Below are 72,089 nucleotides of genomic sequence, written 5' to 3' on the forward strand. Positions count from 1 at the left end.
TTTATGTCCCACCCACCACAGACTGTCATACACACAGGAAATAAAGCGGCTCACAACAGTCTTCCAGAGTATACTATGGTCACTGCATTTCGCGTGGAGAACTGTTCTTGCAATGTATTTGCCACTCTAGGATGCAATCCACTAGTGACTTGATTGAATTCCTACCACAGGCTTCATAGCAGACCACTCTCCTCTCTTTTTTTAAATGGATTTCCCTTAATGTACTTCCTTTTTTTACACACACACACACACACACACACACACACACACACACAAAAACCAAATTGACCAACTAGGGTCACGTTAACAATTTCAGTTCCTCTTCCTCCTTTGTTGTTGTTCCCTATTTTTCCAGTATTCCCTCATTTTCTCCCCATGAAGTCTCTTCCTTTCTTCTGTCCATGTTGTTCACTTTTTTATTTGTTCTGTTTTGAAAGCCTTCCAAATTTAACATTTTATTTTTGAAACAGTTTCTTTCTGTTATTTCTGATTCTTTGTTGTTTCTTTCTAAATCTTCCCTTACTTCTGTAATCCATGCTATTGTTGATTCCTTCTTCCAGAAATATAGGAGTATTTGTTTTGTTAGTATATTTTCATTCATTCGGTAGAAGTGTCCAAAAAGGTTAATCTTTGTTTGGCCATTACTTGAGATATCTATATTTTTGTAGATCTCCTCATTACTTCTTATTTTCCAATCATCTGCAGTTTTTAGTGCACTCATTATTTTTCTAATAATCCTTCTTTCCAGTACCTCTAGTCTGCCCATCTTATAGTTCTTCGTTAGGCAATCAGATCCATATAAACATTGTGGTCGTACCACTGTGGTGTAGTGTTTTAGTTTTGTTTTTCTAGGTATACATTTCTTGTTGAAAATTTTTTGGTCAAACCATATGCTATTTCCATTTTGTTAATTCTTACATCTATTGCAGATTTTTTTAGTTCATTCTGTTGTAAAATCTCTCCAAGATATTTAAATTCAAGTAGGTCCTCCCTTTGTAGTCGCATGTCCCTGAGTATTTTTACGAATTCTGTCGAGTTTCTCACATGGTGGCTGCAGTGTCCCACAAGGGGTTTGAGCAGTGTCGCTAGGTATTTAGCAAGTCCGTAACTGTGAGAGTTGACGCAGTCCACAATCGGTCTCAGAGGTACCCCTTCTTTATGGATCTTAGGGAGTCCATAGAGGCGTGGTATCACTGGTGCTCTGGGGTACAGCCGCTTCTTCATTGGCTCAGATAAGTCAGATTTATTCAGCAGAGCCACCGTCTTTCTACTCATCATCAGGGTTGGATCCTTCTTTAGCCTCTTGTAGGCTTCATTTTGTAGCAGCAGGTTTATTTTCTGCTGGTACTCAGCAGTGCTTAATAGCACTGTAGCGTTCCCATTGTCCGCTGGTAGGATTGTTATATCAGGTTAATCTCTAAGGGACCAGAGTGCTGCTCATTCTTCCACAGATATGTTATTTCCAGCTAATCGAGATCTGTCGATTATTCTGCAAGTTTCCCGTCTGACTTCCTCTGCTTCCTCCTTTAGAAGCCCTCGTACTGCTTCTTCCGCACCATTGATAATGTTTCATTTTGGGATCATTCTGGGGACGGGGGTGAAATGCAGTCCTTTTCTGTGGATTGCGATGTGGCAGCTTCCAGTTCTTCTCCAGTCACATTGACCACGGCTCTGGTGTCATTCATCTCTTTTTTTTTTTTGTCTGAGTCCCGGCTAGTCTGCCAAATTTGCCGTATTGTTTAGATGTAGACCACGTTTTTGCACCTCACTGTTGGAGTACATGCTGCAGTCAGCCCATTCCCATAGATAGGCTGGTAATGTCCTTGCCAGTTGTGGGAGGCATGTGAGGCTGTCAAGCTCCTTCTGAGTGAAATGAATGAGCTCCCTTACTAAGGCCATGTTTGCTAGTTGTAATATCCGGTCAGTCTTCTTAGATTTTACTGGATGTTGAATCACCGCAAACCTTGGTAAGATGTTCTCGTCTCGACAGCATTGTAGGAAATCATTGTGCTGAGAAGTTTCGCTTTCTTGGTGCGTTCTTTCCGAAGCTGTTTGAACCTGCAGACTAATTCCTCCCCGTCGAGGTGTCGTATATGTGACTGTAGGCTTTCCCGGCGTAAACTGTTGATGAAGGTTTCTCGAGTCTCCAGCCAGGTGGTAGCATTAATATCTCACGACGTTTCAGGAAGTGTCATACTACCCATCTTCTGGCGAAGTGTTGAGATTCGCGGAGTGCAGGCTATGTGCATGGTCACACCCTCCACCAGGCCTCGGGTGTCTGCGGTGGACCAGCGGCATACATACGGTGGTGGGGATGGCAGTCGCCCCCAGCGGTCGCATTCGGTTCTTGGTGTAAGCATTCTGTCTGCGTCAGCGTCGGAGGGCGTTGACGAGTGCACCCCCAACGGATTGCCACTATTGCAGGGTTCCATGCTGCACAGAGTTGGTATCCCTCATCTCTGCTGACCAGATTGTCGTGAATCCTTATTTATATGGATTCTTTGGTAACGCTTTCCCAGAAGCCAGATGCTCGGCACAGTACCTTCATATTTTCAGAGTTGAAGGTGTTCTGCTATGGCTAAGTTTTCTGTGTGATCTAGTCGCACACATCTGATATGTCTTTGGCAGCGTTTAGATATACAGTGTTGTGTTTGCCCAATATATTATTTACCGCATGGTATGCTGTATACGCCTGGTGTGTTAAGGTTCAGCGCATCTTGGCAGAACCTAGGAACTCCCTTGTCTTCAGTGGTGGTCGGAGAAGGGTTTTGATATTGTATATGCCCAGAAGACGTGCAATTTTGGCCGAGAGCAGACCCACGTACGGAAGGAACACGAGTCGTCAGGAGCGCGCCCATTGATGTTCTCCACCACGGACGCAGACAGAATGCTTACACAGAGAAGTGATCGCAGCCTCCAGGGACGACCACCATCCCCCCACCGTGCACACGCCGATGGTCCACCACGGCCACCTGAGGTCTAGTGGGGAGGGGGGGGGGGGGGGGGGGGTTGCCCACACATATAAATAGCCCGCTCTCCGTGAATCTCAACACTTTGCCACAAGATGGGTAGTATGACACTTCCCGAAATTTCGCGAGATATCAGTGCCACCACCCAGCTGGAGACCTGAGAAACCTTCATCAACAGTTTACGCCGAGAAAGCCTACAGTCACACACCCTGATATTCTCCCAGTTGTTTGTCTAAAGTATCTACCACCCTGTTCAGGAGAATTTTTGATAATACTTTGTATGCCACTGGCAGAAGTAACACTCCTCTGTAATTATTGACATTTTGTTTGTCTCCCTTTTTATGTTGAGGGTGGATTAATGCTGTTTTCCATTCAACTGGAATCTTTTCAGTTTTCCAAAGGTTCTCAAGAAGCAGTTGTAGATCCTTTATGATTTCTGGTTCTGACCACTTCAGTAATTCTGTTGTAATGGAGTCTTCACCACTTGCTTTATTGTTTTTGAGTGTTTTAATGGCTTCATGAATTTCTAACTCTGTTGGTGGGAAATCTTCCTCTAGATTTTGATGTGTCACTGGAAATTCTAATTTATCTGTTGAAACTGGACAGTTTAACAGCTTTTCAAAAAAAAAAAAATCTAAAATTTCACAATTTTCTTTGTTATTTAAACCCATTTTGTCATTTTCATCTTTGCAACAAATACTTGGTGCCTGATATCCTTTAAGCACATGTTTAAAAGACCAGAGTTTCTCCTGGCGTATACAACTTTCAAATAACTTCCGGGAATTCAGCCAGGTAACACTTTCAGCCATTGCCTTGAAAATGGCGGAGTGTTCTCCCGCCGAAATATCAGCAGTCGCTGAAAGTGTTACCTGGCTGAATTCCCGGAAGTTATTTGAACGTGTTTAAAAGTTTGGTAAAAATTTCTAGTATTATTTTTGGTGAAATTTTCTTCTATTTCAATAAGCTCAGAATTTTCAAAGTTTCTTTTGATTTTCCAGATTATTTTTGATGTTTCTTTCCTTTGTTGTCTGAATTGTTCAAGGTCTTCCTCTTCTTTCAAACGTCTCCATTTTCTCCATCTTTGAGCTCTTTGTATTAGTGCTTCTTCTCACTCCTCATTCCACCACGTCTTCTTTTTATTCTTGACCAATCCTAAAATGTTCTCTGCTGCTCGAGTTATTTGCATCTGGAGTTCACACCAATCACCTTCTTTACTTGTTTCAATTTCTTCTCTAAATTTTTCTTTATTTTCTTTTGTGATATTAGCTGTACTGGTGTTGTATCTGATCACTTTCTTGGTTGCCTTTTTTGTTTTAGATGGAAGAAATTTTATTTTAATCTTAGAGAGATAATGATCCGAGTTGAATTCCCCATTTCTGACTATTTTAACGTTCATAATTTCCATGATATACCTTTTAGATATGGCTACATGGTCCAGTTGAAATTCTCCTAGGTCTGGATTTGGATGTCTCCAAGTTTTGGCTTTTCTTGATAGTTTGCGGAAATGTGTGGTCATGAGTTTTAACTGGAACATTTTACATTTAGAATTAAGAGTTTCGTGTTTGTTACTAATGTTGATATGGTGTGTGCCAATCTAGTAGCATCTCATAGCTTCAAAAGCTTCATGCTGGAGATTACATCTTGTTCCAAGATGCTTACAGAGACCTCCTACCCCATCACAGGCACTTTTTCCATGACCTGTTGCTGAAAATGTCAATTTTTTTGTCTTAATTCCTGCACTACATTGTTGACCAAGCTCATAAAGCTGAAATTGGCTTTTAAAATTAGATGCTGCAGCAACAGTCACATACACGTTTAGGAAATGCATACCCTCTAGATGCTTTGTCATCAGTTATCATGCTGATAGTGTAGCAGGCATGTGCACTGTCATGAATGAGATTACTGACAACAGAGAAACAGTGTGATGTTCCAAGGACATGAGCAACACATGTGAATATTGATACTTGTGATATGTACCAGTGATAACTTTGAATCTTGTGCTGCAAAGCAACAGACCAGTTTGCAGCAAAGTCAAAACAAAGAACTTATGTGTCAGTATTCTGGGATGTGGCTGATTTTACTTCTGCTATGGCTGTCTCTGAATCCTCCGGATATGATGATAAGCTATTCCTTTCATGACCCAATGCTTAACCTCTGTAACAAACTTCTCTGGTTCTGCTGTCTTCTTCACCAACTCTCCTCCCTCCCACAGTACATAGATTACATCATTGTCAGTATCCTGAAGGTGTAATGCTTCAACAGTCATCACTTCAGTATCAGGACGCATTGCACACTTCTGTAACGAACATTTACCTTGCCCCCCTTGACATGCACACAAAAGCATCAGATCCATCTCTGTGTATTTTTTTCCTGTGGCACTGCTTATGGCAAAACAAATAAGGTACAAATTAGTTGAGCAAGTACATGTGCATACTTCCTTCAATTTTTTTTGGTCATAAGGAATAGAATTTTGTAAGACCAATTTTTAAATTCGGGTTCTCCTTTTTCATTAGGAGATATGCTTCTCTTTTTGATCTTGTCATATATCTTTTTACCTTTTTCACCATTTTCAGAAACAAGGTTAACATCAGCCTGGTTAGGACTTTGCTGCTGCAATCTTTGTAACCACTTAGATAATATTCTAGGGCAATAGTAAGCATACCATCTTACAATGAGTGCCCACAGTAAGAACCTGGGCATGCCCAAATACCTTTCTCATTCTTTATTTTATGAGCTTTTGATTTCAAATAATGTGAGGATGTGGATACGTATTTCCGTATCTGCTGCTTAGAGTAGCTACCTGGTATCAGTGTCAGTAACTATACCTTCTCAGTACAGATGGCTGCTGAGACAGTAGTAGTTATGTTTTGAAACCACACATCACATTTCATGCATATATCTCTATCTTCAGTTTCTGCACAAAGTACATCTACATTATACATTTCACAAAGTTTCAGAGATGTTGCTTGTGTAAAGCTTGTTTCAATTTCTTCCACTTTTCTTTTTACATACTGTTTTCTTCTTGTGTTTCTTACCTCTCCTGGAAATTTAAGGGGGGATAAAATAGTGGGGGCTACAGCAGAAATGCTAACATCCAATGCATCAACAGCTTCACACCGAGGAATATAAACATCTGCACTGTCTTCTTCACATAAGGGTTATGGTAATTGTTCAGGTGAGTTGTCACTAAATTTCTTCTTGTAGTCAGTGTAGCAATTCCTGCACAGTGGATGTGATGCCAATACTAAACTTACTCGAGGATCAAGATATTTCTGCAATGCCTCTGACTGATTTCCAACACCACCTTCTTGTTCCTTCCCCCCTCATAGTCCACACACCCCACTCTTTCACTATCGTATTTCCTCACTGACATTGTATCTAACAAAAAGCTCAAACCAAACACAAAACTCAAAGCAAAATGGTTTATGTGCAAGTTCTCACTCATTTGTTATAAACAGAAGAGTGCTGGAAACAGCGTTGCCAACATGCATATTTTACAGTAGAAATTAACTGATGCAGAATTTTGAAAAATTTTTAAAACTATACACAGAAAAATATTGCCCACTGTGTTTGCACTGACTACTAACACATTAGCCAACAATACTTTGTAAAATTCTCAAAAGTTTTTGGGTGGGGGTTTTCAAGTAAATAATTCATAAAACTCATAAAAATGCAGTTTTTAGTAATAAATATTTACATAATACAGATAGCTGGAGCAGAGACCAATACTTTTTATAATTACATCAGTAGCATCTCGTAATATAACAGAAAATATAGCGGTCTGTGACTTTCCAAATTAGAAAAAATATTTTTAAAGGGAAAAATTAAATTTCATGTTTTCATCTTAAATCTGTAAGTTAAAAAATGGCTCTGAGCACTATGGGACTCAACTGCTGAGGTCATTAGTCCCCTAGAACTTAGAACTAGTTAAACCTAACTAACCTAAGGACATCACAAACATCCATGTCCGAGGCAGGATTCGAACCTGCGACCGTAGCGGTCTTGCGGTTCCAGACTGCAGCGCCTTTAACCGCACGGCCACTTCGGCCGGCTGTAAGTTAAAGGAAGCCCATAAGTGTGCAAGTGTGAACTAAATTTCAACACACTAATGGGGAGATTAATGAAAAACATCTGACACGTCTCCAATACTTTTGGTTTATTAGTTACATTTTTTGTTCTCTACTGTTTTAAGAGTTATTTACAAACTATTAATTTTTCAAAGGGTCATACTATTTACAAAAATTAAGATAAAATGAAAATACTTTATTTCTTAACACTTATGATATAGAGGTCTAATACACATTTCTTCCAGAGAAATTCATGAGAATGAGTTGAAACGACCTGTATGATTTGAGATGAAATCACCTGACATATTTAAATATCAACTGCATCAAATTTTAATGAATTTCTTCCAACATCTAACAGTTGTGAAACACTGTTGTCGTTTTTGTTTATAGTATTTTTGTGATAAATCTCTCACCAGAATTTCCACATTCTCAGGACAGCTCTTGTTTAAGAACACAAACCACTAAAACCAAATTTTGAAACAATTTTGCTGATGCTATGCAGTGCATACATTAATGTATGTAAGGTAAGGAAACAGAAGTTTCATGTTGACACAATGCCTAACTTTTAACTGCAAATCAATTATTGTTGCAGGTAGCCACAAGTATCATTTGTCAAGGCCTTTACCCACTTCGTAATTATTACTGTGCATATTTATTTATGTACTGGCCTCTATATCAAAGAGTTTGCAGCAAATATTCCTTGTTCAACGACACTCTGAAGAAGAGTCATGAAAATTTATCTACACATTCATATACCAAATCATTTATGTGCAATCCACAGTTCCTTACTCCACCGTCAGAGTTTTTTCTTCCACTTTCTTTGCTTTCAGACCTAACTGAAACTTCCAGTAAATTACTTTTTTATACACTTTGTTTTATTTCTTCATGAGTTCAGTCACTGTGAAAGTCATTATAACAGTTTTACATGACATAAGAATGGCTGACATGAAACTCACTAGACATAATACCATATTTTAACTTTCTGTTTCTAGAACAACATAGTCAGGTTTGATTGTGATTTCTTAACTTCTAATAATGAAGAGTGAAGGCTCATTACAGACCTCAGACAACTTTCAGTCAGTTTTTTTTAATAGAAGATTAACTGTCCGAAACAAGGAGCTCTATATCTGTATCACAATCTAGTTTCTCCAGTTGAATAAAACCTCACTTTAAAAACTGAAGAAAAGAAACATAACTGTTGTATAACACAAACATAACAAAAACATTTTCTAAATTATTATGCCTCTTCTTTGGTGGGAAGACTGATTTTTCTTATTGCCCTAATACTCTTGATTGCAATGCAACCATACCAACAAACACTTTGAAATACAGTTAAGTGTTAGTGACCTTTAGATTAATTAAGGTATGTATACTGTAGCTAGCTTATCAAAGAAAACGCAACAGTGTAAGAAAGGAAATTTTTTACTTACAATACTTCAAAATAGCATGCATTTTCATTTTAGTTTCAGGCAACAACAAAGTGGTTGGAAATGTTTCATAATGTATACTGTAAGTGCATCAGGAAAACATGTGTCTTCCAAGACTAAAATTTTAAACGAAAATTATATTTACGGAAATTCTCTCTAGTAACTTGCTTACTACCATAGACATTTACTGTTATTTACATCCTATCATCAGCTTCCAGACGTTGTTACTTAAGTAGCAAGGTTGCAAGCTGCTGTAAGTGAGACCAGTCCTACAAACCTTACTGTACAATAAATATCAACATTTTTTTCTTTACACAAACTTCACACATTTTCATAACTGTTTTCCATATACCACTATGGATTAATGATGTTGATGTGTACACATCAAATGGCAGGTTAACATTGTACCACACCACCTTGCATAAGATGAGTGAGCAAACAAATATGCGAGCAACATATGGATATGTCCAAAACAAAGAATTTGTTCTACTTCGTCCAACTGACTTTTGGGATGTCAAAGTGCTCCGTCAGACTGTCCAGATGTCGGTTGAATTCCTCAACACGCTGCTTGTGTGTCATAGAAGCCTTCTGCTTAATGCGTTCTTTTTGCTGAAAGAAAAAAAATGATAAGTTATTTGGGTTTCCAAACATTCCCGCAACTTACAACCAATACCAATAAAATGTCATGCCAAACAACTTTGACATCAAATGGCAGAAAAAGTACCCCCTATTACGACATAATTTAGGCAATTCTGCACATAATTCACCACTGATGAGTTGTACTTGAACACAGATTCACTTCTTTGTGACTGTCATCTCAGCACAAAGTTTATGACAATTGTTGGTAATGACTGTGTTCTAAGCTCGTGTAGGTTTGTGTTAATTCAGAGCAAGGAATGCTTCACCTGTGTAAATACTGTACATTGTTTTTGTTATATCTGTGGAGAGTTAATTTTGAAATCCCAAAAACATAAGCTTAATCCTCTTATAAGGAAGTGTTACAGTTTTTACACCTAAAATCAAGTCAGCAACCAGGACAACAAACATTCCCAGTGAAGGAAATACGCAGCCCCATTTTTGTCAAAATAGTAGGCTGAGATTTTAGCTTCATGATTAAAAGGATGGAATCTTCTTCCTTATGATACAAAAGTGAATGTTTATCATGAGCACCATGCTGCTTTTTCTGAGTATTTCTCCAAGGAAGTCAGTTTTTTGTAATGATATCAAGTCTTTTCTGGAGAGTTTCGGCTATGGTTTCAGTGTAAATAACTGGTGCTTGTTCATAGATTCCCAAAATATTAGCCTGAAAACAGTGTCTCTCCACTACTGGAACGCATTTCCTTCTGCTCTGATTGTTCATGAAGTCTATCTGAAGGAGATATATAAGAACTTGAAACTGTTACTCACACTTATCCCATAAAAGGAATACACAAGGCATGTATGTGGAGAGCTAATGGTAACTGAAGTACTTCTCAGCATTCTGGCCACTGCTGCTTTTTACGTGAGTGAACCAACAGACAGGAAAAAAAAACCACAAACACATTATGGTGAAATATGGCCTACTTGGAATGAACTACTGTCACAATTTTATGAATGTTGTGTACACTACTCATGTTGACCCCAAAAATTTATAGCTATTTCCACTGCACATTAAATTGGGTCTTGTCTCAAACTTTTTGGAAGTCATTTGCCCCTGCACAGTGCTGGCTGAATGCACAATGCCAGGAGCATAGTTCAGCAGGTGGACTACAGTGGGGTGGAGGTTGTCACAGGTGGGATAGGTAGAGGGAGTGAGAGGTGGGAGGCAGGAAGAGATGTTGCAGGTAGGTAGCTAATTGCTTCCAGTGAGGCAGCCAGTTTGCTTGCTAGGAACCCAGGGAGGGAGAGTTGGCAGATGAATGGGCTAGGCATATGATCCACGAATTTCAGAGGGGAATGGTGCATGATGAAGGTGACATGGAGAGATGATGATGATGGTTTGGTTTGTGGGGTACTCAACTGCGCTGTTGTCAGCACTGTACAAATTCCCAATCTGTACACAGTCCAATCTAGCTAATTTCACGAATGATGAGGACAACACAAACACCCAGTCCCTGGGCAAAGAAAATCAGAAATGGAGAAGTGAACTGGGAAGGGAGGGGGGGGTGGGAGGAGCAAGTAGGGACAGTCAGTTAACAGAGATTGAGGCCTGGTTGGTTCTGGGAGCAAAGGATGGGTTGTATCCCATCTGTAGTTTAGAAAAGCTGGTGGTGGAGAGAACACTCCATATGACCCACGTTTTGAAGCAGCAATTGAAATCACACATGTTGTGCTACCTGGTGGTCTATTTTGTTCTTGGCCACAGTTTGGTGGTGGCCATTCAATCCGGTGGACAGATGCTTGGTTGTCATACTGACATAAAAAGCTATGCAATGATTTTTCTGATGTAGTGGCCTGATCTGACTTCTGATGCAGTAGAAAAGCCTGTGTCAGGACCAGAGTAGGAATTGTTGGGTGGGTGGATTGGGATATGATGCCTGTGGCAATGGATTGAGAGTAGGAGTAGCACAAGTAAGGATTAGGATGTTGTGTAGGTTGGGAACATGACAGAACATTGCTTTGGGAGGGGTGAGGAGGATCTTGGTTAGGATGTCCCTCGTTTCAGGGCAATTTGATAAATAATCAAAGCCCTGGTAAAGAATGTTGCTCAGTTGTTCCAATCTAGGGCGATACTGGATGACGAGAGGGTAGTGGGGAGATTACGTATGTTTGAGGATATGGCACAGGAAATCTGTTTGCAGACTAGGTTTGGGTGGTAGTGCCTGTCTGTAAAGGCCCTTGCGAGACCATCAGCATAGTGGGCTACAGAATTCTCATATGACAGCCATGTATCACATGCCTAGCCCATGCACCTGTCAACCCCCCCTCTCCACACTCCTAGCGAGCAAACTGGCTGCCTCCTTCTGTGAAATTAGGTGCCTACATGCAACCCCTCTTCCTGCCTCCCACCTCTCCTTCACACCAAATTGACACAACCCCACCCCACAGCAGTTGGTTGGTCGGTTGTTTGGGGGAGGAGACCAGACAGCGAGGTCATCGGTCTCACCGGATTAAGGAAGGATGGGAAAGGAAGTCGGCCGTGCCCTTTCAAAGGGACCATCCCGGCATTTGCCTGGAACGATTTAGGGAAATCATGGAAAACCTAAATCAGGATGGCTGGACGCGGGATTGAACCGTCGTCCTCCCAAATGCGAGTACAGTGTGCTAGCCACTGTGCCACCTCGCTCGGTCTCCACAGTAGTTCACCTGTCAAATTGCGCTCCTAGAACTATGTAGAGGACACAGGCATGTGCGCCATGCACGCACACGAATATGTGGTGTGGTGTGTGTGTTTATTTGTACTTTTAACTCATGGAAGGATTACTCCATAAGCTAAGACGTTTTCTGTCTTTTTTTATTGCACCTGTTGACAACTCAATGCTTCTTTTTGGTGAATGGTCTTCTTAACTCATAAAGTATTTAGATTTTAACAGAACTTTCCTACATAATGAGATGACGTAAGTGTTGTGCCACAACATTACTGCATTAGATCAAGAGGCCCTGTACTCGACAAACTCAGATGCTATTGCTTTGTCTGCTACTAATGCTTTTGACCATCCACTCCTGATCATGATAAGATGAAATCTTGATTTCAATGTACGAGCATTTCATTACGGGTGCTCAGGGTGCCCAAGGACGGTTACAGCATTCCCATATACTTGGACACAAAATCAAAATGTTTGGTGCTATTTTAATGCAGGGTATCACTTGGCTGCTGATGCACCATTTCCTCCAATTCTTCACATTATTTACACAGCCTTCTTTGCAATATTATCCCAACAATTTTAATTTCTTCGTACTTCACAGGTAGTCTTCTGTGGCAGTGATGTTCTACACTTTTATGCTGTCTGCCCATTTCCGTTCTGCCTACATACTCTGGTATGCACTCAGTTTCTGGGGTTGTATTTAAACCATCTGTGACATGTTCCAACAAGGATGCAGAAAATAGATTTGATATCAAGAAATTCTCAAATGCAACAGACTGTCTTGACATCTAGCTTGGATATAACACTAGTTCGATAGATCTGATGTGATATATGAGAATTCTTTATTTAAGACTTCCAATGAGAATATTGGTTTCTCAGTGCTTAAGCCTGCCTGCTGGCGCTGTCAACAACTACAGTACTATGCAAATGACTAGCAAAATCCCTTGTGACAAGCTTCTCTAGCTCCAGCATCCCCAGGAGCCATTTCAAGCTTACTGAAGATAGATTAATTGCTGCACTAGAAGCATTTGTACGGTGTTATAAGAATTTCTAGCTGAAGACATTCCATCCAATAATATCATCAAAGGGAACATAACAAAATGGAGTTCTGCTATATAATTCAATCACTTAAAGAAACATTGAGAGATGCGATCACCACATTGACAATAGCACCAAGACGACAACCTCCATGTCATTTTACATTTGAGAGTATACACTATCGCTCTGCAAATCCTTAACAGTAGAATGTGTGTCCCCAGAGTGATATCGGTCTGTGCATGCCAAAACATAATGACACTGCAACAAATGAAAGCTGTCAAATTATGAGGAGATGCTTAAACCATCAGTAATGGGCAACCAGCATATATCATTCAGAATAGCACCCTCATTAGTGTGAAGGGACCTTGAAACCAATGTAATGATCAACAAGCTGGAATTAAGAAAACCCACTGCATGATCAGCAGGCACCAAAAACGAGGTTAAGATTGAAAAGGAATCTTGTGAACTTCCTAGGTAATTGACCTGGGCTGCAATTCTGTTTATTGGACATAGTTTGCACTTGCTCCTACAGCCCTTTTCTTCTCCTGACTTTGGTCACTGCCAGTCCACTACAGATACATTTCTGGGCTTTCCAAATGGTCCAGTCCTGTTATATGATGGGAGGTAACTACTTTGAGGGTTTCATTTCTTACTCAACTGACCACCACATCCAAACACATTCCAGCATACGAATTTCCAGGATCAATCATTCACCCTGCAGCAGACTGTGCTCTGTTTCGAAACTTCCTGGCTGCTTAAAACTTTGTTCTGCACCAAAACCCCTACCCAGAACTTTGTGTTTCTTGGGTAATGCTCATTGTGGCTGGTCTTTCCAGGCACGACACATGACCCATTGTCACAGCATTACTTCCCATACATTGGGTTGTTTTCATACCAAGACAGTTCATTTGGTAGAGCCTACAGCAGAAAAAAATCATGTGGGCAGGTAAATGTTATGTCCAATAAACTTAATCGCAGAAAGGATGAAGCATCTTGCAATGATGACAATTTTCAAATCATCATCTGTGTTTGACATAGCCAAGTTCTGGCCTCAATTTATTTACAAATCACTAGGTAAATGTGCACTGGCTCTTCCGCTGCATGCTGAAGTTAGTAACTACACAGAGAATGGTGGTAAATGAACACAATGAAGCCCGAGTTCCATTTCGGTACCCAAAGACATTGCTATTTCGTAACATTATATGCTACTTAAATAAATGTAGTTCACATATTGAAATACCTGTGAAAAGGAAGATCCTGAATGTTGTCACTAGAAAATATGGCAAAATATTTCTCAGAAGCAATTTTGTAATGTTATTGCTGCTAATTTCAATTGTAGGAATTTAAATCATGCTTTTGGCTATCAGCCTAACCGCAATCTTAGAAATCTTAACATAATCACAAAAAAATGAAGTAACAAATTAACATAACAACTCATGAAACTTTGGAATAGATACAGAGTCAATTTAAACATGTTGGTACATATTAAAACCATGCAAATCTGTAAATGTAGAAAAAATAGGTGCTACATTAATTGGTTTGTGTCACTAGTTTGCAAATAATCTGCTTAAGCTGCCACTTAACACCCCCCCCCCCCCTTCCCCATTTAGCGTTGCCAACTTCCTTTCAATACTAATACTTAAGTTTAGCCTAAAAAGTTGTTGTAATGGCCGAAGTAACAACACAGAACAAAAATCAGAACTTTATTCGGGACTGTAAATTTTGGAAATAGCTTCCATGCTGTTGTGGTCCTCAGTCTGAAGCCTGGTTTAAAGCAGCTCTCCATGCTATTCTGTCCTGTGCAGCCCTCTCTTCTCCAAATAACTACTGCAACCTTTTAGCCTTCTAAGTCTGCAAACTGTATCCATCTCCTGGGCTCTCTCGGCAACTTTCGTCCACAAACTTCCCTTGATCTCTACGGACATGTCCTATCAACTGATCCCTTCTTTTAGTCAGGTTTTGCCACAGATTTCTTTTATCCCCAATTCTGTTAAGTACCTCCTTGATCTACCAATCAGATACTCAGCATTCTAAAGCCTCCATCCTTTTTTTCACTTATACTGTTTATCACCCACGTTACACTTCTATACAAAGCTACAATCCAGACAAATACCTTTAGAAATGATTTCCTAACACTTAATTCCACATTTGATGTTACAAATTTCTCTTCTTCAGAAACACTTTTCTTGCCACTGTCAGTCTACTTTCTACTTTGGCCATCATCAGTTATTTTAATGCTCAAATAGCAAAACTTATCTTCTACTTTTAGTCTCTCACTTCCTAAAATAATTCCCTCAGCATTACCAGACTGAATTCTATTACACTGCATTACCCTCTTTGATGTTCATTTTATATCATCCTTTCAAGACATTGTCCATTCCATTCAACTACTCTTTCAAGTCTTGCTGTTTTTGACAGAATTACAAAGACAGTGGCAAACCCCAAAGTTCGTATTTGTTCTCCCTGAACTTTAATTCTTTCTCCAAATTTGTCTTTGGTTTTCTTTACTGCTTGCTCAATGCACAGATTGAGTAACATTAGCAATAGGCTACAACTCTGTCTCACTGCTGTAATGTCTCTACATAATGTAATATGATTGTAATACTCTGGCTGCGAGTACCAGCAATGATGCGCTACCGCAATTTTTCTTGTAATTGCTGGAGATAAGTTTGCATACAGAAGTAAATTGAAATGCAGAGGTCAAATTGTAATCCCAATTATCAAGAATAAAAATTTAATTTGTGAAAAAAAGGTAAATATCGTTTACAAACATTTATTCGATGTTGGATCCTTGGACCTTCATAAAAATTATTAGTGTGTTTAGCAATACAGTGCATAGTAATTTCTTCGCGAATTAACAATAGTGGGCGAATCTGCTACTACCACGGTACAAACGACATGCAATATTTTGCAGTCATCTTGTACATCCAAGACGTTCCCTAAGCGACCAGTTTGTTAGTCAGAAGATATCATACTCCCACTGTTAATCGACCTTATCATTCTGAAAGTGTTTCCTGAATAGAAAATCTTACAGTGACTGTGAATACTGTAACTGCTAAGGGGGACGGCGTCTTCGTACGAGTTGTAGCAGTTTTCTCCAACTTGCCTAGCGTTCTCTGAGAAACGGAGAACCAGAAAACACAGACTGCCAACTCACTCCTGCCTATCCCGTTCTCTCCTTACAGCAGCGATGAAGAAAACACATTCTTCTATAGTCAAATTTTTTCACAGATTGTTTGTATTAGACAAATAAAAAATTTTATAATGTATGCATCTAAGCAAAAAATTCAAAAAGAGTTTTTTTTTTTTTTTTTAAATGCAGTACCTGTCTCTATCTGTGTCAAAGTCAAAAGTAAGCAAGTAATTAATTAATAAATTCATTCTTTATGGCGTAGCAGTGCTTCATTTTACTGCCTTCTCAACCACAGCTTCCCTCTCATGCCTCTTGATTCATAGCTGCCGTCTGGTTCTGTACCAGCTATAAACAGCCCTTTGTTCCCTGTATTTTACCCATGCTACCTTCAGACTTTCAAAGACAGTATTCCAGTCAACACTGTCAGAAGCTTTCTCTAAGCCTATAAAGGCCTTTCCTTAGCCTATCTTCTAGGAGGAGTCTTAGGGCGTGTTCCAAACTTATGTTCCGTGAGGTCGGCTTCTACCAGTTTTTCCATTCTTGTGTAAAGAATTTGTGTCAGCATTTTGCAACCATGACTCACTAAACTGATAGTTTGGTAATATTCACACCCATCAAACACATGCTTTCTTTTCTGGAATTTTTACACTCTCCTTGAAGTCTGAAGGTACTTCACCTGTCTATTAGATCTTGCACACCAAGTGGAATAGTTTTGTCATGGCTGGTTCTCTCATGGGCATCAGTATTTCCAACAAATTGTCATCTACTCCAGGGGTCTTGTGTCTTTCAGTGTTCTGTCCAATTCTTCTCATGATACCACATGTCCTATCTCATCTTCATCTATGTCTTCTTCCCTTCCTGTAAAATTGCTTTATAGTTCATTATCCTTGTATAGTCCCCCTATATACAACTTCCAGCTTTCCCTTCTTTGCTTAGTACTGGTTGCCATTTGAGCTCTTGATATTCATGCAACTGCTTCTCTTTTCAACAAAGGCCTCTTCAATTTTTCTGTAGGCAGTCTCTCTTTCTCCCCTATGATAATAGGGAAACATTCCACGTGGGAAAAATATATCTAAAAACAAAGATGATGTGACTTACCAAACGAAAGTGCTGGCACATCGATAGACACACAAACATACACACAAAATTCTAGCTTTCGCAACCAACGGTTGCTTCGTCAGGAAAGAGGGAAGGAGAGGGAAAGAAGAAAGGATGACACATGACACAAGCAGACATATTCAAAGGCAAAGAGTTTGGGCAGAGATGTCAGTCGAGGCGGAAGTGCAGAGGCAAAGATGTTGTTGAATGACAGGTGAGGTATGAGTGGCGGCAACTTGAAATTAGTGGAGATTGAGGCCTGGTGGATAACGGGAAGAGAGGATATACTGAAGAGCGAGTTCCCATCTCCGGAGTTCGGATAGGTTGGTGTTAGTGGGAAGTATCCAGATAACCTGGACGGTGTAACACTGTGCCAAGATGTGCTGGCCGTGCACCAAGGCATGTTTAGCCACAGGATGATCCTCATTACCAACAAACACTGTCTGCCTGTGTCCATTCATGCAAATGGACAGTTTGTTGCTGGTCATTCCCACATAGAATGCGTCACAGTGTAGGCAGGTCAGTTGGTAAATCACGTGGGTGCTTTCACACGTGGCTCTGCCTTTGATTGTGTACACCTTCCAGGTTACAGGACTGGAGTAGGTGGTGGTGGGAGGGTGCATGGGACAAGTTTTACAACGGGGGCGGTTACAAGGGTAGGAACCAGAGGGTAGGGAAGGTGGTTTGGGGATTTCATAGGGATGAACTAAGAGGTTACTGTGGTGTCACCGCCAGACACCACACTTGCTAGGTGGTAGCCTTTAATTCGGCCGCGGTCCGTTAGTATACGTCAGACCCGCGTGTCGCCACTATCAGTGATTGCAGACCGAGCGCCGCCACACGGCAGGTCTAGAGAGACTTCCTAGCACTCGCCCCAGTTGTAAAGCCGACTTTGCTAGCGATGGTTCACTGACAAATTACGTTCTCATTTGCCGAGACGATAGTTAGCATAGCCTTCAGCTACGTCAATTGCTACGACCTAGCAAGGCGCCATTATCAATTGCTATTTATCTTGTGATGCATGTACCGTCAGACCGATGTTCACCAATTATGGATTAAAGTTAAGTATTCCAGAAGCTACGTACTTTTTCTGCTAGTCTCAAGACCTTGTCCTGTTCCAGACCTCACGCCAGCCTGCGTGAGCTTAAACGCTTGCCTTTCGGCCAGTCCACAACAGTTACGAAGGTTAGGTGGATGGCGGAAAGACACTCTTGGTGGAGTGGGGAGGATTTCATGAAGGATGGATCTCATTTCAATCCTTGCCCAAACCCACATCCTTTCGTCTTTCCCTCTCCTTCCCTCTTTCCTGACGAAGCAACCGTTGGTTGCGAAAGCTAGAATTTTGTGTGTATGTTTGTGTGCCTATCGACGTGCCAGCGCTTTCGTTTGGTAAGTCACATCATCTTTGTTTATATATATATATATATATTTATTCCCTTTCACCTATTTCGACATTTGTACTCCCTTTCACCTGTTCCATTTGCCGCATTTTTACATTGCCTCCTTTCATCTAGTAAATTCAGTGTGTCTCGTGATATTCAAGGATTTTGACTAAGCCTTGTCTTTTTGTCTATTTGATCGTCAACTGCTTCCACTATTTCATCCCCCAAAGCTACCCAGTCATCATCTACTATATCCATTTCTCCTGCGCATGCTCCCAGTGAAACTCTCAAATATCTCTGGTTCTTTCAACTTATTCAGATACAATCTCCTTAATTTCCTAGTTTTGTGCAATTTCTTCAGTTTTAATCTACAATAAATGTAATTAATTTAATCAACTAATAAACTGTAACAGTTGCGAGTCACAACTGTGGCTAGAAATGTCTTACAGTTCTAAATCTGGCACCAAAATCTCTGTCTTACCATTATACAATCAACCTGAAACCTTCCAGTGGCTCCAAGGTCTCTTCCATGGATACAACCTTCTTTCACGGTTCTTAAACCAAGCATTAGTGATGATCAAATTATGTTCTGTGTAAAATTATAACAGATGGCTTCCTCTCTCATCCCCCCCCCCCCCCCCCGCCAGTCCATATTCACCTACTACTACACCTTCTCATCTTTTTTCCACTACTGAATTCCAGTCCCCCATCACAATTAAATTTTCATCTCCTTTAACTAGCTGAATGATTTCTTTTGTCTCATCATATATTTCTTCAATCCCTTCATCATATGCACGGTTAGTTGGCATGTAAACTTGAATTACTGTGGTGGATGTTGGCTTCATTTCTACCTCGGCTACAATAATGTGTTCACTATACTGTTCATAGTAGCTTACTCGCATTACTTGAATTACTGTGGTGGAAGTTGGCTTGATTTCTATCTCTGCTACAATAATGTGTTCACTATGCTGTTCATAGTAGCTTACTTGCATTCCCATACTCCTGCATTACACCTATTTGAGCTTGTATTTATATAACACTGTACTCACTTGACCCGAAGTCCTATTCCTCGTGCCACCAAATTTCACTAAATCCCACTATATCTTACTTCAACCTATTTATTTCCATTTTTAAATTTTCGAACCTACATATCTGATAAAGGGATCTTACTTCAACCTATTTATTTCCATTTTTAAATTTTCGAACCTACATATCTGATAAAGGGATCTAACATTCCACACTCTTGACCCATAAGACACCCCCCCCCCCCCCTCCTGACAACACCACCATCTAACAAAGTTCCAATCCCAAGATTCAAATGGGGGACTATTTTATCTCCGGAATATTTTACCCGAGAGGATATCACCACCATTAGACCACACAGAACAGTGCCCTTGGTGAAAAAAATGGCTGTAATTTCCTATTACTTTCAACCATTCGCAGCACCAGCACAGCAAGGCCACATTGGCTGATGTTACAACACCAGATCAGGTAATCATCCAGACTTTTTCCCAAGCAGTTACTGTAAAGACCACTGCCCCTCTTCAGGAACCACATATTTGGACTCACAACAAACATCCTCCACTGTGGTTGTATCTACAGCATAGCTACCTGCATCACTGAGACATTGAAGCCGCCCTATCTCAACAAAGTCTGTGGTTCATGGGAGAAGGGCTGGGCGACACAACTTCCATAAACATCATAAATGAATTAATTCCTCAATCCAATTCCTCCTCCACATATATTCAAATAAATAAGAGTTAAACATATTTTTGCACAGGTTCGTTCCATGCAAGGGGCACCTTACAGCAAACTGTGCCCCACTTTAATATTAGTGTATGTATGTACCTGTGTCTGGAGCTCCGAGTTCACAGTCAAGTACATGAAACCATCAGAGAGACACTTGCATGATTGGACACAATATGAAATTACTGTTGTGCCATATAACGTATACTATTTTTATCACATTGAGAAGCACATATTTTGTTCTTTTCTGAACAACTTGAACGAAGCACTTCTCACTTTCTCTCCATGCTGCCAATTCCCATTCATCGGAAACATTATTATTACTTCTTCCAAACTTCCTCTTTCCAAACACAGATCCAACAGTCTCTACATTACAACAAACGCCCCAAAGTCCATCACTATTTCTAAAGCAATCCAAAACAAACTTTGTGGCAGAAGTGCATGAAACTCCCTTTCTTTTGTACATATTTTCATTATTTGTTAGGTCGCAGTGATAAGGGAACTGGATAGTATGCATATAGATTAATGAAAAGAGAACTGTATTGTTAAAGGAGTTCCTGGATTTTTTATATTAGTGGTAGAGATCATGTGATAGTGTTCGTGTTACAAATGAGGCCTCTATTCAAGCTGTTACATGTACGCAACAAGAAAATGTGAGAAACGTGAATTTTAGCATACAAACAGTAAGTGGGTTAGAATACCTTCCTGATCTCATTCCCTTCCCTAGATGTGAAGTGATGCTATTAATATGACACAGTGCGAGCTGAAGTGATGATAGTGTAAATGGGTTTCAATGGTTACGAGATAGTGCAAAGGGCAATGTGTCACGATGGGTGAATTAGACGTCACCAAAGTGTAAACACTTGAAACGGTATTAATATAGTGTATGAATCACAGTTTCACTCCAAAAAACAGGTTCTGCACGAAATGTTTTCAGCCAATGAAGCTTGCAGCACAGTGGGTGCAAAAATGTAGCACCCCTTTCTATACTGAACAGCTGCATAGCTGCTGCCACCAGCATTGCAGAGAGTAAAGCTGTGTTTCTGTATGCCAAATGAGATACTACAGACGAGATATTCCAGAAAGCCAGAATTTTAGGGCACCTGGTGTTTAGGGCACACTGCAGAATCTTGGCCTCTGCTGCAATGGGACAAGTCAGCATTCACAGACAGGAAAAGACTGATCTCCCCCCGCCAAAGTCTATACCCTGACAAAATACAGGTTGGCAATGCAGAACATATAGCTGAACACTAAGCTGGCACCCGATACAGCCACACCGGACAGTCCACAACTTCACACTGTGGTGAGTGGTCACAAGCAAATCCCAACCAAGCCAGTTCTCTTAGGTTGTTCGCAGATGATGCTGTAATTTACTGTCTAGTAAGGTCATCCGAAGACCAGTATCAGTTGCAAAGGGATTTAAAAAAAATTGCTGTATGGTGTGGCAGGTGGCACTTGATGCTAAATAACGAAAAGTGTGAGGTGATCCACATGAGTTCCAAAAGAAATCAGTTGGAATTCGATTACTCGATAAATAGTACAATTCTCAGGGCTGTCAATTCAACTAAGTACGTGGGTGTAAAAATTACGAACAACTTCAGTTGGAAAGACCACATAGACAATATTGTGGGGAAGGCGAGCCAAAGGCTGCATTTCATTGGCAGGCCACTTAGAAGATGCAACAAGTCCACTAAAGAGACAGCTTACACTACGCTTGTTCATCCTCTGTTAGAATATTGCTGCGCGGTGTGGGATCCTTACCAGGTGGGATTGACGGAGGACATCGAAAGGGTGCAAAAAAGGGCAGCTCGTTTTGTATTATCACGTAACAGGGGAGAGAGTGTGGTAGATATGATACACAAGTTGGGATGGAAGTCATTAAAGCAAAGACGTTTTTCGTCGCGGCGAGATCTATTTACAAAATTTCAGTCACCAATTTTCTCTTCCGAATGTGAACATATTTTGTTGAGCCCAACCTACATAGGTAGGAATGATCATCAAAATAAAATAAGAGAAATCAGAGCTCGAACAGAAAGGTTTAGGTGTTCGTTTTTCCCGCGCGCTGTTCGGGAGTGGAATGGTAGGGAGATAGTATGATTGTGGTTCGATGAACCCTCTGCCAAGCACTTAAATGTAAATTACAGAGTACTCATGTAGATGTGGATGTAGAAATACTCTAACACTAAACACCTCACCCCCAGAAGTCCAGGTATGGACACATGAGATAGAATTCCTGAGGAAGGAAATGAACAAGAGCACCTATGCAAACATGACGGAAACACAAAACATGTCCAGAAAACAGGCATGCACAAGCTGTAGCACGTCTGTGCCCTACAAACCAACACATGCCAAATGCGCCAGCTCCTCAAAAAACCTGCACAGAACCAAAACTGGCTGTGCCACAGTGCCACCTGAAGCCAATGACACTGACGAACAAGACACCACAAACGCCTGCAGCCCTCCACCTGGAACGGGGTGCAAACATGCAGAAGTCAGCAAATCCAGCATGTATACCAGTTCACAGCCTAACTTTCAAGAGAAAAAACAAATTCAATGCTTTCGTGGATGCTGACAGTGACAAAGACTCGGACTTCGAATCAGGTGACAAACAACAGTCACACCAACCAGACGACACACCACCTCCACCCCCACATCAGGTACACAAACAATACATCAACTGCTTCAACGGACATTCAATGTGAATAAACACCAGTCGAAATCTAGACTCCCACCACTGAAAGTCAATGACAGCCCACAGGCACCATAAACATCAAAAATGTTCCCCCAATAGTAGTTCACCAAGTTGTTGAGTACACTAAACTCGACAGGGATGTCAAAAGAAAAATCCCCCCCCCCCCCAAGGGGGCCATCTTCAAAGGGGCTCAAAATATTATCTCGAGTCGCCAGAAGACAACTATGAAGCGGCAGCCTTTGTAATGGAAAAGGGTATAGCATATTTCCAACACCTAGACAAAAAAAGGACTAAACATGATCACACACAGCCTCCAAGCCCAGATCCTAAACGAGGAATTGAAAGAGGCAGACAAGGAAGGCTACAGTCCAAGCAATGTCCATCAGTTAAAAGAGAATCCCCAGTTCTGAAAAATTAAAATGAGAGCCAATATAAAATAACCCCCTCCCCAAAGGCATGGGTGGTAAAAAAGAGATAAAAACAGTGGTTCACCCTTTACACCAAAACCACTGTTGAAAATTACCGCAATGTCATCACTGCCTCACGCACACAGGCAATTATTGCAACATGATAAGACATTTTTTTCTTTGCATAGGTCTCCATGTCACTAAAAGACCGCCAAAATGTGTGTTATATGCAGCCAACCACCCTGCTTCTCACAAAGGCTGAGCCAATCTCATGAAGTATATGTGTCCTGTCTGTCAGCCAATAGAGCGACAGCCACCCCAGCACTCATCCACAACAAACATTAACCACAAAACAAAACACCCCAAATGTGCAAGAAGCTGAAGAAACACAGAAGGCACAAATACCCAGAGCTGTGGAAAACATGCCGCAAGTGAGTGTGAACACATAAGAAGTGCAAATGAAAAACACACCCCGAACAAAAACAAATATACAAAATGCATGGCTGCAGGAACACGGGAGAAATCAAAATAGCCACCACCTGTACAATGTGTGCCAGAAATGCAAGAACATGCATGCACCAATATACTTATAAAACCACAGGTCCACCTGGACATTGCCACTGACAAACAGGCAGAGGCAGAGACCACCACCACCACCACACATTCACCTCACTGCCACTCATTTGTGCGGGCAGTAATCTCACTTGACACACCAGAAGCAAACACTACACAGAGAACACTACTCAGCAAAACACAGTTCCACCACAAACAAGCAATAAGGAGTTGCACTTAGAAGCGCTGTGGGAGATGATAAACACGATCTGTGCCCTCGAGCAAGACACCAACATCGTCGCAACAATCATAAACACTGAAAATTTATAATGTAAGATGTTGGATGAAGCAGAGAAAACACAAATCAGCCTAAAGGTCTCTCAAAGCTTTCACTTAAAAACAGCATGCGGAGAAAAACTGAATCGAGATCTAATTCTTTGCATCTGGAATGCAAACAGAATTAACAACAAAACAGTGGAACTTCAGACATTCACCTCAGAGCATAATGTGGACATACTGCTTGTTGCGGACACACACCTCAGACCCTGCGCTTCTTTCAGACTGTGAACATCACTGTCTACTGAACCAACCGACAAACCAACAAGGTGACTGCATTACTGTTTTACTCAGAAGATCGATACCATACAATATGATAATCGTGCCTCCAGCATAAAAAATGTAAGTCACACTAGCATCCATCAACACCGAGAGAGGCAAACTGACGCTCATGCCAACATATCTGGTCCTAACAGGCAGCTCCTTGAGGATGATCTCAGATAAATCTTAGACAGGCCCCAAAATTGCAATTGGTGGAGATTTCAGCACAAAAAACCCAAAAGGTGAAAAGCTACTGCACCTCCTTCTATTACATCAGTGACAGCCCCAATGACACAACATACATCTCACTTGGTGCAGGTGACAGACCAGATGTCCTGGACATGTTATCAATAAAAACATTGGTGACAATGTGACGTTTGACCAAGTCCAGGGTCTCACATCAAACTACAGGTCAGTACTACAGTAGCCAGGTTCTGCAGGATGAACCTCCCGGCCGACTTTCCGTGGAAAGATACATACATATGGATTGGGAACAGTACCGCAGTGTCCTAACACACACAACCAACCCAACAATAGATCTAACATAGATGGAAAAGTTGGACAACTGTCAAATCACTCATAAAAAAGATCCAAGATGCCATAAAACATGCCAGAACAACAGCATTCCCATGTTATTGCAAGCCAGGACTACATCCTGCACCTCCGACAGGATGAGTCAGTGCCTTGACATCAGCTGCTAGTCTGACCACAGCAGCCACCGAGGCAACAGGGAGGATGTCATATACCACAATGATACCTGCAGCAACATGAACAAAAGTGGTGGAGTGTGGCACCTGCAGCACAGAACCTCACACCTTTGCATCTTACACCTCACCAATAGAGGACAGTTGGGTACCGCATGGCCTCGGCTCTTTTCTGACCATGACCTCCAAAGTCCACCAATTGTTCTTGTATATAAAGAATGATCACAGAGATAACAAATCTATACCATACATCAATACACACACAACCAGCAAATCCGATGGAGTTGATTCTATCACCTTGGCACACCACGAAAAAACGTCTATTTTTTGTGTTGCACTGGGACTATGGTGGCCAGATTTTTCTCAGGGGGAAGAGTTAAAACTGAATAAAACACAGCCATCCTCAGTGCCTTAGACAGGTCACTGAACTCACATATTGGCCATTCCTGGACAATGCATCTGCCAATACAGCAATTCAGCAAAAGTCTCCGGTTCAAGATGGCAATGACATGGGACATCTACCAGCCTCCAAGAAGTTGACAAGGAAATGCAGTCCCTTCTGCGAAGTCAATGTGGAGCAGCTGCATTTAAACCTCTCCTGGACCAGCCACCATTACCACCTAGCTGGGCAGTACAGCTGCACCAAGTCTGTGTCAGACACAGCCTCTGAGATCATATCTTAACTGTGTCACCACCCTCACTTCTGCAACGAGTTCTGAACCAATAGCCGCTGCTTGACTGCCCAACCCCAGACACCTGGCAGCCAACGCCGTCATCATCTCTAGTGCACCTCTCCTCTTCACCAGAGTCCACCAATTGCCTGCCTCTGTTCCCTAGTCCCAAGCCAGGCCCTGTGCAATGCGCCACAACCTGTTACAAGTGAGAAGACATCACTCCCCCTCCCCCATGTTGTAATCAGTACTTGACCACTACTGTCGACTCAGCTCCTAGTGTAGTAGCAATGCTAACTCAGTTTGCCAGGCTCCTAGCAGCGCATGTAAGTCACATGCTGCATCTACCACACTCCCTGCTACAAGCTGGAACAAAATGAAAGAACGTTAAACCATGCCAAAAATGAGTGCACACTGAGATGACTGTTCAAGCTGTATGAATTAGTAAAGAATTGTTTATGTTCACCATTTCTTTATCTACATCTGCCACAGCATTACTCCCATCTCACCAGTTATCGAAAGCAACCCAAGACATCACAGGTGGGGATCGAGCCCACCCTGACAAACAAGAAGACAGCTCCTACCACCCAGTAGCAAGTTTCGCACTCCAGACCACAACACCAACGTAAATTTCAATATCCACATCTCTCAGAAAATTATGTACACAAACAAACCCAATACATGCTTAAACCCACTTTTAGAATAAACACACACACACACACACACACACACACACACACACACACACACACACACACACACACACACACTCCCAATATCCCTTTCAACCCTGCTGCATAACCATTAAACTCTACATTATGGCTCAGCGTTAAACGTTGAAGCAATCCATGTACGAAGAAAAAGAATTGGAAACAATAGTGGAACCCTCTGCAATAAATCCTTCAATTAAACCAACCAAATCTATTTAGTACACCTCCCACCACCCTAAAAACTACATCAAATACAACACGTCCTCCCCCCCCTCTCCCTCTGGCCCTGCACACCTATGTTCCCACAAGACAATCATTCCTCTCATGCTTAGCCTTCCTGAACAGGAGTCATCAATTCTTGCAACTATCCTCGACCCCCTGTTTAAGGCTCTCCTATACTGTACCATCTTTGAACAAACCTCATGACAAAAAGAAAACCAAACTAAAACACACCTATCACCGACACCAATTTCTTGCAAACAAAGCCAAATAGATGAACAATACAGCAATAAGAAGTCAACAAAACAATATCTACCAGGCCAACCAGATTTTTCAAACCAGGGAACTCCAAGTCTTATCATGGCGGCACCGCCACATGTCCTGCTCTCTGGTTCAAGAAGCAGTGACACATCAACTACTTCCATTCGTCGAACTGATGGCACTGCTCACATTCTGTCATGAGGTATAAAGAAATTTTAGTCACAACTATGTCCTAATCCACAGTAGCACTAACAAATTACTGTTAAATCAATGGTTAGACTCATACCTAGCATCAAATGATGAACACACAAAATTAACAATTGTGAATAGGATAGTTGCTACTCACCCTACTTCAGCCAAAAAGGCCTTTGTCAAAAACAGACAAAAAAATACACACACACACAAATGCAACACACACATTACCACAGTCTCTGGCAGCTGAAGCAAGACTGCGAGCAGCAGCACATGACGGGAGAGGTAACCAGGTGGTGGGGTAAGGAGGAGGCTGGGGGAGGTAGGAGGAGAAACAGCTGGGTAGGGGGTGGGGGACAGTGCTGCTTATGGGAGCATACAGTGACGAGGTGGAGAGAAGGTAGGACAGCTAGGTGCAGTCGTGAGGTTAGACAGAGGGTGGGGTGGTAGAGGAAAAGGAGAGAAGTAAAAAGAGAGTGTGTTGGTGGAATAGAAGGTTGTGTAGTGCTGGGATGGGATAGGGAAGGGGCTAGATGGGTAAGGGCAACAACTATTGAAGTTTGAGGCTAGGAGGGTTATGGGTACATACGATAAATTGCAGGGGAAGTTTCAAACTGTGCAATCCAGAAAAGCTGGGAAGGATCCGGATGGCACAGGTTGTGAAGCAGTCACTGAAATGAAGAACGTCAAGCTGGGCTACATGCTCACCAAGAGGGTGGTCCAGTTGTTTCCAGGCCACAGTTTGTAGTGGCCATTCATGCAAACAGACAGCTTGCTGGTTGTCATGCCCACATGGAATGCAGCACAGTGGTTACAGCTTAGCTTGTAGATCACACAACTTTTTTTTACAAGTAACCCTGCCTTTGATGGGATAGGTGATGCTTATGACCAGACTGCAGTAGTAGTAGTAGTAGTAGTAGTAGTAGTAGTAGGAGGAGGAGGAGGAGGAGGAGGTGGTGGTGGTGGTGGTGGTGGTGGGAGGATGTACAGGACAGATCTTGCATCTTGGTATATTATAGGGATATGAGCCATAAGGCAAAGGGTTGGGAGCAGGGGTTGTGTAGGGATGGAAGAGGATATTGCGCAGGTTTGGTGGGCAGCGGAATATGACTGTGGGAGGGTTGGGAAGGACAGTGTGTTGGACGTCCTTCATTTCAGGGGATAACGAGAGGTAATCTAAACCCTGGCAGAGAATGTTCTCCACCAGAGTCAGTCAGTCAGTCTCTCTCTCTCTCTCTCTCTCTCTCTCTCTCTCTCTCTCTCTCTCTGTGTGTGTGTGTGTGTGTGTGTGTGTGTGTGTGTGTGTGTGTGTGTGTGTTCTGCGACTCGGCATCTACGTTATATGGTGAGTATCAACTATCCTTTTTGTAATCTTGTTACATTCCATTCTGGATTACAAACAAAATTAAATTCCATAAAGGGACAAACTTCAAACGATGACCTAACAATCCCAAAACCAGAAACAAATCAGCAGCCAATAACTACCAAGATTAAAATAACCATCCGCCACGCCGCCGCCACCACCACCACCACCACCACCACTAACAACAACAACAACATCAAGTACTACAGAGCAATAAGCCCAATGCCACACTACCATTATTTACAAACAAATTAGGAACATGAACACCACATACTTCAGTGCACCACTGTTTATTCCACCACGACCCCTTATAACAATGATCCATTTCAGAGACACTGTGCCACAGTGATGTAGCACAACGTAAGCTACATCGCAGGTCAAACCTGACTGGTGGTATTGCAATTTTCCGATCATATATAAATTGACAATTATGCATACAATTAAGGGGCATTTTACAAAACATTCAATAGAATACTGAAATATGATGTACAAATGTTGAGTATAGTATAGCACATAATGTATGTATCTGCACTTCTAAACATTTGTGTGTCTGTACTGTGTAAATTTGCATGTTAATAACATCCATACAATTAATATTGTTTATGGATGGATAAATTAATAAGTAAATAAATAAAGAACAGCTCATTTGTAGAGAACTACTACTTCAATTTCTACAACTATTATTTACATTTTCAAGTATTGCAATTTTTCCATTTCAACACATGAATAAGATCAGCAAAAATGAAAGAATTCTGCTTCTTGGATATATGATGGCAGATCATGTATAAATACAACACAAAATAACAATACCGGTTGCCATGGTACACATGTAGTGATTATTCCCAGTCTGAATATGCTGTTTGCACTGTGTACTCTTTCCGGGTTTCTTAATGAAAAACACTACAACATTTTCTCAAACTAGCAGTTTGAAGATACTGTCAGCATAAAATGATAATTATCTGATTATATGAATTGAGAACAGAGAGTACATACTTTGATTAAATGGGAGCATGCTTTCATGTACACTGGAACAGAAATGAAGTCTTAAGTTAAAGTGGAGAAGAGGTTGTCACACAGGGTTCTGCTCATGGTCAACTATTTTCCTTGGTACACATAAATGACCTTCCACTGAATATTGTAAGGGATTTAATAGTTTGTGACGATACAGTAAAAAAAATTGAAATCTGAACAATAAGTTCATCCCCCCCCCCCCCCCCCATGAACCACGGACCTTGACGTTGGTGGGGAGGCTCGCGTGCCTCATCGATACAGATAGCCGTACTGTAGGTACAACCACAACGGAGGGGGTATCTGTTGAGAGGCCAGACAAACGTGTGGTTCCTGAAGAGGGACAGCAGCCCTTTCAGTAGTTGCAGGGGCAACAGTCTGGATGATTGACTGATCTGGCCTTGTAACACTAACCAAAATGGCCTTGCTGTTCTGGCACTGCGAACGCTTGAAAGCAAGGGGAAACTACAGCCGTAATTTTTCCCGAGGGCATGCAGCTTTACTGTATGATTAAATGAGAGTAGCATGGAGAGCTGTATCAAACCAGTTGACTGATCTGGCCTTGTGACACTAACCAAAATGGCCTTGTTGTTCTGGTACTGCAAACGCTTGAAAGCAAGGGGAAACTACAGCCGTAATTTTTCCCGAGGGCATGCAGCTTTACTGTATGATTAAACGAGAGTAGCATGGAGAGCTGTATCAAACCAGTCTCAGGACTGAAGACCACAACAACAACAAAGTCCATCACTTTTATCACAGTTGATCAGTTCTTAGCAGTTACACACATGACAGCATACTTGTCAAACTTTTCTGTTTATTCCGTCACATATACACAGGCGCCCACAAAACTGAATTCTACATGACAAAGGGCAGATTCTGTCTTAATTGTTCTACAACAGAACATACAACACGTGAACAACAGAACTGAGCAAGCAGATACATACCATTTTTTCCTGCATCTTTAGAAATGCCAATTCTGCCTTTGTTCTTTTAACTTCATTTACTTGCTTTTCTTCCTTCGGTACCTCTATAATTTTAGGAACTTGTTCCAACAATTTCTTCTGATCCTTCTTTTTCTTTTTCCTGATATAGGACATGAATATTAGCAAGCAATTCTGCAGTTACCTAAATAGCCTTTCACATGTGGGACACTTTATTACATACTCACTTTTTCACACCACCGTCCCCTTTTATTTTCAATGGGCCTTTCGCGACAACTTCGTACTCTGACATTTCACAACTTTGCGCTTATACCACACGTCACAAACTGCTTACTCGTTGGTAAACTGTACGAACAATCGAGAAACAAACTCCACAACCAAAGACATTCCGCCGATACAGATGTTATCATGGATGTTAGGCCGGTATTACACTATCAAATTTCTTTGTCCAATATCTTTGTCAAAGATATTTGATAGTGTAATAGGGATCTTTGACAAATGTCGTCCAATATTTGATCAAATCTAGGCCGAGGCCGTATATTTGATCAAAGAAATCGCTTGTCTTCTGTTCACTGCAATGCGATATGTTACCACGCGGAGCGCTAGCATCGCTGCAACGTTCTGTCGTCTGTAGTGTTTTTATAACCATTGCCGGTAAATACAATTGGTGTGTGCCGACAACTACAGAATTAATAGAGATGTCTGAAGCTTATGAGGCGCTTTACAACGTGAGGCACCCTGAATACAAAAATAGATTAAGAAGATTGGAGACCTAACCTGACCTAACCTAACCTAACATAACATAACCCTCTCCTGTAGCAAGGAATCGGAGTGTTATAGTGAGCCTGTCTTCTGAAGATGTAACAGTTCTTAAGTGAAAATTGTGCTTTGTGATATGAGGATACACTTCATTGAGCACATACAGAAATGTATGCTCATCCATTCTTAAGTAATTGATGTACGACTTGACGTCTTCCACTGTAAGCTCACGTAACAAGTTTTGTTGAATGCTTTTATCATGTCGTCGTAAAACCCACGGCTTCACCCAGATTAGATTAGTTTTTCGTTCCATAGATCCGTGCTGAGGAGATCCTCGTGGATTTGGAACATGTCGATTTTTTTTAAGCTGAAATAAAAATACTAATAGTATGAATAAATACATCATTTGTTTCTATTAAAAATTTCGCCAATGGAGTAGAAGGAGTTGGCCAGTAGTAAGTCTTTCAGGCTCCTTTTAAATTGATCTTTATTTCTAACTAAATTTTTTGTTTCCTGGCAAATTATTGAAGATGAGTGTTCCTGAGTAGTGGACCCCTTTTTGAACTAAAGTAAGTGTTTTTAAGTCCTTGTGCAGATCATTTTTGTTCCTGGTATTGTATGTATGAACTGAGTTGTTTGTTAGATAAAGAGATATATTAATTACGACAAATTTTATTAAGAAGTAAATATACTGAGAGGCAGTAGTTAACCTGCGAGCCGGAAGTATAGTGAGACTCTGTCATTTGGGCCTACGAGAGTTATAGTTATTTTGTTTGTTTGTTTCTCATGCCTAGATAACTGTACAAACATATCGTTGCATGTATTGTAATAATCATTACATATAATGATCCACATGCAACAATATCTCTACGGTAGTATCTAGGCATGAAATACAAAACAAAAAAAGCTAACCTGCAAATCTCGTACGTCCAAACGACAGTCTCACTGTACTTCTGGCCCGCCAACAGTTTCATTTTCTTTCTTATTTTCCCCCAGTACCAATGCAAGAATCTGAAGTACCCAGTTCTTTGAAGAGGTTTCTGCAGGAGGTCCGTGAATTTACTCCACAAATAATACGTATTACACGCTTTTGGACCTTGAAAACTTCTGTCTGACTTCAAGATTTACCCCAAAATATTATCCCATATGACATTATGGAATGAAAGTATGCAAACTTTTTCATTTTTATGTTGCCTATGTCTGCTAACACTCGAATTGCAAATACAGATTTGTTAAGGCGTTTCTGCAGTTCTGTGGTGTGCTCCTCCCAACTGAATTTATTATCAAGTTGTAATCCCAGGACTTTTAAGACTGTCAACCTCGTACGTATGGTTCCATTTTTTCCCCCCACTTCTTTTCCGCATGTGCACACAATGCAATTGGAGTACGTAGAACTGCTGCGGTTAATAACAAGTTGTTGTCAGCCATCTTGAACTTTGACGAAAAATTTGATGACAGTGTAATACCCCTTGTAGCGCTACGTCAAAGATCTTTGTCAAATATATTGGACGGAATATTGGATCACATCTTTGATCAAATCTTTGACAAAGAAATTTGATAGTGTAATACCGGCCTTACAAACAAACATAGATCCCGTTGCAAAGATATACCCCTTTCTCCGGAATTTGGCCGCCTGGAGCAAGCCTTTTCGTTTGACGTTACTTCGGTTGTTCGGCATCTTGCACGTCGGTGAACTAACGATGTTCAAGAGGCAACACACATAGAGACAGTTCCGAGAGGAGGAAGTCCCCGACCCGGCCGGGAATCTAATGCGGGTCCCCGTGCTCGAGAATCAGCAACGCTAGCCACAAGACCAAGAGCTACTGACCACGGTTTTGCATTTAGTGCTAAAGCGGGGTTTCCACATTCAACGTCAGTGATGTCACAATTGACTTGACAGCTAATACGGAACTGACGCCTTGAGCAGCAGTTTTCACACGCTCCTATCAAAATTGTCGTGGCACTGTTTCCAATAAGCTGGGATTATTTGTATGGACATTAGTTTTGTCATTGAGGAATGGTATTACAACTGAGCCAAGAATCCAAATAGAAGAAGAGGAAGCACAAATGTTGGGTTGGAAAGTGGAATTTATGCACGAATAACACCAAACAAAGTAATGAAAGTAGCCCTCGTAAATGAAGATCCATATGTGAAACACTACCGAGAACTTGTTGGGCTATGATTTAAGTTCTATTAAAAAATACGATACTCTCAATAAAAATGCAGTCCTGGCTCAAGCAAAACTAGAAGTGACACTTCAATATGTGACATTTGATTAGGGATGCCATAATTTTTGTCTGACAAATGGGGGCATTTATCTTTAACTTATTAAAAATGGACGTAATTTTGGAAGCAGAAACCTGGACAAACTACAACACCTCACTTAATCACAAGAAGCGAAAAATGCGAACAAAGTGCTCCTTATAGTCGGGAATTGAGAACCACTGCAGTGAGGCGTTCACAGTAGGTCCTCTATCCAGGCACCTCCAATTACAGCTGTCTTTCAGTCGGTGAGTCACACTATGTTCGAGGGGGGAGAAGGGGCCGCTGCTGCAGCCATGTCTGTGGTTGTAGTAAAAAAAGGAATAGGAGGAGAAGAAATTTGTGGAGTCACCACATTACTGTCACTTTTACAGGATGTAGCTTAATTAAAGATTTAATGTGAAGGTCCACTGCACATTTATTGTTTTGCCAGTAAACTGCACTCAGAGGTGCTCAAATTCACGATACACAAATTCAAATTGTTTTGGAGAACTAGTAAGCCCAAGTGTATTTTTCAAATTCTTTTCCAAAAAATAGAAGATACCTAAGAAAGCGGACAGAGAAAATTTTACAAATTCCATTGTGGGTGTCTGGAAGCAAGGCACACATTACTCTGTTATCTCATTAGTACGGAATTTAGAACTGGCATATTTCTTTTTTGTTAGAATTATGGTGCCTCTATACTTGCATACTGATATTAGCAGGCCTGCTTTCATGGCAGACGGTTAACATTACAACTTGTTATTAGTCATTTACAAGTTCATTCATTTTAGGTAATGCAATGTAATAGAACATTATGAAAGAGAACCCACAGCCCCCGATGATCTGAGATGTAAAAAACCATAACCTTTTTGTAAACTTTTCATTATGCTTTCGTTTTAAAACATTTGCTGGGACTAGCTCATCTTCTTGTACCACATACTTCTTGGTGCCTCTCCTGCCTGCACAGAAAGCACAAGCTGACATTGTTAATCATTATACAACTTATGTTAATTAAAAATGATCCAGATTGCATACCTTTTGTTTAATATTACTAATATTTCCTGTCCTAACATTATTTTGAAATGTTTTTTCATTACTGTAATGGTGAGCTCCTAATGAAAAACTAATGCTATTGATTGGTCACCACTGCTGCAGACACATGATGATTCAAAATTTGTTTCACGAAGTATGATCTTTTTAAAAGAAGTATTGTCATGCAAAGGAAATTCTAGTGTTGACATACTTCTATTTCTTCCCACAGTCGTGCATCACTCTGTTAGTAATGAATCAACGATCATTGATTGTGTCAATTTTTTATTGCTGCTCCTATCATCAAGATAATTCTGCTTTCTCTTCTTACTAATCACATGGAATAAATAAGATTTAATTATTCACAAAAGAGGAGGAGGCATTATAATGGCGACTGGACTTTCAGATATGAAGACATTGTCTGTTTTACGTTTCTTGTCCAATACATAACTGCAGTTATAAAAATTATTACAATGGAAATGAGAGGATCCACTGCACAGAACTGAAAATAAATAAAACCGAAGGACTTTGAAAAGAAAAAATTAACATGCACTGTTGCTGAGAATTACAATGTGTCACTACTAACAGTAAAGACAACATACATATTTTGCTTATCTTTAAAGCGTATAGCTTTTAACACTGACATTTTTGTTCATTACAAGTAAAAAATTTTTAACTAGAAATAAGATATATTTTATTGTGTAATAGTTTTTCGGTCACAAGATGGCTTTTCTAGTAACATACTACGTGTAATATACGTAATCCTTCATTATTGATGTAGATGAAGGTGAATGTTAAGTACTGTTATCAAGTAGATACTTTTTCAGATCATAATTCATTCAAATTTTATAAACATTTTCTGCTTATGTAGGTGCTATGGTAAAAATAGGAAAGCACACTAAAATGGCTGTGGAAGAAAACTGTGACATGGAACCTGACACAGAACAAAGCAAATTCACTAATGCAGAAATTGAAAATTCATGCATTTCCAAACATGTTCTATAATTGCACTCTGAAAGTGATACAGATACTGTCATTGTTGGTCATTTATCTGAAGTTGATGTGCACCCAAATAATGCTTCAAGTAATGTAATTATTGAATTTAATAATGTTTCATGTGAAGTAAATGTATGAATAGACAATACTTCTCATGAATCGTATGTACAAATAAGTGATCAGCCTGGAGATCCAATTATGCAACTGTTACAAAGTTTTCAGGCAATTGAAGAAAGTATAAAAGGTTTTAAGACAGAACAACAAAGGAATTTTATAACAGTGGAAAACAGCATACTGCCGCAATTACAGAAGGAATCCACACAACAACAAAGAATGTCAGATGAAATGAAAAAAACAATCTAATAACCTAACAAAATAGACTACTAATTTTAACAGTTTATCACTGCAGTTTAATGCTTTGACAGGTGAAATTATAGAATCAAAAGTGGCCTATAAATGTCTACCGGAAGCCACATGTTCAATCTGAGGAACAAAATCAATTGAAAGGTATTGTGCAAAAATTGGAAAGTAAAGCTGATACTGTTCTGGAAGAGCAGGGGACTAAAGTACAGAACCAATTTGATGACCAGTGCAAGCACATTGTTGATAACTTTTCGATATGGTTTTCACACAAGGACAAAGTGATTCGTAGAAAATTAGATTTAGGATTAGGGCGTGTAGTAAATGAAATGGTCACACAATGATTTGCTGAAATAGTCTAATCAACATAGAAGACAAAGTACTACTGTGCAACAAGAGTCATCAGAGGCACCTAGAGAGTCCAAGGCACCCCACCAAGTATTAATAGAAAATTTTATAGTTACAATAGTTCTGCTGCACATCCAATGACATACGGAACTAAATGAATTACAGTGATTTACCACCAACATCCACACTATGCAAAGTAGGGCTTGCACCATCAATAACCTCTGTCCTATTTGAGGAAGTTTACTTATGCGCAGGAAATTCCAAGTATTTTCGCCAGATAAACGTACTCCACATCCTTCTGTGTTTAAAGAGGCTTTTGAAGGAGTACTACCTCAACCCTGGAGTAGACACCAAAAAATTTACTTCACAACAGGCTATATTCAGGTTGATGGTATCCTTTAGGCAGTTCAAATGGAAGAACTTGCCAAACATGTGACCAACTCCAAAAAGCATATTTATCTAGATACTGGTCAGAATGCCTTCAGGAAAAGCTTAGGAAACAGGTACTCAATCCTGAGCCATTTCGTACTAACAGTGTAGCCTCTTCAAGTATTTTGAGAAGTAGTTACACAAAATGCACTGTTGGAATGAGCCAATTTCTCATAAAATTATTTTTAGAATTCTAAAGGTGATGCTGTGTTTAGATATTCATGAGAAATTGGTCCATGTACTGGAAGATGACATAGAACATTTTGACATCTGACTACATAGAATTTATCTATGGAGACATAAGGTCAGTCATAATAACAATAATGGCCACAACAGCATGCCACTGTCAAATCACCTGCAAGTGAAGAATCACAATCCAGGACAGCCAATGGCTATTGCACTGCCGAAATGAGATCACCTGTTTCACCCACGTATGGTGCATGATGCATTGACCATCATTCGCCAAATCTAAATAACTGCAGAAGGACATACAACAACTGGTATCGTCTGGCTTATCAGTGAAATGAGGGTGGACAATTTTATAGAAGTAACAAAAACATTTTCTGAAATTCACATAATATGAACCAGAAATGAAGGTATATGGATAAGAGCTACCCAAGAATAATCAGACATACCATGGTACATCTATTACCAGCTGGCAGAATCAAGGCCTGTTGGTAAATATTATCAAAGGGACCAATGAGCCACAAATAGTTCCCAACAATGAAGCATTGTCACACTAATTTTGGTCTTATGAAGCCCTTCAATAATGGTCGTTTCACAGGGTAGGTGAACTTCTGTTAGTACCATAGTTGGGAAAATTCCTACTTTAATTGTAATAGACACAACTTATTTTGTAGAATTTTTTTAACAAGATTAAGGAGATAAATAAGTGCCAACTTGCCTAGTACAAAACTACCACATAACTGGAACTTTTATGTATTTCGAAGTAAAAAATTCACTCACAATGTAACTCAATTTGACGTATTTTCAGCCAGTTTGTTTTGTATCAACATATGCAAGTGCACACACACATATTGGTTGGAATTTACTGAATCATTTGAGCACATAGTAAACAATCTGCCAATTTACACAACCCCATATACTCAATATCATCTGTTAATGAACAGTAAAGAAGTTAATGATTGGACAAACTCAATGCCACACGTGCCTAAAGGAGAATTAATGCTGGAAGAAAAGATAAGGTATACACTTGGTTGCACTCACTGAACATGCTAGAATGGCTATGACAATATGTTTGGACATGTACAACGGTATTCAGTGGGCAAAACTGTGTTGTTAAAATCACATCATAAATCTTCAGCCCAACAGAAAAGAAATAGTGACTGGCAGCTACTGTATACAGGACCATATAAGATTGTACAGCTCACACATCCAGGGAACTACCTTTTACCACTTCGAAAACCAAACAAAATTAATCATTAAATATCATCAAGATCTGGAAAAGTATCTGCACAGGTAGTATTGATGGCTGAGGAAATGTAAAAAGTATAGATCCTTGACTAGTGACTTATGACAAATATGTTCCAAGCAATTTCGTATCTGGAATAGTGATACTGCAGTACACCAATTCAAATACAACAAACTCTGTATAACTCTCTGCACTGTTTTGCCAGAAATTTACAAACTAATATGTTTCTAAGTAACAATTTGACTCAGAAAGAAGAGGATGTACTTTGTGTTCAGTATGTGCATATGTGACACTGATGTGTACAGAAGATAAAGAAGTGCTGTAATATGGAACTAGAATATTGTCTGAAAAGATACTCTCATTTTCTTTGATGTAAACTAAAGTATACTGCATACAATTTGCTTGTAGGAAAATCCTTGTTGGAATGACTGGACGATCAATCAACAACAGAATCACTCAACATAAGCAGCAGTGCAGATTGGGGTAGGCAGAGAAATCGGCTGTGGAGGAGAATGCACTGCGTGAGACTGATCACATTTAAAATTCGTTGACATGAAAGTTCTTGCTGTAGAGAAGAGCTATCATTCCCACTTGTGCACAGAAGCTATAGAAGTACACAAACACGACAACAGCTTCAACAAGAAAGAAGAAGGCTCCAACATGATTGGATCCTGGATTCCTGTGCTGCAGCAAACAACTGTTGTAGGTAGCAAGAGAGAACCCTAGCAGTAACCTGCTCGACTACATGACTACATCCCACCACCAGCAATGGAGGGTGAAGCTTTGACAATGCCAACCACTTGTGCTGGCAATACATCAGAAAAATCTGTAATCAAACATCAGCTAAAGAACCCAAGACAGGAGCCAATGTGCAATTTACAGCATTATGTTAGATCCAATAACTACAGCACAAAAACAGATTTAACATCAGAAAAAACCAAAATTGTATAAATCATTCAACTTCAAAAGTTTGTATGTACTAAATCATTCTCAGCACCTTTGGAAGTTGGCCAGTTCTACTTTCCTGATTCAAAACCACAACTCAAACGCTGAAAGATCTTTTTCCTTAACGTTTTTGTGAACTAGAATAACAAACCACCTGTTACCATACGCAGTTCATAAAGGTGAAATAAAATTTCAAAAATGACGTCTTATGATGCAAGAAAAACCCATCACTTCTTATTAAAACATATTCCAGCGATAAATCTAACTGTAACATCACTCCAGCTGTGAATGAGATTCTTGATTAAAACCAGGTACACAATTTTTGTTTCTGTTGAGCAGAAATGTTGATTATTGTTTTTAATATTTGCATCTATTTTTAAAAATCCTTTCTAAAAACAGTCATTTTCATTTATGAATGTCCTAAATAAAAAATTTTACCTGGTGAGCATAAATATTATTATTATTACATGCAATTGGACTCTACTGGATCACACAGAGCTGTAATGTTCCAACATTTGGAGTTTCCGAGTGGCTCTCAGTTTTTCTCTGCCAACTCTTTTTCTTTCTTCAGTCTACTTTGTCCCTGATCTGGTGGTGACTCCATTCTCTGAAGGTAGTGTCTCCAATTTGCTATTTCTTTCTTTTGTTTTTGTCTGTGTAAGTTTCTATTGGAAACGTCTGATAAACGTATGTGAGTTTTCTCTAAATTCTTTTTGACTTGCAGTATTCACAATATGGCTTTAAACTGTTCTATCTATGTCGCAATTTTGTAAGTGCATCTGTGTTGGGAGTCTGTGAATTTATCCGCAAAATCTCAGTCCTCTTTTTTCTGATATCTCCCATGAGGTTCAGCTGTCTTCCGGATTGTAGTATGTATCTGTCTTCTGTTCTTTTGGGGCAGAATTCGTTTCTTTCTTCTTCTCTTAGGATATCTCCAGATCGGTTTTCCTGTGGAATGTAAGAGTTTTGTTTGCTCAAATGATTTCAGGCTTGATAACTGTCTTATAGCGCCATATTTTCATGTATATGGATATAATTTTTTTCTGTAGACTTTTTAGATTTTGTCACAAGTTTTCCTAAGTTTTTGCACCCGAATTTCCTGTGCCATTTTTCTTCCCCTGTATGCTTAAGGACTTTGCCTAAATACTTGAAGTACAGAACTTGTGAGGTTCCTCCTATTTTAGATAGCATTTTATTTTCTAAATTTTACATTTAATTAGTACGCTGCAGCTAGCAGAAGTAATTCGCTCCGTTAAGCAACACTGCAGAACACAGTAGTACCGAGTGAGAAGTTGTTTCTCAAACAAGGCATCGATGAAGGAGAAACTGTGTGATGCGGAAGTGAATCACTGGAGTGGGGAGAGGTAGAGGAGACATGAGAAAGGATCATGTCTGGGGGGTCTGTGTAGAGAAGAACCAAAGACATTTAGCGCGAAACTCAAAATTTTCTTTACTAAACACTAGTTACTAAAGTCCACATCTGACATAGCAAATACTAGGAGGAGCCCACGTGCCATCGGAGCTTTAATATAACAGTACAATTATGCATTAAACTAGTTAAAACAGTAAACAAGTTAATATTGTTATGCTACCGACAGTGTACGAAGATTAAACATTTTTTTCAGTCGACTGTCAGCAGCATCGATATACTTGGAGAAATACATGATACACATTGTCCTGTCTTATTCACCACCAGTTTCGATCATGGAGCATCTTCACAGTGGAAAAATATCTATTGTGACAACTTCATATGTCATACATGCTGTTTAACCAAAAAAGTATTCGCCACTGCCTACTAAAAAAACGCCAGAAAATGATAGTTAACGTCATAATACCAGCATAAGCGAGTAGAAAATATGTGATAGTAGTAACTGTACGGCGCCATTGCTCAAGCACAACACCACCCAGTAGGTCAACACACAAATACATGGCACTGTTGACTTACTGCTGTTACATGTTTTCATGTTCCCAGTGTTTTATGCTTGCCTATGCCGCTATTTGAGCGTTAAGTATCGTTTTCTGAAGTTTTCAAATCGCCAGTATCTTTTCAGTGAATTGTTTCAACTCCTTACTCGCTAACAAATGCACTGTATTGGCATCCTGGGACTTATTTCAAGTATATTACCAATGTGCGCTTCCATTTATAATCACAGATCGCCTCCTTGTATCTTCTAAAGAATTCAGTGTGCTACAACAACTGCTTCAAGGAATAACATCAGTGAGAGATTTACAGAGAACAGGCAGAAGGAAATCCTATGCACCAATTAATTAAGGTAATCCAAGGAAGAGTTAACTTAGCTTATGAAGTCTCTTACAATGCTTATATGGACTTGTGGATTAACTGAAGATGTTTTGAGCGGTTGTACCTGGTTTGGAGACCAACTTTTTCAGTGCATTCTTTGAGATATTTTGTCTGTTTATTCGTTTTCGTCTCGTAGTCTGTTAGTATTGCCAGATCATCTGCAAAAGCTAGGAACGGAATTTGGATATCTTTTTAGCTTTTCAAAGTCGTGGACATTTGTTATAGTTTTGGTTTTTAAGTTCCCTGTATCTCTCTTGGGCGACTTTGTACAAATCCATATTAAATAGGATATGATACCATTGCCTTGCCAAACACTAGGTTTGCTCACAAATGATCCTGACGTCTTCCCAATGAATTTTACTTTGGATGTTGAGCTGGTGAGTGTTTGACAGGAATGGGTAGAGCCCTTGTTACTCGAGGATGATAAAAAGGGTTCTGTCGGTTGACTGAGTTTACATTTCCTTGAAGCCTACACAGGAGCACATGATGGACTGTTCCTGAACAAATTATATTTTAATCTTGCTTTTTAACTGAACATTTGTTCCATCCAGTTCCGACCATTGTGAAAGCCGCTTTGGTATTCACCAGTTTTGCAATCGAATTGCTCCTGAACTCTTTGGAGGAGGTATACTGAGAGAACTGTGTATGTAACTTGTAGAATGAAGATTTCTCTGCAGTTATTTCAATTCATTCAGTCACCTTTTTTTTTGCAGTGCATGGATCAGAGCAATTTCCAGTCTTCAGGACGTTTTCCTATCTACCAAATCTCTGCCATAATTTGTAAGTTCTTTGAGTGACTCAGGTCCAGAACTGTTCAGCATTTTTGCAGTAACACCATCTTCTCCCAAGGCTCTTGAGGATATGCCTACAAATCTCTTCTTGTGATAGTGTTAGAGACTCAGTGTGGGTGTATGTGGAGATTTTCTTAGGGAATGTTGAAGAGGTTTTGGGAAGTTAAGTTCAGAAAAAATGTGTGCAGTTCCTGACAGTTTTCCTGATTCGTCAAGATGAGACTTCCACCATTCCTGCAAAAGCCCTACCAAAATCTCGTGCTAAGAACATTTTCTTTGATGGAGTCTGATACAGGTAGTTTTTTCACGTATTTCCTCTTGGGTTGTCAAATGGTTTTCATCGATTGTTTCCTGATTACATAAAAGTATTGTTCATTTCCTGGTATTTTTTTAGCCATGCTTAGCATGTTGACTGCTGCACACATATTGATGAATGTTTCACCACCAGGCCAGGCCATCCCATGGCGTCAGGCATGAGGCTTTACTGTGGCCTGCAGTGGCCTCATGGCACTAAAATGAGTGACTGGATTGAGGAAGCTACAACCAGTGTTCGGTGTTTGGTTGTCATCCTGGTCAGAAGAGATCCCTCACTCACTATGTCATACAATCTTTGTCTTGACTGCCGAATTTATGGAAGTGTTATTAACGATTTGATCACAGGAAAATATCTGTCACAATCAAGAATATATGTCATTGCTGCCTGTTCCACTCAGAGCAATTTAAGCGGTGCTCTTATATTTTTGCCTAACCACACCCTTATAAATCACGACATATTCAAAATAAACAGCATAATATTTTTGACAAGCAAGACTAGGAATATGATTGCTGTTCATTTCACTCACAGCAGTTTTAGCTGTCCCTTAGATTCCTGCCTAACCACTCTCTCGGAAATCGTGATATATTTGAAAACAGGGGCCAAATGTTCGTGACAAGCGAGAATGCAAATTTCACTGCTGGTCGTTTCACTCTCAGGAATTCCGTCTTTATTTTTACAAACTCACTGAAGTCTCAAAATGGAAGAAAGTCATTCCTGAGATAATGCATTCTTATATGTAAATAACATAGAATATTGCAGAACATACAGGGTGGCTGTAATTAAAGCAGTGTGGGCCAATTTACGGCGGAAAAAAATTAATTCCAGTTTTGGTCACCAGGCGCAAATCTAACGTTGTACAGCTCGTCGGGTCTCCTGTGCTCATTATTGAACAATTTGTGCAAGCTGTGGTTAATAATAAAGTTAACATTATGTCTTTCCCACTTTTTTGAGATTTTCTGACTATATTCCATTTCTGATCCATTACATATGGAAATATTTCTATAAAACTCTCTTGGAGTCACAGTGACAGAAATGCATCTGGTGGCAAATACTGGAAATAATTTTATTCTAACATAAAACTTTTTCCTCATTAGTGCGTTGGAATATCTACCAAGTTCCGTCGTCACACAACAATTATGGTCTACACTGGACCTCTGTGAATAGCTGCACTTTAATTATAACTACCTGGTACTTCCGTTATATGAATAAGAAAGAACCAGAAACTGTTACAAACGAAAAGATAGAAAAATTTTAGCGTATAGTAGGTACTTCCTTCTACTCTGTAACCGCATATCCATAATCACTAGACTACATCAAGTACATATAACTTAAATCGTTTATACTATTTATCTTAGGACCTCCTAAAGGCTTTCAATACTGATGTGTCATTAACTCCGTCTGAACAGGCCATGAGGGCCCAACGCTACTGACCGGCCGCCATGTCATCCTTAGACCACAGGCGTCATTGGATGAGGATATGGAGGGGCATGTGGTCAGCACACTGCCCTTGTGGCCATGTGTCAGTTTACGAGACCGGAGACACTACTTCTCAATCAAATAGCTCCTCAGTTTGCCTCACAAGGGCTGAGTGCACCCTTCTTGCCAACAGCTCTCGGCACACCAGATGGTAACCCATACAATAGCTAGCCCAGCCCAACAGTGCTTAACTTCGGTGATCTGACGGGAACTGGTGTTACCACTGTGGCAAGGCCATTTGCGATGTGTCATTAAGTGGCATTTAACTGCAACATAAACAGCAGACTGTTATAACACACAAGTTATAATACCAAAACAACAAATTAGATGAAATCCAATATGGCGTTTCCAACGTAGCGAGCGAGGGACGTCACGTGACCTAACCTGAACGCCAGTTGCAGCTTCTTCATTTTAGGCATTTGCCAGTCAATGTGTTAAGGAAAGCATTTTTGCGTTCTTTTAGCAGTTTTCCACATTTTGAATCCCATAGGGCTGTCTGTAGTTCTTTCTCAGTAAGATTAATTCTATGTCCTTTTACGTGATTCTGAAGTCGAATTTACCTGGGTGTATCCTAGTCCTTTTTCCCATTTTTCTTTGAGGTTGGTGTCTCTGATATTTCTTGTGTCCAATTTTTATAGTTATGCTTTTTTCAAATGTACTCGTATTTTCTTTGGGCTAAATTGTACTTTGATTCTCGTTATAGTGGTCCAAGTCTATGTTCACTCATCTGAGGACTTGAGCATCATGGTTTTCTTTCTGTTAGAGGAAGAAGTGTGCAGGAAATGTATACGTGTTCGATCTGTTATTCACTAGTTTGTTTTATGGGGTCCTCCAAGTCTTTTGTTTTCATTAACCTTTTCTCATATATGTTGGCATGATTTTTAAGTTGTTTCATTGGCATAGGTTGAAGAGTCTTGTGGCGCTTTTGTTCAAGAATCTGTGTGCTTAATACTGACCTCCAATTTTGTGGTATTCTCTTTCTTTGCTGATTTGTGGATTGAAGTCACCCACCAAAATCTACACATCTTTAGAGATTTCTGCATTACTTTGTCGAGTTTGGCCCAGAATTTTCGAGTGTTTGTTTGACTGTTGTCTCTGTTACTGGTCACATGGACAGGGATCAATGTGTACTTGTTGGCACAGGGTCGTGCGACTGTTATTTGTGGGACAGGCTTCTCTGAGTTGACTGCATTTGCATGTACAACAAAAAGTCTAGCCGTGCAGTCTAATGCACTGCTTTCCAGGTGGAAAGGCGGGCCAGTCCCTGGCACGAATCCGCCTGGTGGATTAATGTCGAGGTCCGGTGTGCCGGCCAGTCTGTGGATGGTTTTTAAGGCGGTTTTCCACCTGCCTCAGCGAATACGGGTTGGTTCCCCTTATTCCGCCTCAGTTACACTATGTCGGCGAGTGCTGCGCAAACACTGTCTCCACGTACGCGTACACCATAATTACTCTATCACGCAAACATTGGGGTTACACTCGTCTGGTGTGAGACATTTCCAGGGAGGTTCCACTGGGGGCCAAACTGCACAATAACCCTGGGTTCTGTGTGGGGCAGCGGCGGGGTGAGTGGACTGCTGTAGCCTGTTGTAGGTTTTTGTACCACTGCAGGCTGTGGCGAGGACGAAGCCTCCCCATCGTTTGTAGATCCCCAGTTCAATACAATTGAATACAATACAACAAAAAGCCATGCACAAAAGCTAACACCATTACAGACTGGTTTTCCTGTACTCCTGTAGTTCTCATAGTTGCCATACTTTATTGTGTCATTGGTGAATCTTGTTTCTTGGAGGAACAGTATCAATATTTTTTACTCAATCTTTCTCTGACCTTAGTGTCTCGTTTTCCAGTTTGAATTTTTATGTTGATGTGATTTTAAATATATTCTCCATCTCTATCGTCAATAGCTGAAATTCCTGGCTGCCTCATTTCGTGCAAGCAGGCAAAATGAATATGTTTATAGATTCCAACAGGTATTAGAATTTGAGAGACTAGTATAATACCCATTTTGATCCACTTAATTTTATTTGTTGAAATTTTCTTACAAAACTATATCTCTACAATTAACATCTTGAGTCATGACAAAGTTATATTGATGGTACCAATCTGCATCCCAGCACTAGGTGTAAATTTGTTATTTAGTTTATCATTCATCTCTCTAAATGCTCTAGAGAGAGTGACACAAATTCTGGCTGCTACTCCAGAAATTGCTATTTTTTCAGATACTGAATTGTTTACATAGTACTAGAGCTTTCAAACATTTAAATTGTAGTGTCAAGTTACGATAAAATTAAGTTAAAAGATTAATCCTGTTCTCATTTCACGTTTTGATCAAGACTCATTATTCAATTAATCCTGTTCTGAGTTTTTGATATCTACATATTAAGCGACCATTGGTCCTCTGTGAGAGATATTGTGTATTTACGAACTTAGATGTGTTCATTCTCACATGCAAGCAGAAAGTTTGTGGACCTTTGTGTAGTAAAGATGATATAATAGAAATTCGAACCTAACACAATTCAAATAGTTATTCATCTTTATGGGCCATCTTGTTCCACTTCAGTAAGCACATATAAAAACAAAATTAAAGACATCACATATGCCACAAATACATCTTCACTTCATTGTTACATTTTACAAGTCAAATGTTTCCTTCTTTAACTACATGTTCACAGTAATGCTCAGCTTTTGAGCTGTGCTTCCTCTGAATACCCTGGAATTCACGCAAATATTGAAAATTCAATTACTAATTGTGGTCTTCAGACCATTTCCTGATGGAAAACCATCATGGTTGTGGAATGAAAGAATACACTGAAAAAAACCAGTTCTGTTAGTAATAACAGTAGTAATTATCAAGTAACTAACACACCTAGTCACCAAACAGGCGAAACCTATTTCCCAGTGTACCACACAGTCTAGCTACTACTGGCACATACAATTTTGCCTGCTGTCTCTTGCACTTTCCAACTAGAGATTTCACATATCTTAACATTCCTTAGCCCAAAATATAGACAGTACACAAGTATGAACTATGTATCGACAGGGTGTGTCAATACATTACTCAACTGCATTACTGGTTTCACTGCCAGAACATCTACTCCAAGTTAATATGGCACAGCGTTTAAAAAACACATGAGGAAGTAACGCATTTTGTTTTCTGCTGAGTAAAGTATTATTGGCTCTTCTGTTGTTTGGTCTGTCTCTTGTAAATTATGCACTGAATGTCAAAGACTTAGTCAGGAAGAAGATGGAACACAACAAATTTTTATGTAGTAAGGCTAAACAAAACAAATTAAAGAATAATCGGCTCAATAAAAACAGTAGAGAGATTACTGACGAAAATATAGTTTATATTTCAATGGTATTCAGTTCACTTATTTCCCTTGTATTTTTAACTTAACATCTGGCAGTTAGCACACAACAGCATATTTGCAATAACAAAGTACCACTAATTCAACTACTCACAAAACAGCAGTGTTAGCAGCTTGATAGGATGTATTTAACGGTCAATTTGGAAACTGAAGAGTGACCAGATGAGTCCCACTTTAACCAGTTGTCACAAGGTGCACCTATACTGTTTCACATGGTAGCCTCGACCCGTCAGTAGTGCGCCTCGTATATCAGTGACAACGTAGTGTGCGCCATACACAGTATTGCATTTCTATACAAAAAGTGAGTCCATTATGCCGCACGGCAGTTGTGGCATTTTAAAGCAAGAAATCATTAACTCAAAAGCGCGTCTCGCTCTTAAGTTTACAGATTGATTGTTGCTACTGGCCTTTTCTTCCCACAAATTTTTCTTAAGGGAAATCTCCATTTAGTAATTTACTCTGCAGTCTGATTCACTGTGTGTTAAATGCGAGATCAGACATTTTTTTCATAAGTAACAAAAGTGGACAGATAATGAGACTTTTATTCTGATAGCCAGCACTGGATACCAATTTCTGTTTCGCTTCTAAGGCAATGGGATGCAGCTCTGTACAATGTAACTAATTGCCATGTATCTTTTACATGTGCACAAGTTTGTTTTACTTCGGTGTTTCGAGAACCTTACTCTCAGAACTGATTAATAACCTCTGAAAATCCCCCATTTTGTCGTTCAAACATGACATCATCCGGACATGTCACACTGATGGATACGGTCAAAGTTCATAACATATTTGTTCGCAACATTCTGAATGAGGACTCAGTTCCGGATCAGCTAATGCCGCTCGACTGCTGCTGCCAACATTAGCGATCTAATACAGCACTTGTGCATACAATAGCTGCCACAAAGTGACTGTCATGCCAAAACAATGGGCCGTGAGAATAAAGTGAAGCAAATGCTTTTCCTTCGAATTTCGAAGCTAAAGCTTCGGAATTTATGAATAAAATGTGAAGCAAGAGCTTTTGCTTATGGGAACAAAAAGAACAATGAAAGCTTTTGATTTCCCCTTGAGCTCTTGCTTCAGTATTAGATGAACTATACGAATAAAGAGAAGCTGTGACTTCTATCTGGAAGCAATTTATTGTAAAACCTGAAGGCTGGTCAGTAGCAGGCTCACGTTTGCGAAGTGCAGATATGGCTCAAATAGCAGCACGTTTACGCCGCGAAAAATGCTACAGACAACGTCGATTTCCACCTGGAGAGCAATATATCCTGTATCCTTTCACGAAGAAAATATTAAATGGATTGCAAAGCATTTTCTGACCGAGACAGGGGAAAGAAGAGGTGGAGCACTATCGTCGGAACAGAAGGTGAAGATTTTATTTCGGTATGTAGGTGATCCAGGTTCCAGTCTGGAATAGCAGAAGAAAAGGGAATTCATCAAACTACAGTGAGTAAAACAGTGAGTAGTGTTTCTAAAAAGATAATGGAAAATGCTGATTTGTGGATCAAATTTCCGTCATCAACACATAATATTACTGTGGCTAAAAATGAGTAGCTACAAAAATGTAAATTTCCAAACGCTATTGGTGTAATTGACTGTACACATGTGCGAATTCCTGAACCGGTGCAATTTGGCGACGAATATATCAACAGAAAGGGTTTTGCTAGTATAAATGTGCAGGCTACATGCAATGTGAAGGAACAGTCCAGTAGTGTTGAGGCTAGCTGGCTCGGGTCAGTACATGACAATCGAATTCGGAGAAATTCCAGTGCCTGTAAAGTGCAGAGTGAATGTAAGAACACTGTTCTTTTGGATGATGAAGGGTATGGCCTAGAGCCCTGGCTCATGACTCCCTTTCGTAATCCAACTGAGGACAGTCACAAATCACACAATAACCTTTCAAAAAAAGAAAGAGTTGTGACAGAGCGTTGCTTTGGTCAGCTGAAGAGGTGGTTTCCTGTTTTGCAGTATATGTGTAGAGTTGCCTTACCAAATGTTCCAACAATAATAGCTTGCTGCTTTATACTGCATAATGTTGTGAATTCGGAAAGGACGTCAAACAAGACAGTAAATTGCAGCTCTAATACAAAATGCAGGATTTTGAATTTTTTATTTATGAAAAGATACAAAACTACTGATCGTTTTCAACAAAAGAAATAACACAGTCTACAGAACGGTATATACATTAAAACTATTTTCATTGTCCTCCTGCTGCAAATTGTTTACACTATTCTATTAAGAAAGTTCATTAACATAGCTTCTTTTTGCATTTGCAGTCGAGTGAGCTTCAGTTGCTCCAACAGCACCAGCCTAATTCTGTGGTACTGAGCATCTTCGTCTCGTCTGTTTCTGGCAATGCTCCTTTCTTCAAGGGCAGGGATGGAAGCACTTTTCTCTAGCAAAAGGAACATTTAGTCACAAAAAACTACCCGTGCACAACACTGACGTAGACAAAGAGTATGGTGGGCCAGCACGCGGTGTAATATCTGTTCCTAGAAACACATATGTATGCCAGAGATTTAAACAATGGTAGAACTTAACGCGAGTTTGCATTTTTATGAAGATTTACTTTACAAAGATAACAGCAGAAACTTTCCTTCGCAAAGGGTTTCAAAATGTTGGAGGCCCAAGTTAACTCTAGCCATGGCACTTAATGAAACTGAATAGCAAACATGGCTCTTACATGTCATATTATGTCTAGCACAACCAATAATAGTAATAGTAGTAGTAGTACTTACGATACAGTAATAAGACCATTTCGCTACTCTCGCGAAAAATAAATTTCCGCCAGTATCTTTATAAGTAGCAGTAATTAATTTTGTTTGTCTAACATTAACTAGAACTGAATCTTACCGGATGACTTTGAGTGCTCTACTGGCTATATTGGCAATGGTGTAGATATAGACGGTGCAACCCCTACTGTCACTGCCCCTGAAAGTTAACGATTTTATAAAAAGAACAGCGCATTTTAACATTTACAGATTGTTTGTAATTTTTTCAACCGAATGAAAATAAGTAAATATTAACATCAAATGAGCTTATGACTTATCTTACCTGGTATCTGGTTCATTGTAGGATTCCCTTCTCCTTGTAGCAAGCTGTAAAACATTTTCTCACAAACATTTAAAACAATCGATTTATTTCCCGTTCTGTTCTTATCCATTTTCCATTTTAGTCTCGTTTTCATGTTACTGACTTTCTTTAGCAATTTTTTCCTGTCAATTTTAATGCCGATATTAGTTTCAAATTAATGTATAACATTTAGGATTGCTTCTTCTTTCTTTCCTTTTGCTTCTGGAAGGTGTGACTTCTCTAATAACTCAGGACGATATTCTAAAGCCGTGACTAAAAACAACATCGTACTTTCTGCACATACTGAGGTTTCATTTGAATCGGACATCTTCAGTCGATAAGTGACAGTACTCATTGATAATAAATGAAGCGACACACAGTCGCATGGCAAAGGAAACAGTGATGAAGCCTGCTCTTGCTCAACAATGGTTCGCTGACAATGTGTACCAAGCAGGTGGCTAGGAGCTTTTGCTACTGTGTTAGAAGTAAAAGGTATAGAGGAAAAGCAAAAGGTTATTCTTACAATCAGAAGCTAATGCTTCCAAGTGAATGCTCTTACTTCTACCTTTTTCTCCGAACTTGTGCTTCAGTTTTATTCATATGGCCCAATAAGCTCATACGTAGTGCCAGAACCTTAAGTAAACTGCAGCTTGTTCCCTCACAGTCACTCCCGCCCCAGCTGTATGCTGGCGCTTCCTCTGCTGCCTGGAGCCCCCTAAAAACTTTCTACACTTACATCTACATCTACATCTGTACTGTGCAAACCACCACGAAGTGCATAGCACAGGGTACATCCCACTGTACCAAATATTATGGTTTCTTCCTGTTGTGGTGGAACCGGTTTATAGTATTTCGTGACTTTAATTACTTATAAATGATATTTCAGGTAGATCAAAAAAATACAAAAACAGTTACCTATTGTCAGCGTAACAATTCGTTTGATCTCAAAAATTATTATCCCGGCTAATATTTGTCACTCTGCTAAAGAAATCTCCACTTGACATAGTGTAGAAATGTTGTGTGTAAAGTCGTGTGAGTGGCACCAAACTGATTATCATTTATCAGATTTTACACAACTGTTACTTAAGATGGAAGCACTTTTCTCTAGCAAAAGGAACATTTAGTCACAAAAAACTACCCGCGCACAACACTGACGTATGTCTCCTATTAAAATATTTCATGTAAATCGTCCATTATAATTATTCTTCATGCTTTCTTTGAGCCTTTTGCTTTCTACTCTTTACCATTTAAAATTATTCACTAATAATTCTAAATGAAATTACTTCATATTTTTTATATAAGCTACTAGTAAACTCCTCTGTAAGTTACTAGTGTTAATGACTGCTCTCCTAATTGCAGAGCTGAAAATTAACACTTAAAAACATTAATTAGATTGGATTACAGTTGAAATAAATACTAACCCACGTCTAGACAATAGCGACTCTATTTTTCAAATAATAATTAACAATATCGTTACAGGTTTTCTCTTTACATACCTCACATGTCTCACATCTGAACAGATCATCGGTTAGCATAGGAAGGACAACTAAACCACAAATATCACAGATAACAGAAAAAGATTATAATTGTCGTTGTCTATGAATGTAGTTCACTGATAACAGTTTTAATTCACACAGAAATTAAATTGTTACAGAAATAATGAAATAATGTTCGCCTTTTTTTTACGATAGTCTTTTTTATACGTAGTATCGATAATATTTGTTGAAGTTTGTACACTTAGTTCATTTTAACATCTTGTGGCTAGAACATAGTGTTGTGGATATTACACTGTTCCATTCATGTATGGAGTGCAGGAAGAATGACTGTTTGAATGCTTCTGTGCAGGCTGTAATTATTCTAATCTTATCCTCATTATTCCTATGTGAATGATATGTAGGACATTGTAGTGTACTCCTAGAGTCATCATTTAAAGGTGGTTCTTGAAACTTTTGTTCTCTAGTAGTAGGGGTAGTTTACTTCTATCTTCAGGAGTCAGTCAGGTGAGCTTCTTCAGCATAACTTAACACTCTTCCATGGGTCAAACGAAACTGTGATCATTGGTTGTGTCCTTTTCTGTATATTCCCTGTTAGTCCTACTTGGTACAGGCCCTACACACTTGAAAAATATTCGAGAAAGGGTCGCATGAGTGATTTGTAAGCAATATCCTTTGCAAACTTATTGCACTTTCCCAGTAATCTACCAATAAACCAAAGTCTGCAACATTCTTTACCCACAACTGAGCCTAAGTGATCATTCCATTTCATGTCCTTACAAAGTTTTACACCTGGGTATTTGTAGGAGTTGGCTGATCCCAACTGTTACTCACTGATATTTATATTCATTTGATAGTACCTTTTTTCGTATTGTGAAGTTAACTATTTCATATTTCTAAACATTTAAAGCAAGTTGCCAGTCTTTGCACCACTTTCAAGATCTGATTGAGTATTTATGCAGCTTCTTCCAGACAGTACTTCATTACAGATAACTGCATCATCTGCAAAAACACTGAAGTTACTGTTAATATTGTCTGCAGCATCATTAATATGTAACACACTGTAAGCATCGTTTAAGAAGAGATGGTTCGAAATTCCATTCCTATGGCAGTGAAATAGGGGATCAAAGGCATTTTGAAATATATCGCTATTAAGACAATTTTGAAGCTAGAACCACGAAAATTGGTATTTGGTTACTCAGTCAGATATGCATTTCAGACTTTTTGAAATTTAACCAGTAAGAAACAGTTGCTGAATTTTTTTTGAAAATTAATCACTATTAAAGGACTACTGAAGTATTTTTAAACTAATATACTAAAACTGGTATTTGACTTCTCTGTAAGAAATAATTAAATATGTGTTTCATTGTTTTTGGAAATTGAGCTGCCTAAGGGGGTGAAATAGGGGATGATAAGTTTTATAAAATATTTCAGTGTGAAAACATTTTCAAAGCTAAATCTACGAAAATTTGTATTAGTCTCTCTGTTAGAAATAATAAAATACGTGTTTCACTGTTTTTGGAAATTCAGCCCTGTGGGGATGAAATAGGGGATGAAAATTTTTAAGAACATATTTTTTTATATCAAAAAAATTAAATCAATGATAATTGCTATTTCAATTCTCTGTTAGATGTAAAGAAATATGTATTAGGGAATGAAGTTTCTATGGGAATATCACTATGGGAACGCAAAATGCACGATTAACAAAAATCTTGGACTCCAGCTACCATTATCGAATTTTGGTCAGAAGTACATTCAGAAAAGTTTAGAAGGTGCTGCAGTTTGTGAACTAAATCAAAGACAGCTATTTAACAGTCACCATAACAAATTGACTTTGTCAGAATTACATAGAAAAAGAAACGACTCATCAATACTTGAATTTTCCAGTAGGCCTAACATATCTTTATAAAATTGTTTTTGATGTAATTACTATGCAGACGTGAGTGAAGCAGCGCATGCTAGCATCTGCTATCACCATGGCCAGCGGTTTCATGGCGCACATTGGCTAGATTATGTTGTGTTTTGTGTGCATAGCAAGTGCAGTGCACAGGTAAATTAGTGTGGTGTTCAACTGCTAGGAGCACTGTGTTGTGCCTCGATGCAGCTGTGCTATTCTTTGGTTTCTTTTTTGTTATACATAGTACTGATTCCTTATGAGACAATCGCATTTACCCACATATTTATTTTTCTATCAAAGATTTTCAAAGGTTTTTGTTCAGAACTGCTGTGGCAATCGAATCCGTTGTATCGTGCGTTTCAACGCAGTGAATAATCTCTGCATTCAATAAAACTGTTCCCTCCAGAACATTAACTGTTTACGTTAACAGGGTATGTAAAATCAAAAGTCGGCTGGCCAAATTGAGACTAAAACCGACAAGTGGTGACCTCAACGTGATCTGGAGTGGAAAGCAACCACACAAGTTCATTATTTTAAAGATACTGCGAGACGTCAGAATAACCACACGTTTCTCATCTGGCCATCCACCTACCTCCGTTTTGGCCTCATAATCCGATCCTATGGTTCGCACAGCTAGAGAAAAGCTTCAAGTATACTGGAATTACTGCAAACACGACGAAATTCGCTCTAGTGGGGAGCCAATTAGACTATCGCTATGCAGATCATGTGCGGGACCTTATCACCGCGCCACCACAGGAAGAATCCTATACTAAGCTGAAGTCCAAGCTGATACAGTGAGTTGCAGCCTCCCAAGAGGACCGGATATGTCAAGTACTCACACAAAAGGACACAGGCGATTGGAAACCCTCACAACATTTACGGCACCTCCACCGTAAGGTTGATACCGACATGGTTCTAGATAATCTACTGCACACACTATAGAGCAGAACACTACCGCCGCAAGTTAAGGCGATAATTGCAACTCAAGAATGACATGCCGTTGGACGAAGTAGTGGAACTGGCTGATAGGACAAAAGCAGCCATCGTTCCACCACATGTTAGTGTAACCGCAGTGCAGTGGAGCAGTACCACACACCACAGACATCTGTAGCGTGGGCCGATTATGATGCCCTTCTGACCAAGGTCGAGGTACTATAGTTGGATTGCGGACGAGTTTTGACTTGTTCTGCGCTCTTACGTCAAGCATTCTCCGACAGCCAATGAGCATTAAGTAGTGTCCTGAGCGCCCTGGTGTGAAAGTCGTAGCCAATGCGAGCATTAAAGTGATCGTGGCGAAGTATTTAGTGACCTGTTATTCTGTTTGTTGCGTGTTGTCATGGCTGATGGTAGTGGTAAGGAACAAATACTACACAAGCTAGTGAGAGACATAATTGGCAGGATACACGCTTTCATGAAGCTCAAAGCACGTATATGTGTGTACCGCAATTGTCACTTGGAACCAGCAACAATGTACTCCCCGCCTTTGTCTTGACCTGAACGAACCGCCGTCGTTCATGGATAGGTCTATGGGCGCACAAGTCAGCACTTGTCACAGAACAGTGTAGAGGGCAACCGCAGGTGCTATCGCAGACGTTCTAGGAGTCGGTCTACCAGCAGTGTGTTGGTATCATCGTCGGTTTGGAGAACGAGAAAGAAATACCGCACCGTACAACTAAGCTAAATGCCCACAACAGGTAGTCCTATAAGCAGCTTGCAGCCGTCGTCATCGAAGTGCCTGTTTACTGGTGACTGCTGCTTATGTTTGACGTTTCTCACTGATATTGGATCTGACCTAAATATTCTTCAAAGCTTTCCGAGGCATTGCTGCAGAATGTCCATCAGACAATATTTAACAGCAGCCAACAACTCAATCGTAGCTATGTATGGGACGGAGAGTTTGGGAATGAATCTAGGATTAAGTCTCCAATTCAGCTGGAACTTCATCATAGCAGAGACGATCATCAGCGCTGATCTTTTGGTTCACAACAACATTCTGCCAGATGTGGCAAACGCTCGGCTGGTCGACAGCGTCACTGGGCTTTCTGCCGCCGGATTCCGGCTCAGTATCGCCTGCTACAGGCGAATTTAGTCCAGACACAGGAAGCAGAAAACAGAGCTCTGCTTAGTGATTACCCGAACCTACCTAGGGCACCCGGCGCTCGGAGACAGATACTCCACAATATGGTACACCGTATTGAGACAACAGTTTTACCCCTGCCTCGTGCCTGTTGCCTGATCGATTCGCTATAGCGAAAACGGAATTCGAGACCGTGTTGTGCGAATTCATTATCAGACTTTCCAGCAATCGATTGCACTCTGCCTTGCACCTTGTGCCTAAAAAGAATGGCGCTTGGCGCCCCTGTGGACATTACTGTGCACTTGATAGATATTCCACGCCATTGCTGTGAGATTATAACCACACTTTGCACGGCACAATCAATTTTTGCATCCTGCTTTGTGCTAAAATGTGTACATAAATACCAGTGGCCGAGATGGACAACACTGGACTCGCATTCGGGAGGACGACGGTTCAACCCCGCGTCCGGCCACCCTGATTTAGGTTTTCCGTGATTTCCCTAAATCGCTCCAAGCAAATGCTGGGATGGTTCCTTTGAAAGGGGTACGGCCGACTTCCTTCCCCGTCCTTCCCTAATCCGATGAGACCGATGACCTCGCAGTTTGGTCTCTTCCTACAAACAACCCCCAGCGAGATGGACATTCCAAAACAGTTATCATAACATCTCTTGGACTTTCTGAGAGTATATTCATGACATTTGGGCTGAGGAACGCGGGGCTGACTTGGCAGAGATTTGTAGATTCAATCCTTCATGGCCTTCCACTCTGCTTTACGTACCTAGATGTTGTACTAGTGCTCTTGGCTGAAAGGAGCAACACCACCAATACCTGCAAGATATATTTACTCGCCTGGAACATTACGACGTTCTTATTCATACAGCCAAGTGTTTTTTGGACGGCCAGAAGTCACCTTTTTTGGGGTACAACATCTCTTCTGCTGGTTCCTTGCCTCTGACAGAAAAAGTATATGCAATAATGTGCATGATCAAGCCCTCTTCAGTCATAGAATTACGCTTAATTTTCTATCACCATCACTTGCCACACACTGCCGAATTGCAGGAACCACCGACAGCAGTACTCACAGGACCAAAGAGGAAAGGCAGTGGTCTGATACAATGGACAGAGGAAATGAGCATCGCCTTTAACAACGTCAAACAGAATGTGGCTAACACAACACTGTTTCCGCACCCAAAACTTGACACGCCCTTAGCTTTGGCCGCTGATGCGAGTTAAACAGCTATCAGCATGACACTTCAACAATACACAGAAGGCACCTGGCAGCCGCTCAGAATTGTTCAAGGATGGTATCACTATCGCAAATGAAATGGACCGCTTATAAGCGTGGGTTGTTGGCAGTCTATAAAGCTGTACTTCTTCCCAAAGACCAAGGAGTGCATTTACTGTATTTGCTGGTCACAGTCCCTTGATCTACATATTCAAACGGAACTGCACAAATTGCTCCCCACGCCAGTTTAAACAGTTCAAGTTCGTTGTCCAGTTCTGCACAGATATTCGACAAGTGTCTGGCACAGAGAGTAACATAGCAGGCTGCTTTTCACATATCAGCAGTGTGATAAGCCATATAGATTTTACGGCATTGACACAGACGCAGAAAACTGATGATGAACTTCACACTCTCATAGAAGATGCCAGTTTGTCACTCCAGTTGCATTTGGTTGACAGCCCCAGGACAGAGGTGAAACTATACTGTGACATGTTGTGAGGTAGCAGGCGAGTTGTGTCGCCCTAAAAATATTCTAAGTACCGAGTTGGCGTGGCCGCACAGGCCGCTCGGAAAGCCAGGGCTCGCCAGCAGCCGCGTGGTGCAGAATGTTAGCTGGAGCAAGAGGGGCAGCCCCAGCGCGCGGCACCGGCCGACCGCGTGCGTGGCTGGGAAGTTCATTTTGATGCTGTGATGAGGAATGTGCTTTATGTCAAATGGTTCAAATGGCTCTGAGCACTATGGGACTTAACATCTTAGGTCATCAGTCCCCTAGAACTTAGAACTGCTTAAACCTAACTAACCTAAGTACAACACACACATCCATGCCCGAGGCAGGATTCGAACCTGCGACCGTAGCAGTCCCGCCGTTCCGGACTGCAGCGCCTAGAACCGCACGGCCACCGCGGCCGGCGTGCTTTATGTCGATGAAGGAGATTTGTATGCCGGGATTGCCATAGATGGCGGACTTTGTGAAACCATAATGGCAGACATTTCACAGTTCATGTAGCAAATTAATAATAGCCAGAGGAATCATGATACCTTAAGAAGAAACATGTAAATTACCATTATTTGCACGACGATTCTGATGGTGTAGTCAGATTTTCAATATCTTTATTAGTTTAAAGTTTAGTATCTGACTGTAAATTATACAAGTAACACCCAGCAATGAATTTCCAAAATCTAAACGGTTCATCCGATTTTGTCAATCGACGTCTCTTTAGAAAGCTATTGGTGTAAACCTAAATTGGTATTTATTACAGGCATCTAACTTGAATAGTACATGAGTTATTGGAGGTCAAAGTGGCCAATTACTATTGATCGCATCAGGCCATAAGTACTCCACAGTTACACGAAAAAACGGTAGCAGCATGCTTATAAATATATTTATTCGTCTATGTCTTTGTTTATATCCGATATATACAATTCATGAAGAAATTGGTCAGATATTTACTGTGTTTTAGAAAGCACAGAAACATTAGGCTACTGGCGTATTTTTGTTTCTATTCCTTTGATGTATGTTTATTTGATTTGTTTATGTATTAAATAATGTGTGTTAGAGAGTGTTTATAGTCCAGCAGTAGGAATATTTATTTACTTTCATGTTATTTAAATGTAAATCCAGTATTTAATATGTGTTCAAAATGTTTGTGAGTGTGCGTTGGCTTGAAGACATGGCGGGAGCGCTCTAACCAATCACAGCGCTCTTTACTACGGTAGGCGACTACCGAAGAATGGAGAGACTGTATATAGTGGGGGAGGAGCATCGGGTCACAGATAAGGGGATACTTAACATGACGGCGTGACGGACGGTCGCACAGGACACAGGGAGTGCTGGACGGGGAGGCACGATGGGTAGTCGCGGGAAATACCTGGAGAGTGGAGTAGCTTGCGCGTGGTCGCGGGAGATAGAAATATTTTGTAGTGCCGACTTGTGCACTTGTGAGATTTCAGTGGCTTCTTCAGTGAAGACGTAGTATGCGTTTAGAAGTGAATATCTCTCGAGCTATATTGTTGTTCATAACTAATTGCGTGAAGTAAGAATCTATTTAAAAAAATGGCTCTGAGCACTATGGGACTTAACTTCTGAGGTATCAGTCCCTTAGAACTTTCAGAACTACTTAAACCTAACTAACCTAAGGACATCGCACACATCCATGCCCGAGGCAGGATTCGAACCTGCGACCGTAGCGGTCGCGCGGTTCCAGACTGAAGCGCCTAGAACCGCTAGGCCACTCCGGCCGGCAGAAATCTATTGTTTGCCTGTTTTTCAACTTATATGTTATTTAATTGCTGGACCATCGACACCAATAAATGTTTTGCAGTAATAAACGGCATTCTTAAAGGTACTTCTGCCATCGTACTCATCATTTAATGTCGTTAAAAATAGTACCTGCGGATTTTATTTAATTGCAACCTTTCATTCAAAAATTTCTATGTTCCAGTGAAAATTCGTAATTGCTGAGTGTTAGGAACCTCCGACCATTCGATTCATGTGTAGATTCATATTGTATACTGTAGACTCAGCAGTATTTTGCCTGTAATGCGGCAACTACGTATCCCAGCCCTTAGACAACGAAACCAGCCAAAACTTTTAATATTTCAACTCTGAGTCAGAGGGTACGTAGTTAAGGGCCCATTTTTTTTGAAAACCCACTATGTTCAAAGAACTGTCTTGCCCATTCCATCCACCGGTATTCCACAGGCAAGCGTTTGATCAGATTCACAATTTACGTCACCTACATTCCATCTCCTCTCTAAATAGTATATGTGTCACGGATTTGAGAAAAACTATCAGCAATAGATACGAGACTGTCTTCAGTGTCAGAGATGCATAATATGCCACCATGTCCACCCGTCATTGGTAATTTCCCAGATGTAACAGTATATTTCACCCACTTAGAACTGGATGTTAGGGAACCGCTGCTACCCTCAAACAGCAACAGTTATCCAGTCATGATGATCGATCTGTATAGACACTGGCCAGAAGCAGTTTCTCTAGATAATGTTATGGCCCGAGACTTTACCATCCACATTCGCCTGTTCGTGGTTAGCGAGGTTCGGTTGTCCCCAGGACATCAGCACTGATCAATTAACTTGCGAAGTTCTGAGGCTATAAGAATCACAAGACTACGATCTACCACCCAGCCAGTAACAGGATGCTGGAGCACTGGCACTGTTTGCTGAAAGCAGCAATCACGTTTCATGATGTGTCTTGGACAACCGTCTTGCCACTAGTTCTGTCGGGACTGATGACAACATACAAATAGGGCACTGATTCCTTCGGCACTGACCCGGTATACGGAAAAACATTGCATCTCCCTGGTGAATGTGTTGATACAAACACACTCAGTATCAAGCAGGGCCAAATGGAGTTCTTCGTGACACATTGCACAAATTCATCCGTCACAAGCTTCTCCACATGGCAAGCCTTATTTTTATGTACCCCATGACTTGGAAAGGTGCACGCAAATCCTGCTACATGTGAAAGGTTCCAAATGAAGCTACCGTTAAGAGACATCTTACACTGGTCCACATGGCGTAATATGATGAGGTCTACGCACCTTGGATATATTTTGGTGTGGCAAACAGTCTATTGTGTCAGTAGGTTGAAGCCAGAAGACATGTTCCATGACGCGCCACCTTTCAAAGCCAATCAGGGACAGCGATTGCCTCCAGGGCCTACAGCCAGTTCGTCGCTGCAAGCACAACCTCAGCTACAGCACTCAACGATACTCTCTGGATGTAGAAATTAGTTCCCTGCACGCTTCCTCATCACCGACGCTCTACTTCGGCCACGTCGCTATCACTACGATCAGTGGTTTCACGGCACTTGCGGGCAAGATTATGCTGTGTCTCGTGTGGACAGCAAGTGCAACATGGAAGTTAATTAGTGTGGTGTTCAACTGCTAGGAGCACTGTGTTGTGTCTCGGTGCAGCTGTGCTATTCTTTGGTTTTTGTTTTGTTATGTGTAGACTCACTACGTATTGATTCCTCTCGAGACATTAGACTTACCAACAAACTTACTTTTCTGTCAAAGATTTTTCAAGTTTTTTGATCAGAATTGCTGTGGCAATCGAATCTGTTGTATCGTGAGTTTCAAGGTAGTGAATAATTTCTGCATCCAATAAAACTGCCCCCTCCAGAACATCACCTATTTATTGCTAATGGAATATGCAAAGGCAAAAGCCGGCCGGCCAAGTTGAGCCTAAAACCGACAGACAGCTGTGCGTCTGTACCAAACAGCCTAATGTTTATGACGTCGTAACTCCTGTTTTTAATGTTTATAACGACATAACTCCTGAACCATGTGTCGCACAATGATATAATTTTGTGGGTACATTCAGCGGCGTAAGCGGATACCGTGTACGACATGTGTTGCAAATTGAGTTGGTACCAAGTAATTAATAAAGTTAGTCGTGCACTATGCGATAGTTTTTCATACATCTCACTCTTCTGGCCTTCTTATCTGCCGAAACATGCGTCGTACAATTATATAATGTTGTAGATACATGGCGGCGTATTTGGATACTATCTGTGAAATTTATTGCGAACAGAATTAGGAGCAAAAAACTAATTAATGTAAACATCGTGCATGATGCGCCAATTTTTCATGCATTTCATTTTTTTATGTCATATCTCCTGAAGTTTGGGTTATACAACACAAAATTTTGCCCTTACATTCAGTTGCATATGGGCATAATGTCTGTAAAATGTGAAGTAAATACAGTTATTAGGAAGAAGTAATAAATCATAACATCATGCCAGGTGCAGTACTTTTAATGCGTGAACAGCAGTGTAGTAATAAGAAATAAACATTTTAGCTTTTATCATTTTGTAATTGTCATCAGCCAGGAAAAATTTTTAAAGGTTTGAAATCATGTGTAAAGCTTGTAGCAAGCTGCTTCATTCTCAAATACTGGATGAATAAAGCGTGGGAATTTACGTGTCATAGGCTACGCTTCTTTTTCACTCCCACCCCCTTTGATATGAAGGTGGTTTTTACTTCCACATGATTGTGCGCTGACCTTAAGATATTTGAGTACCAGGTTTTGTGGAAATCAGTCCAATGGTAAGTCGGGGATATGGAAAATAAATACACACCCATACATACCCCCCCACCCCCATGAACCATGGACCTTGCCATTGATGGGGGGGGGGGGGGGTTTGCGTGCCTCAACGATACAGTTAGCCGTACCGTAGGTGCAACCACAACGGAGGGGTATCTATTGAGAGGCCAGACAAACGTGTGGTTCCTGAAGAGTGGCAGCAGCCTTTTCAGTAATTGTAGGGGCAACAGTCTGGATGATTGACTGAACTGGCCTTGTAACACTAACCAAAACGGCCTTGCTGTACTGGTACTGCGAACGGCTGAAAGCAAGGGGAAACTACAGCCGTTATTATTCCCGAGGGCATGCAGCTTTACTGTATCATTAAAATGATGATGACGTCCTCTTGGGTAAAATATTCCGGAGGTAAAATAGTCCCCCATTCGGATCTCCGGGCGGGTACTACTCAAGAGGACGTCGATTTCAGGAGAAAGAAAACTGGCGTTCTACGGATCGGAGCGTGGAATGTCAGATCCCTTAATTGCGCAGGTAGGTTAGAAAATTTAAAAAGGGAAATGGATAGGTTAAAGTTAGATATAGTGGGAATTAGTGAAGTTCGGTGGCAGGAGGAACAAGACTTTTGGTCAGATGAATACAGGGTTATAAATACAAAATCAAATAGGGGTAATGCAGGAGTAGGTTTAATAATGAATAAAAAAATAGGAGTGCAGGTAAGATACTACAAACAGCATAGTGAACGCATTATTGTGGCCAAGATAGACAGGAAGCCCACGCCTACTACAGTAGTACAAGATTATATGCCAACTAGCTCTGCAGATGATGAAGAAATTGATGAAATGTATGATGAGATAAAAGAAATTATTCAGGTAGTGAAGGCAGACGAAAATTTAATAGTCATGGGTGACTGGAATTCGACAGTAGGACAAGGAAGAGAAGGAAACGTAGTAGGTGAATATGGCATGGGAGTAAGGAATGAAAGAGGAAGCCGCCTGATAGAATTTTGCACAGAGCATAACTTAATCGTAGCTAATACTTGGTTCAAGAATCATAAAAGAAGGTTGTATACATGGAAGAAGCCTGGAGATACTAGAAGGTTTCAGATAGATTATATAATGGTAAGACAAAGATTTAGGAACCAGATTTTAAATTGTAAGACATTTTCAGGGGCAGATGTGGACTCTGACCACAATCTATTCGTTATGAACTGTAGATTCAAACTGAAGAAACTGCAAAACGGTGGGAAATTAAGGAGATGGGACCTGGATAAACTGACTAAACCAGAGGATGTACAGCATAAGTGAACAATTGACAGGAATGGGGGAAAGACGTACAGTAGAAGAAGAATGGGTAGCTTTGAGGGATGAAGTTGTGAAGGCAGCAGAGGATCAAGCAGGTAAAAAGACGAGGGCTAGTAGAAATCCTTGGGTAACAGAAGAAATATTGAATTTAATTGATGAAAGGAGAAAATATAAAAATGCAGTAAATGAAGCAGGCAAAAAGGAATACAAACGTCTCAAAAATGAGATCGACAGGAAGTACAAAATGGCTAAGCAGAGATGGCTAGAGGACAAATGTAAGGATCTAGAGGCTTATCTCACTAGGGGTAAGATAGATACTGCCTACAGGAAAATTAAAGAGACCTTTGGAGAAAAGAGAAACACTTGCATAAATATCAAGAGCTCAGATGGAAACCCAGTTCTAAGCAAAGAAGGGAAAGCTGAAAGGTGGAAGGAGTATATACAGGGTCTATACAGGGGCGATGCTCTTGAGGACAACATTATGGAAATGAAAGTGGAGGTAGATGAAGATGAAATGAGAGATATGATACTGCGTGAAGAGTATGACAGAGCACTGAAAGACCTAAGTCGAAACAAGGCACCAGGAGTAGACAACATTCCATTAGAACTACTGGCAGCCTTGGGAGAGCCAGCCCTGACAAAACTCTACCATCTGGTGAGCAAGACGTATGAGACAGGCGAAATTCCCTCAGACTTCAAGAAGAATGTAATAATTCCAATCCCAAAGAAAGCAGGTGTTGACAGATGTGAAAATTACCGAACTATCAATTTAATAAGTCACAGTTGCAGAATACTAACGCGAATTCTTTACAGACGAATGGAAAAACTGGTAGAAGCCGACCTCGGGGAAGATCAGTTTGGATTCCGTAGAAATGTTGGAACACGTGAGGCAATACTGATCCTACGACTTATCTTAGAAGCTAGATTAAGGAGAGGCAAACCTACGTTTCTAGCATTTGTAGACTTAGAGAAAGCTTTTGACAATGTTGACTGGAATACCCTATTTCAAATTCTGAAGGTGGCAGGGGTAAAATACAGGGAGCGAAATGCTATTTACAATTTGTACAGAAACCAGATGGCAGTTGTAAGAGTCGAGGGACATGAAAGGGAAGCAGTGGATGGGAAGGGAGTGAGACAGGGTTGTAGCCTATCCCCGATGCTATTCAATCTGTATATTGAGCAAGCAGTAAAGGAAACAAAAGAAAAATTCAGAGTAGGAATTAAAATCCATGGAGAAGAAATAAAATCATTGAGGTTCGCCGATGACATTGTAATTCTGTCAGAGACAGCAAAGGACTTGGATGAGCAGTTGAACAGAATGGACAGTGTCTTGAAAGGAGGGTATAAGATGAACATCAACAAAAGCAAAATGAGGATAATGGAATGTAGTCAAATTAAGTCGGGCGATGTTGAGGGAATTAGATTAGGAAATGACACACTTAAAGTAGTAAAGGAGTTTTGCTATTTGGGGAGCAAAATAACTGATGATGGTCGAAGTAGAGAAGATATAAAATGTAGACTGGCAATGGCAAGGAAAGCGTTTCTGAAGAAGAGAAATTTGTTAACATCGAGTATAGGTTGAAGTGTCAGGAAGCCATTTCTGAAAGTATTTGTATCGAGTGTAGCCATGTATGGAAGTGAAACATGGACGATAAATAGTTTGGACAAGAAGAGAATAGAAGCCTTCGAAATGTCGTGCGAGCAGTTTGTGTCACAACTTGACTGGAAGAAGGGACCGGTTAGAAGGACATGTTCTGAGGCATCAAGGGATCACAAATTTAGCATTGGAGGGCAGTGTGGAGGGCAAAGCAGATTCAGAAGGATGTAAGCTGCAGTAGGTACTGGGAGACGAAGCAGCTTGCATAGGATAGAGTAGCAAATAGAGCTGCATCAAACCAGTCTCAGGACTGAAGGCAACAACAACAACAACACACACTCATTTTTATAATACGTGTGGATCGCTCAGATTTTTCCTGCTGTAGCCTTGGTAATTATCTTGCCATCATTGACCCACTCATTCTGAAGGCCAAAATGGGATATGGCGTTGTTGAAAATAATTCGCCTTTCACCCGTCTTATTGTTAAATCAGTTTTTGCTAATTTCTTCTTCTAGCTAAAGGTGTCCACTTTTATTCGATATAAGACGAACTATGTAATTACTGGCCGAGGTTTGGTGGCACCTAACACTCTTCGTCGCATCCGATGGCTGTTACCAATAGGGCTTTTTATAGGCAACCTTCACGAGCAGGTTGTCTGTGTGTTCCACCTCACTTTTTGCTACATCGAATGGAGGCAGGCTACTTTGACAGCGTTCTAAGTCGACTGTGTAAACAGACAGTTTTCTTCCTTAATCTAATGCTTTCTTTTTATGCTCAAGGCATGGACATTTGTAAGTCACAAATTTCTGCAGATTTTTTTGCAACGGATTCTCGAATTTCGAAGAGGACTGCTTCCTTACAACGTCCTCGACAGTGCAGCCAATCAGGTCAGGGGTGTCTTTCTGGTGGAGCACATCAATTCCAGGAGTAAAACTCACTGCACCAGGAACCGAACAGAGGCCATCCACCGAGGGCGTGTGCGCCGCCGGTACATGTGTTTGTTTTTTGTTTTTTTTTTTACTTTCCAGTTTAACACTTTTTCCATTGTTGGTTGGTGGTGTTAAGCCGTGCTACTACAACGTAATGCCTATCAAAGGATTTTCGGACGTTGCCTATGACGCATTTCATATCTCACAGGTGATTAGAATACGAGGTGTGAGCTGTGAAGATGCCGACTTTGGTGATTTTGGAACCCTCTCTGTCTTCGAAGAAGTCACCAATATTGCAAGGCATTCTGCTAGAAGGGCAATAGTACATCGGTTTCATAAATGGTGGAAGGAAGATACGGGTGGAATACAACACATGGTGAAACGGCACATATAAGAAAATGACAAATCGGAATAATCGATAACCGTCATTCAATAATGCAGTAAGCACAGATGATTTAAAATTTATCTTCAATTTTCAAATTACGCACACCATTGATAATTTCCTTAGACTACAGCTTACTGAGGTGAATTTACCTTGTGTCATACACTGTAGCGCGGAAGAAACTGGTATAGGCACGCTTAATCAAATACAGACATATGTAAACAAGCAGAATACGGAGCTGGGATCGGCAACGCCTATACAAGACAAGAGTCTGGCGCAGTTGTTAGATCGGTTACTGCTGCTACAAAGGCAAGTTATCGAGATTTAAGTGATTTGAACATGGTGTTATAGTTAGCGCACGACTGCTGGGACACGGCATCTCCGAGGTATTGGTAAAGTGGGATTTCCCAGTGCGATCATTCCATGAGTGTATCGTGAATATCAGGAATCTGGTAAAACATCAAATCTCTGACATCGCTGTGGCCCGAAAAAGATCCTGCAAGAACGTGACCAATGACGACTGAAGAGAATCTTTCAACGTGACAGAAGTGTAACCCTTCCGCAAACTGCTGCAGATTTCAGTGCTGGGTCATCAACAAGTGTCAGAGTGTAAACCATTCAATGAAACATCATCAATATGGGCTTCAGGAGCCGAAGGCCCGCTCGTGTACCCTTGATGACTGCACATTTATCATCCCTCAGTAATATAAGTACCATTTATACAGCTCGCCCTAACAGGCTCAATACATATCGTATTTTCTATCATATTCAGCTGCCCGTATCTCCTATGCAGACCTTTAATCTAGCTTCACGTTTTTTTCTTTGAACTAAAGGAGTGCTATGCATGCTGCAAGCGGCATATTCCAAAGGCGGATATCTGTTGTGTTATTGACCACCAAAGTCAACGGCCGAGGGCTCTCAGTGCGTATTTTCTGCTATATTCGATTGCCCTTTTCTTGTAACCGGGCCGTTAATGTGGTTTCACGTTTCGTAATTGAATGAAATGTCGAACTAAAGAGCGTTCTCTGGATATTGCGACGGCGGAAATTTATTTAGTTATTAACTTTTTAAGTCAGAGGTCGAGCATCGCGTACTCTCTGCTATATTCATTGTCAGTTACGTCCTAATCTGTTCCGTTAATGTTGATTCTTGTTGTCACTCAGTACTGAAGTATGAGTGTTCTATGGAAGCCGGATTTTGTTTGTGGCGTTGCAGTTTTGTCGGTACAGCTCCCAGAAAGTAATATCTGCTGAACCCAGTGTCTGGATGTAGATCATCTTGCAAGTTTGATGAATTTCGTTCGAAGTTTCACAGTCTTCGCTATCTTTGTTCTTTATGTGGCAAAGCTACTGTGTCTTCTATTAACTGGGTATCCAGCCGTAAAAACTACAGTTTACGTTTTGATGTTTCAACAGTTGGCTCTGAACCATTCAGGCCGGTTTAAAAGTTCACTATCCTTTCGGTGAACGTTGATATCAGGCTTACGGTCACTTCCAGCATACACAACATCTCCGCTTGACGTCGACACACGTCCCCGAAAGTGATTCGTTATGGTCTAAAGCTGATTTTTGAAGACAAACCGGTGACCATAAATACCTTTTGTGACGAAGACTGATTATTTTATTAAAATGAGATTAATACCGCTGTGCTTTATAAATGTTGTCAAGAAGTACGTCATTCAAATGGTAATATTTTCACTCGCTCTCCCGCCTTCCCGATATCAGTAAGCACGACAAAATATTAAGTTATTCTACACCGAATTTTTTAGTTACGATTCGTGTAAGAGTACTAAAAGACACTACAACAGTTGATTTTCTGTATTAAAAGTTATACGTTATCAAATTATACAGTCGTCAGAAATGTGTTACTTCCTTTCCCAAATACGATGAGCAAAGGACTCCATAAGTGATCAAACCTATTTGTCAAATTCACTGATCCTGGCACTGTTTAAATAATAGCAAGGAGGAAACAAGGCGCTTAACCAAGGGATAGTTTAAAATGAAAACCTGCCAAGAAAATGTTAAAACATTCGGAAGCTGACGATAAGATCAACGTTCTCGTTACAAACTTCTTAGTTTAATTACTTTGCCCTCGTATTAAAAAGTAACACATAAATAGGGTAAAATTTATTGTTTTCTACTTTGTCCTGTAATTACAGTTCGTTAAAATACCTCTATGTGGAAACATGATAGCATCTTCCGCGGAAGAACCGGAGTAGTATTTTTTTTATTACATTGCACTCTCGCTTGTATGTTGTGCGTAAAATATTTTCTTTTAATCTGCCTGCGCAATACGTCAGTTAGATGCGACAACTTTACCATTTTGGTAACAGCCACTTATATTTCGTAAGTATCCTTGACCGTTGTTTGCATGGTTATGGAAACTCCTACATGGAGACGAACTGTAATAAAACTCTACTTAAAACATGTGGCAAAACAGCACCAGCAACGTCCGCGATCTTGTCAAATTCTCCATCAATCGAAATTTCTCTCAAACACGTCGAACAGCGCCGAATACGGTCAAATATTTGCTATCAATCCAGTTTGACAAATTTCTCATGCCTGTAAAATGTCTAGACTCTTAATATACTGCCAGTATCTTGCTGAGTTCCACAATATTAATTACTTAATACTTATTCACCCACGAACCTTGTCCATAATCATATAATATTAATACATACTTTCACTACGAGAACAACCCTTCGAACTCAGAAATGCCTCCCTTCCTGCCACTGTAGCACGACAAACTATACTAAGACAGTGTTTTGGAGACTTGGGAGTGAGCAGAACTTTCATACAAAAAGTGAATGAGTAAATAGTTGGTGTTTCCATCAGAAATGGTTCTTGTTAAACTTGCTACTTTTGATTACCATTCTTGACGCGGCTTCCTTGAAACCCTCACTAAATTGAAAGGTCAGGAGAGCTCATTGTGAAGCAAGCTGAAACAATGAAGGCTTCTTGAAGAACACAGTTTACAGTTTTGAATGTATGATTCACGTCTTTGGATCTGGCAGGAGGCAGCCTAGTACAAAAAATTAATACCGGTGCTGCTCCAACAATAATCCAAAGACTAATTACACAGTGCTTGTTTGGAGTGGGTAATAAGTTCCTGTAATTCAAAACTGAAAAAAAAACCTGTTTTACATAAGGAATAATGGAATGCGCATATGGATATGCACTAGGCAAACAAACACTAGTGCAGACACATTAGGTGGACTCTTGCCAATGGAACTCTGCAACACACAGTAATGTGACTACAAATATACATGGAAACCAAAATATGGCAGATATTTTTAACATAATTTTTTATCATTTGCAGAATACCTAAGGAGAGGCCAACATTATGCAATGGAGGCATCAAAGTTGGTTTTCAGTAAATGCTTCAGAAGAAGACTTTATGCAAAAGACATTTATGTATGATGCATCTCATAATCTATATTTTGTCTACACTTATTTTCAGAAGTACGTCATCCAGTATTTTGATACTGTTTCATTATTTCATCCCCACAGAACCACAATCAAATTGCTTTTGTGGTTCAATATTCAGGTATTCCGACAACTTTAAATCATCTTCGAATGGGAACTCTAATCTATCTAAAAAAGAAAGCCTATGCGTACTTTTGTACTGATGACTTAAGTTTTACTTTATTTGGCCCATTATTTCAATAATTTTGTATCCTTCAAACAAAGAAAATACAATCTGTGGTGCATACTTGTTAGTAGTTATGCATATTTTAATGCAACTCCAAAACTAAGATATCAAAAGGTTTTGATATTTTTTCCATTCCAGGCACATGTATATAAAACAAGGGTAGTAAGCAATTAACTGTTTAAATAAGGCTACTACTAAAAAAGTCTATAAAATTACTAAGCTCATGCTAGACTACTTTGAAATATTCCATGGCATTGCAAATGATACATTATTCACAAAGTACCTCCATATTTGAAAAATGATTAGATTCAGTTCCACGAATTCCTGTGTTGTCACTGATAATCTTAAGTGTGTGTGTATATTACGAAAGATTTACTCAATGGGAAATGAATCATACACTCATTTTACATTCCTACTTTAATGTACCATTTGCTGACTCTTGCCAAACACTGTATTACCTTTCAGGGCAAAAAGTGGCAATATCAAACAAATTTACTTACTGCTGAGACACATGCAAAAAGGTCACATTGCCTCTGAAAACATTCTTAAATGCAAGAGTATCTCATCTAATCATCCTCTAACCTTGTATAAAAACAAATCTCTTTGCCTTATCTTTCCAGTCTTCCCAACCTCCCAGTCTCACCATTTGGCCACAGACAAGCATTCCCCTCACAACTCAGTACCACACAGGACTGAAGTACATTCTCCACCAGGGTTCTGGCAACTTCTCATTGTTCCCTGGAATGAGACCTGTTCTGCCCACAGTGGTATTCCACCCTCCACCGAACCTACACAATATACTCATCCATTCCTACACAACACTTGACCTTATGGCTCATATCCCTGTAATAGACCTAGATGCAAGACCTGTCCCATACATCCTCCCACCACCACCTACTCCATTCTGGTCCCCTCACCTATCCCATCCAAGGCAAGGCTACCTGTGAAACCAGTCATGTAATCTTCAAGTGAAGCTGCAACCACAGTGCTGCACTGTATGTGGGAATGACAACCAACAAGCCATCTGTCCACATGAATGGCCACCAACAAACTGTGGCCAAGAAACAAACGGACCACTGTTGCTGAGCACACTGCACAACAAAATTCTTCACTTCAATGACTGCTTCACAGCCTGTGCCATATGGATCCTTCATACCAAACACCAGCCTTATTGAACTGCAAAGGTGGGAACTATCCCTGCAATACATCCTCCTGGCCTCAACCTTTGTTAATCATTTTTCTCACCCATCCAGCCCCCATTCCACCAATGCACCCAGTCTTTACTTCTCTCCTGTTCCGCAACCCCCCCCCCCCCCCCAATCTCTCCTGCCCTCCATCTAATCTGACTGCATCTAGCTGCCCAACCCTCTCTCCACCTCATCCTTGCATGCTCCATAGCAGCACTTCACTGTCCCTCACCCCTACCTTCTTATCCCTCCCCTCCTCACCCCATCCTCCTCCTTACCCCCCACCCAGTTGCCACTCCCATCATGCACTGCTGCTGTTGCTCACAGTGTGGCTTCAGCTGCCAGAAGCTGCAGTCGTGTGCGAGTTGTGTTTGCATGTGTGCCTGTCTGTCTTTGACGAAGGCCTTGATGGCCGAAATCATATTGTGACTGTCTTTGATGTGCCAGAGACTCAGCATCTGCACTATATGGCGAGTAGCAACTTCCCTTTTCATAATAATGTTACATTCCATCCTGGATTTTCCACTGTTTGATTAAATACAAGATGATGGTCCCATACTCGAAAGAGCATAGGGAAACGATGCGGGAGACCCGCACTGCTGTACTAGGCAAGGTCATATTGGAGGTGGTTTGCCATTGCCTTCCTCTGACTGTAATGGGGATGAATGATTAAGAATACACAACACCCGATCATCATGAGGAAGGTGAAAATCCCTGACCCAGCTGGGAATCAAACCAGAGTCCCCATGCTCAGGAAGCGAGAACACAACCACGAGCTAGGTAAACTAAATTCTCACTGAAACCACCACTTACCTGCGTAAATCTAATATATAGAAGGTATTTTTACCACGAAACCTGTCAGTATCCTTGCACCACAGAACAAATATTTGGAATTATTAGGGAAGAGTAAATTTACATTAATTGCAAGCTAGCAAAGAACCAAGCATGGCAAGGA

The 72,089-nt window shown here is 40.4% G+C and overlaps 1 protein-coding gene and 1 pseudogene across 1 annotated transcript; both read right to left on the reverse strand.

Annotated features, from left to right (window-relative positions):
• Nucleotides 1-6,663: 6,663 nt before the first annotated feature.
• LOC124776348 (protein FAM32A) lies at nt 6,664-30,853 on the reverse strand. Its single transcript, XM_047251298.1, has 3 exons — nt 30,689-30,853; nt 30,465-30,603; nt 6,664-9,072 (listed from the first exon to the last, which is right to left on the reverse strand). Exons 1-3 carry the CDS (start codon nt 30,751-30,753, stop codon nt 8,950-8,952), a joined length of 327 nt encoding a protein of 108 aa, XP_047107254.1. The 5' UTR covers nt 30,754-30,853; the 3' UTR covers nt 6,664-8,949.
• Nucleotides 30,854-44,013: 13,160 nt separating this feature from the next.
• Nucleotides 44,014-44,131, reverse strand: LOC124778042 (annotated as a pseudogene).
• Nucleotides 44,132-72,089: the final 27,958 nt, after the last annotated feature.

This window comes from Schistocerca piceifrons, chromosome 2, assembly GCF_021461385.2.
Source record: "Schistocerca piceifrons isolate TAMUIC-IGC-003096 chromosome 2, iqSchPice1.1, whole genome shotgun sequence".
NCBI lineage: Eukaryota > Metazoa > Arthropoda > Insecta > Orthoptera > Acrididae > Schistocerca > Schistocerca piceifrons.

Excerpts from the sequence above, each read along its gene's own strand:
- LOC124776348 (XM_047251298.1), bottom strand. The coding sequence starts at position 30,753 with ATGTCAGAGTACGAAGTTGTCGCGAAAGGCCCATTGAAAATAAAAGGG. Across the intron at positions 30,604-30,688 it reads GGGGACGGTGGTGTGAAAAA|GAAAAAGAAAAAGAAGGATC; the intron begins GTGAGTATGTAA and ends GTCCTATATCAG. Across the intron at positions 9,073-30,464 it reads TAAAGATGCAGGAAAAAATG|CAAAAAGAACGCATTAAGCA; the intron begins GTATGTATCTGC and ends TTTTTCTTTCAG.